Source organism: Chiloscyllium plagiosum, unplaced genomic scaffold (genome assembly GCF_037043375.1).
Source record: "Chiloscyllium plagiosum isolate Xiang-an unplaced genomic scaffold, Cpla_swu_hap1 HiC_scaffold_28, whole genome shotgun sequence".
Taxonomy (NCBI): domain Eukaryota; kingdom Metazoa; phylum Chordata; class Chondrichthyes; order Orectolobiformes; family Hemiscylliidae; genus Chiloscyllium; species Chiloscyllium plagiosum.
Genome location: NW_028270166.1, coordinates 32,358,413 through 32,429,703, shown reverse-complemented (window position 1 = coordinate 32,429,703; position 71,291 = coordinate 32,358,413). Strand labels below are relative to the sequence as shown.

The following is a 71,291-nucleotide window of genomic DNA, read 5'->3' as shown; positions in this document are numbered from 1 at the left end:
CTAAAATGAGAGAAATGGCTCTTAAAATTGCTAAAGAGGTTCTAGAATTTTAAGATGATTCTCAACTTTGCCAAGAAAGTTTAGAAGGAAACAAAAAGGACATACTTTTAGAATTAACAAATAAGTTAGATTTGGTTTTAACTAAGGACAACAGTAAAGCTGAAATTGTAAACGAACTACTCAAACAGTTAGGTGTATTAGAGAAACAGACAAGTGCAGCAGAGGCAGAAAAACGTAAATTACAATTGAGGAAAATGGAGTTGGATAAACAAAGGGAAAAAGAATGAGGAAAGAGAGAAACAGAAGGTTCAAACCAGTCACTGATAGTAAGAGATGTGCGAATATGCACTCTTTCTGATCTGTTACCTGAGAGTGTGGTAATTTATGGGATAGATGGACAGAAATTTAGCATTCCCCGAGTGTAAGATCAGGTTGGAGTGCCACCTCAAGACTAGGGAAGTTACAGTGGGTGTGATTGACAGTGTGTCAGTTCCAGGAATTCAGTTTGTTCTTTGGAATGATTTAGCAGAATCCAAGATGGGAGTGATACCCCTTGTTGTGGAGAAGCTCTAGGAAGACTGAGAAACTGAGGAATCAAAACAGACATATCCTGGTGTTTTCCCAGATTGTGTGGTAACCAGATCCTACTATCATAAAAGTCACAGCACAAAGTGAAAGTTAAAAAGAAAGATGAAGGAGTTGAGGTTCAGTTAGCAGATACCCTGTTTGATGTAAAGGCAGAGGGTCAGATAGAAGTGTTTAGTCTTGAATGGCTAAGAGACTTGCAACAGCAAGACAAGGTGATAAAAGATACATATGTGGATGCGTACTCTGAAAAGGAGGCAGATAATATTCTCAAAGGTTGTTACCTAAAAGGTAAGATCCTAAGGTGGAAATGGAGACCACAGCAGGTTAGTGCAGAGGAGAAATGGGACAAAGTGCACTGGCTTGTGTTGCTGGTAGCATACAGACAGGAAGTGTTATGGTTGGTGCATGAACTACCTGTAGGAAGTCACCTAGGTGTAACAAAGGCTAAGGTACAAAAACATTTTTTTGACCTGGAATGCACAAGGATGTGGTTAACTTTTGCCGTACATGTCATACTTGCCAAATAGTAGGTAAGCCACAGCCGGTGAGAAAACCAACACTGTTGTTGCCAATTCACGCACTTGAAGGACCTTTCAGGCGGGTTATAATTGATTGTGTAGGTCCCCTCCCGAGAACTAAAAGTGGGAACCAGTACTTGTTAACTATAATTGATGTGTCAACCAGATTTTTGGAGGCAGTTCCATCACTGGATATCAAGGATAAAAGAGTAGTAGAGGAGTTAGTAGCTTTCTTCACATGTTATGGGCTACCCAGAGGGATTCAGTTGGTGCTAAGCTGTTTAAGAAGGTTATGGATAGCTTAGGTATACAGCACTTTAAATCCAGTGTGTATCATCCTGAATCCCAGGGAGCTTTAGAAAGGTAGCATCAGACCTTGAAGACCATGTTGAGAGCATACATCAGGACTACCCGAATGATAGGGATAAAGGTATCCCATTTGTATTGTTTGCCATTAGAGATGCCCCAAATGGATCTACTCGGTTCACTCTCTTTGAAGTGAGAGGCCCTTTGAAATGAATGAAAGAAAAATTGACAGGACCAAAGTTGGACATCATGTATCGGAAGTGAGGGAGAGACTAAATCGAGTAGGTGAGTTAGCTAAACAGCACCTAAAGAGAGCACAGTGTAGAATGAAGCAAGTGGCAGATAAAGGCTCTGAGACTCAGACATTTTCCCAACGGGATAACGTGTTAGTACTCTTACCAGTGATAGGCGATCCCTTCAAAGTCAGGTTTAGTGGTCCCTATCAAATTGAGAAAAAGTTGAGTCAGGTGAACTATCTAGTAAAGATGCCAGATGGGGGGGAGAAAAGGTATCAGGTATGTCACATGAACATGTTAAAACCATGTTATACTAGAGAGAAAGAACTGGAGAAAAAGGTGTTAGTTACTGCCCCACAGAGTGAGGAATCAAATCCAGATGACGTGGAATTTGAGGTGCCTCGAAATAGATTAAAAAATGAAGTCCTTGAGGAGTGGGATAGGTTAGTAAGTGATCTGTCTCAGGAGCAAAGAACACAGTTGAAAGATTTGTTACTGCAGTGTAAGAACATATGTAAGAATCAGATGGGGAGGACTAATGCTATTGTACATGAAGTAGATGTAGGCAATACTGCTCCTGTAAAATAAAATCCCTATCTCTTTAATTCTTTTAAAGCCAGACAGGTCCAGGTGGAGGTGGAGGCCATGCTCGATGAGGATGACATTGAACCAAGCCAGAGCAAATGGAGTTCGTCTATCGTCTTAGTTCCCAAACCAGACTGGATTCAGTGATTTTGTGTGGATTATCAGAAGGTCAACGCCGTTACAAAATCTGACTCATATCCAATTCCTAGATTGTAACAATAAAGACTGTAACAAGAAAGTCAGACAAGCCAATTACATCACCAAGTTGAACTTAATATGTGTTACTGGCAGGTACCTTTATCAGAGTCGGCAAAATAAATTTCTGCGTTTGAAACCCCAAATGGGCTATATCAGTTTAAAGTGATGCCCTTTGGATGAAGAATGAACCCGCCACATTCCAAAGACTCATGAACAGATTTGTGGCTGGGTTAACAAACTGTGCAGTCTATTTGGACAATGTAGAGATCTTTAGAAAGATCACATGGAACAGTTGGCAGAGCTCTTTAAATAACTACGAGAAGCAAAACTGGTGATAACTTAAATAAAACAGAATTTGCAAAAGCAGAGATGACGTTCTTGGGACATCAGTTATGGAAGGTTAACCCCACAGAATGCAAAGACGAAGGCCATTGAGGAATTTTCATGACCAACCGCGAAGAGGTGCGCTGATTCTTAGGACTCAGCGGATTCTACCAGAAGTTTGTTCCAAACTTGGTGAAAAAGAACACAGTTTTGGTGGACGGAACAATATCAGGAGGCATTCGACCATTTGAAAGCTATATTAACCAATAAACCAGTTTTAGCTACACCAAACTTTTCAAAACCTTTTAACGTCACCATCGATGCTAGTGACATAGGAGTTGGGGCTGTATTCCTACAGGAAGATGAGGAGGGGATTGAACTGCCAGTTGGCCTTACAACATTTTAATGTGTATGTCATGAACAATGTGTCTGAGACTGTTGTATACACTGACCACAATCCGCTTACATTCTTAGAAAGCTTTATAGACAAGAATGAGAGACTATTTGGGGTCTTATGTAACAGACTTTTCACTTAAAAATCATTCAAGTTGTGGGTTAGAAGAATGTAATCGCAGATGCATTATTGCGAACTTAACTGAGAGTTTAGATGAGATTTGTCTTTATTTAATGCATAAGGTAAACTTTTATTAAAGTTATCTGTATGTTAGGGTAATGTGTTTAAAAAGTAGAGAAAAAATGAAGCCATCTTTTCATGATGATGGTTCTTTTTTTCTTAAGGGTGGAGGTGTTATGAAGATGTGGGTATAGTGTACCTTTTAAGAGAGTTAAAAGCAACAGAACTACCTAACAGAACCAAGTGTTCTGAAAAGAAATATAATCTAACATTTGGTCTAAAAACGTGGTTACCTGGTTGCCTGCAAATGACAAAACAGATTTGAATTAGGCAAATCAGTTTAAAGTATATCCCCAAAAATACCAAACTCCAATCCAGTATGAATTTAGTATATTGTCATTCTTAAAAGCCAATGATACAATCTGATGCTTGGGGGGGGGGTATAAGACCAGGGAAAATTGAACAGTTGAGAGGAGAACTGCCAAGCCCCAATATGTAAAAAGACTGCCTGAAAAATCACCCTCTTAAAAGGTACCTTTATCGATCAGTAGCCTATGAAGCAGAAACCCCTAAGAAGAAAAAGAAGACCAGAATTCAGAGAAAACGAAAGCTGCCTGCTTTTGAAATAAAAAGTTTTGTTTTGTAAATCATAATCAGGAGTTTTATCAGACTAGTATTATAGAAGGGAAGGTAACAGGTTAGAGTAAGAAATTGTAAATAGTTGTTAGTTAATTATTCCCTGTTATACTTTATTTCTTAAAGTTGTTCATTTTTAATTTAACTAGTTCTTGGTCATAGAGTCATAGAGATTTACAGCATGGAAACAGAACCTTCAGTCCAACCTGTCCACGCCGACCAGACATCCCAACCCAATCTAGTCCCACCTGCCAGCACCCAGCCCATATCCCTCCAAACCCTTCCTATTCCTATACCCATCCAAATGCCTCTTAAATGTTGCAATTGTACCATCCTCCACCACATCCTCTGGCAGCTCATTCCATACACGCACCACCCTCTGTGTGAAAAAGTTGCCCCTTAGGTCTCTTTTATATCTTTCCCGTCTCACCCTAAACCTATGCCCTCTAGTTCTGGACTCCCCGATCCCAGGAAAAAGACTTTGTCTATTTATCCTATCCATGCCCCTCATAATTTTGTAAACCTCTATAAGTCCCCCCTCAGCCTCTGACGCTCCAGGGAAAACAGCCCCAGCCTGTTCAGCCTCTCCCAATAGCTCAAATCCTCCAACCCTGACAACATCCTTGTAAATCTTTTCTGAACCTTTTCAAGTTTCACAACATCTTTCCGATAGGAAGGAAACCAGAATTGCACGCAATATTCCAACAGTGGCCTAACCAATTTCCTGTACAGTCGCAACATGACCTCCCAACTCCTATACTCAATACTCTAACCAATAAAGGAAAGCATACCAAACGCCGCCTTCACTATCCTATCTACCTGCAATTCCACTTTCAAGTAGCTATGAACCTGCACTCCAAGGTCTCTTTGTTCAGCAACACTCTCTAGGACTTTACCATTAAGTGTATAAGTCCTGCTCAGATTTGCTTTCCCAAAATGCAGCTCCTCGCATTTATCTGAATTAAACTCCATCTGCCACTTCTCAGCCCATTGGCCCATCTAGTCCAGATCCTGTTGTAATCTGAGGTAACCCTCTTTGCTGTCCACTACACCTCCAATTTTGGTGTCATCTGCAAACTTACTAACTGTACCTCTTATGCTCACATCCAAATCATTTCTGTAAATAACAAAAAAGTAGAGGACCCAGCACCGATCTTTGTGGCACTCCATTGGTCACAGGCCTCCAGTCTGAAAAACAACCCTCCACCACCACTCTCTGTCTTCTACCTTTGAGCCAGTTCTGTATCCAAATGGCTAGTTCTCCCTGTATTCCATGAGATCTAACCTTGCTAATCAGTCTCCCATTGGGAACCTTGTCGAATGCCTGACTGAAGTCCATATAGATCACATCTACTGCTCTGCCCTCATTAATCTTCTTTGTTACTTCTTCAAAAAACTCAATCAAGTTTGTGAGACATGATTTCCCATGCACAAAGCCCTATTGACTATTCCTAATCAGTCCTTGCCTTTCCAAATACATGTACATCCTGTCCCTCAGGATTCCCTCCAACAACTTGCCCACCACTGAGGTCAGGCTCACTGGTCTCTAGTTCCCTGGCTTCTCTTTACCGCCCTTCTTAAACAGTGGCACCACGTTTGCCAACCTCCAGTCTTCCGGCACCTCACCTGTGACTATCGATGATACAAATATCTCAGCAAGAGGCCCAACAATCACTTCTCTAGCTTCCCACAGAGTTCTCGGGTACACCTGATCAGGTCCTGGGGATTTATCCACCTTTAACCATTTCCAGACAGCCAGCAGTTCCTCCTCTGTAATATAAACATTTTGCAAGATGTCACCATCTATTTCACTACAGTCTATATCTTCCATATCCTTTTCCACAGTAAATACTGATGCAAAATATTCATTTAGTATTTCCCCCATTTTCTGTGGCTCCACACAAAGGCCACCTTGCTGATCTTTGAGGGGCCCTATTCTCTCCCTAGTTACCCTTTTGTCCTTAATATATTTGTAAAAATCCTTTGCCAATGCTATCTCATGTCCCCTTTTTGCCCTCCTCATTTCCCTCTTAAGTATACTCCTACTTCCTTTATACTCTACTAAGGATTCACTCGATCTATCCTGTCTATACCTGATATATGCTTCCTTCTTCTTCTTAACCAAACCTTCAATTTCTTTAGTCATCCAGCATTCCCTAAACCTACCAGTTTTCCCTTTCTCCCTGACAGCAATATACTTTCTCTGGATTCTTGTTATCTCATTTTTGAAGGCTTCCCATTTTTCACCCGTCCCTTTACCTGTGAACATCTGCCTCCAATCAGCTTTCGAAAGTTCTTGCCAAATACTGTCAAAATTGACCTTTCTCCAATTTAGAACTTCAACTTTTAGATCTGGATTATTCTTTTCCATCACGATTTAAAAACTAATCGAATTATGGTCGCTGGCTCCAAAGTGCTCCCCCACTGACACCTCAGTCACCTGCCCTGCCTTATTTCCCAAGAGTAGGTCAAGTTTTGCACCTTCTCTCGTAGGTACATCCACATACTGAATCAGAAAATTGTCTTGTACGCACTTAAGAAATTCCTCTCCATCTAAACCTTTAACACTATGGCAGTCCCAGTCGATGTTTGATCTATGGAATTTTCACAGATTACTGCATGGGATACATCTTTTCTGTGTTGCTGGTTTTAAATTAAGTAGGAGAATTTACCCCGGGTTGTAACAATGTACACTGTCACTTACCCACTGTCACTGTCAAAGCAGATCAAGGCATTCTGGCTTCCTGGGCTATCTCCATGTCCAACTAGCACATGTCAATAGTTTTCAGCTAATTGCCCAGCAATTTTATGGCTGAATGGCAGGTCAATGAAAATTTCAAAGGATTGCATGTGGCTGAGCTGCACTGAGTCACAAAAGTGATAAATAAGAAGTTGAATTATCAGGGTTGCATGGAACTGTGAAAGCAGTGAAGGGAGAAGGGAGGATAAGTAATAATGTGTGCTTTAGTCAGTCAGGGTGCTCTACAACTGCTGGACTTGTTAGCCTGCAGTCAGTCTGCAGTGGTGAAGGGTCTGTCTAGGGCATTATCAATACTGATAATGGCTAGCTGGCTGGGTTATCTAAGCAAGGGGAAACAGTCACAGGAATCCAAGGACAGTTGAAAGTTGTAGTTGAGGGGGAAGGATGAGAATATCAATGGTAACAATAATTACTGGTGCAGGAAGGTAGCGTGAAGGGTTATGGAACCATAGACAGGAGAGATGGTCACCGGGAAGGGTGTGGTGGTGGTGTTTGTCGAATGGCCCAGTGAATAAGCTGAATATCTCCTGGCTGAAAGACTATCAAAATTTATTGTACAAAACTATTGAAATAGAAATGGCTGTAGTCAAAGTGGGAGAATTTTTTATTGGAGGCAAAATTATACCTTGCATGTTTTAGCCAACTGAAGAGAGTCTCTCATATTAATCAAGAGTCCAGTAGATGGACAATCAGACACATTACCAGATTATCAACAGCACTCATGTACGCATATTCCAACAAGATTTCTTGCAGTTGTGGATTCAAAGTTCATTTGACAGGTTACTGCATATCTAACAGATCATGAGGTGACGATGTAAATGTAAACATTGCTCCACAGTTACAAGCCAACCATCTAATAACTGCACGTTTTGGTGTCCCAGCTGGATGATGAGGAGCAAAGTGGCAGGAGCTGTGGACTGGTGGTGGCAGTGGTTGTTGGCAGCATCATCATATCAAGGATATGTTAGAAGGGTTCTGCATCAATCATCTTGAGGCAAGCTATTATGCATGAGAAGGTATACTGTGAATATCCAGGCAATGTGCACTGCCACCATTGCATGACACCTTGCTCACAAGGAACTGTTCTTCAAAGCCACTCAAGATGCAGCTTCTCGTGGAACATATAATGGTTGGACTGAAGAAAACATTGCAAGGTAACTGACTTTCCACATGGTGGGCAGGTTGGCAGTATGCAAGTCTAAGAGAAAGATCTGCAAGACATTACTGTCTTCATAGATCCCCAGAAAGCCACATCCAATGGCAAAGATAAATCCTGCCATTTCTTTGGTCATTTTGATTTTCAGAAAAAGCTGTGAGCATCAGCTGCTACTAAGACAACAGCACATGCAAGAGCAACAACAACATGTTCAAGAGCCATCACCAGCGGTTCACCACCCTATGGAGGCAAAACTGCACAAGAACATCAACATAGATGGCAAACATTGTTCTGAAGTTGAGGCTACATACAGCTATCTGCATATGTCACCAATGATGTCTCGGGAAATCGCAAGAAGTTGTCTGCTACCTTTGCCAGCAGCTGGTTGAGCACCTGCAACATCATGGACCAGGAGGAAACCCCATCTGGTTATCTTGAAGTTTTCAGTGTTTCTTAATTTTCATGTGGGTGGATCATTTCCAGGAGCCAGTGAGAATCTCTGAAGATTGCTAGATCTGAAGTCTGTTTGAAGAGGTCCACACCAGTCCAAGAACAGAAATGCTAATAACAACACGTACTGGCAGTAACAGCAAATGGCACAGTAACAGAGAAGGAATAATCATTAACAACTTACCATTAAGATGCCAGCACAATTTAAAAGCTGTGTGTGCAATGCATATGCAGAGACTTGATGAGAATAAAACATTGCTAATACATGAGAACAGTTGTTTCGATAGTGAATAACTCAAAATATACAAGATAATACGTTTTTTTTGTAAAGGGAATGTTCACAATAGAAATGTAAAATTGTACTAGTGTGTCTCCTAGCTTGCCATAGTCATGTGGCTTCTACCAGGAAGCATTTACTGAGGGCTGCCATCTTGCAATCCAATATACAATACAAACAATATGGTACTCAACTAAATCACAAGTTACAGTCTTACATTGTACTGTTTCAATGGCTGTGTATTCTCAACAAGTGAGGTTCCAGAATCATGAAGTGTACAAATGCTCAGACTTCCCCATTTCCTCTCCATGTATCCTTGAGAAGAAGGGCCATCTTTAGAGAAGTTGAAGTTCTTCATCCCCCTCTCACATCATCATTGATGCTGGGCATCTATGGCTAGACCAGTGAATTGCAGGTCTGAGCTCACATCCAGCAGTCAATGTACATTCTGCTAGACCTACAATTTTAAGCTGTGTGTCACCCTCTCAATGGAGGCAGCCGAGCTTTGTGTGCTGGAGCAGTAGTACACAAATGATGGGTGGACTGCATCTTTCATTTAATGTTTAGTGAGGACCTTGTCATCCTTGACTAATGTTTCCCTGCTTATCCCTGCATATTTTGTATCCCAGTTATGGCCAAACCCTGAGCCATATCTCCTGCCTGGGGAGGAACAGGCAGTCCACTTGAGTGTCTGAAAGCTTGGGTTTTTCTTCCTCCACCATCTGTGGACACATTAGTGATGTGCTCACCAGATTGTCACACTTTGTCACCTCAAGTGTACTCTAGTTAAACATTCAGTGAAAGAGGGTGGGAGTGAATGCTTTATTAGTGAGTTCTATGAAGTGTCAGAGGCTTTTTCCTCAGAGTTGCTTGAGCTGGGCAGTCTCAACCCACTTTAATTTGGCTATCTGTTGACCCTCATACCTGTGGAAGAGGAGAGAGAGAGAATTAGATGAAGAAAAACAACCACTTATATAAAGTAAGTAAAGGAGAGACAACTGATGGTGGTTTGAGCCGAGCATCACCATGCCTCAGGTGAGGGCAAGGTTGAGAAGGCAGGACCTCATGGTGATCTGAGCCAGTGCAGGAACTTTATATAGAGGAATGTAAGAGTGTGGCTGCATTTGTGAGAATAATAATATTGCCTGCTGGCTTCTGCCATGCCTATCTCCCCATCAGCACAAGATTGGTCTTGATTCTCATTTGCTAGTTCACCCATGTTTCTCCAATGTAGTGAGGATATGGAGATAAGGAAGCCCTCTACTAGTTGGATCTTCTCCTTCATGTTGTGCATCAGGTTGACCTGCAATGTGAGAAAGAGAAAGTTTAAGTGTGATGGGAATGCGTGTACAAACACGAGAAAGCATAATCTTGCCAGGCAGTGAGCCCTCTCCTGTCAGTAGGATGTGCATGTACATGTGAAGTATTAGAGGAATGGTAGTATAATGGGTGTGAGCCCTTCAGTGCACATCATGCATGTAATGATGAGCTGGGCATGTCTATGTGACATGATTATAAAGTTAGACCAAATAATGACCCTGAGCATGAGGATGCAGTGAGAAAATGTTGGCACTTATTTTTACAGAGCGATTATCCTCTTTCTACAATGGTTTCCAGTGCATTGATGTCTACTGGAGTTGCTAACCTCTACAAACTGGGCCAAGGCATAATGGGAGGACTTTTTCTGACCTTCACAAAGGCTGCATCAATGTGACATCATTAAAGCATCTTGTGATGCTTGGAAACACCTCTGGCCAAAGGGATCTCTGGCTTGCAGCAAGTGGAGGAATGCTGGAATTCCCTTAAAGATAGTGCTAGAACCATCAACACTGGAAGGTGCCAGGTGCAGGTGAGACTGTCTGGCTGTCAGCCACATGTGATTTACTGATGAACTTGCTATAGAAGCTGCATACATACAAAAAGAGCTGAAGAGTCAATGGTAGCTCCAAAAAAACTTGTCACAGGCTGTAGTGGATGTGACACTATACCTGAACCCCAAAGTGGAAACCCTCACCCTATGTCAGACACAACATTTCCGAAAATTAAATGGTCATTGCGCCATCTAGTCAGACTCTTATATTTATTAATGAAACACCATGCAAACTATTCATTAAAGGACAAATAAGTGAGAACAATTGTTTCCTTCCAGTATTAAAAAATGTTGTTTTAGGTAGCAACTGTATTATTATCTATTGTACATATTAGAAAATGTATACATTGCTCAGTTCTATTATTTGGTAGTTACACAGGAAAGAGTTTTATTTTCAAAATAAGTAACCCCCTTCCCACAAAAACATTATACATAAGTCACAAATTTTATATGTTTTCAACTTACATTCAGAATTGTATGAAAAGTTTAAATGAGGTATTCACTGACCTGATATTTGAGTTCTCTGTGGATACAAGTCTAGAAACAAAGAGACTGCTGCAGAACAGCTGTAAATAAATTTTAAAATTTTCTCTGTGTCATGGGGTCTTACCTCCACAGTTTTACCTTCCAAGTGTATGTAAGGAGGTTTCAATATAAGCTCTTGTGGTCTCAGGGATATATTTTTGGTAGTAACAAAATTGATTGTGTCTCATTTTTATTGTAGAGATGTAAAAGACTGGAAGTTAGATTGGAATAAACATTGCTGAGATTGAAAACTTAGCAGTAGTCTGGCTAGACAGCAGCAACATTTTAGGGATTGAGGGTTAAATTTGTTGAGATGCCGGGTGCTGGGAGGTGGGACTAGATTGGGTTGGGATAGCTGGTCGGCATGGACAGGTTGGACCGAAGGGTCTGTTTCCATGTTGTACATCTCTATGACTCTATGTTGCTAATGAAATTTACTTATAGAACAGAGTAAAATGATATATGGTCCAGACCTAGTTGTCAAATTAGTCTCAGCCAATGATCTCTTATCAATTACATCCCATAACTGTTCACGAAACACTGTTGCTGCCCATGCCCAGTCTGACAAATAGCAATGACCTCACCGCATTGTACCCCACTGTTTCTGTGATGATTAAGTAGAGAAAGAGCAATGGCTTATAACAAATAGTCATAGTTTCTGATCTGTCTTTACTCTGTTAATGATTGATCTCTTCATTTGGATTTCAGGAAATGTTTCTTTCTTGCTAAATTAGCTTCCTGTACAAAACACTGGTTCCAAATTCTTCAAAGTCTTGGCGGGATACACACATCTGGTGGAAATTGGAAAGACCAGACAAAATGGCTGCTCCTTTCCATGAAAGGTAATTCCGGTTGGGAGGTGCATGAACCCTCACCTGTTGGAGGAGGGAAAAGAACTTCAGATAAAGAAATGTGTTGGAATCTAGTTAGACCAGAAAGGAATTTGACTGAGTCATAGTTGGTTGTAATTAAAAAGTAATTTGCAATTTTATTCCCTTTATGTCATAATTTAATTTGATCTATGCAAATCTTGCTAAACAGATCCCATCAGTCCCTGGTAACCAATGGGCTCTCAAGGTTACATCTGTCAAATATGTAGAATTATTCTGCTGTAAGATGCTTCTAAAGTGAACTTGAGCAGCTTTGGAACCACTAAAATACAAGTTTGCAGAAACAATAACTTTGCTTTCTTATTGAAGTTAGAAATTTCAAGAGAGTCAAATATGAAATAAGTTGCTGGCAAAAGCAGTTATTTCTGAACTAACTGAATAGCTTTCATTTGTTTTGGCAAATATGTTTTGATGTGAAATACAATTGGCAATATGTATAGAGATAGTCAAATGCTGTGTGGAGCTAGATTTATTAAGCAAGAAGGAGCTAAAATAATTGCTAAAAACATATATGACAGAAGTATAAGCATGAATATAAATTAGAAGAAAGTGAGGACTGCAGATGCTGGAGATCAGAGTCTCATTCCTGATGAAGGGCTTTAGCCCGAAATGTTAATTCTCCTGCTCCTCCGATGCTGCCTGACAGACTGTACTTTTTCAGCACCACACTCTCGACTCATGAATATAAGTTGCCTATCCTAAATTGGCAATTGGAGCAATATCCTGCCTATTGGAGCCAAGTTAACTAAACAAAGTGCAATGGGTTTGTCATAACTTTCTGATCTTTCTACTCTGATGAAAGGTGTCTAACATATGTTATATATTTTAATCATTTATAGAATGTAGACTTTACAATAGTGGGCATATGGAATTAGTTATTTTTATAGAGTTTAAAAAAAACTAGGTTAGACTGTCCTTTCATAACAGTGATCTACTCTGGTTTGTCAGAGAGCAGGGAATCCTGTGCTGGTTTATGACCGGGAATGTGAGAGGGCTATTGGATTGTTTTTGGTTCAGGATAACCATGGATTGATTTTGATTTGAAAATCTGGAGATAAAATGATTTTTGGGTGGTTAAGAGAAGATCTGATTGGGGTCAGAACTAAATATTGTTTATCTCATAAAGGGAAAACAGCAACCTCAAGAGAAAGGTTTAGTTTGTGCAAATTCTAGCCTGGAACTGTTTATTTAGACATCTATAGGTTACTAAAACACTGAGAAAATCCACTCTCTCAATTTATGAATATTCATATAAGACGACTTAACAGTTCACAGGAAGAAACTGGAGAGAATTGGCTACATCAAACTTAACGATATGACATTGAGGGATACTTTCTCTGTAACATTTTTGTGTTGGGGAATAGACTGAAACTGTATTTTGTTGAATGTTTTCAATTTTTTCTCTGTGTTCTAGATCTGGATAGCTTGTTTTTGTCCTTTGCAATAATAAACTTCTGTTGTTAAAAACAATCTGCAGCCATGTATGACTAAGTTACAGTAAATGACCATGATGTTAACTAACAAAAACATATGATCTATCAGGCCAGATTGGGATCTGAACTGTCCAGTTGGACCATCAGCTGGGACTTTACAAATAGATTAAAAAAGATACCAGAATTTGAGAGACAATCAAATACTGACGCCCATATCTAGGAAAGGGTAAGGGTAGTCCAAGTATCTGTTGGACAGTCAGTTTAACATCAGTGGTGGGTAAGGTTTTGCAAAATAAAACAGAGATAAAGAGGAGAGCCAGCATAGGTGTGTAAAAAGCAGACTGTGTCCAAATAAATGTTTGATATATTACCAGAAAATCAGTTTGATAAACTATTTGACAAAGTACCGCATAAAGCTGGTTGACAGAATTGAGACTCAAGAAAAGGCAATGTCAGTGCCAGGATCAACTTGAATCAATAAAACACTTAAGGACTAAAAACAGTGTCAGGCAAAATGGTTGCTTCTCAGATTGGAGGATGGTAAATAGTAGGGTTCTTCAAGGGTCAGGGCTATGGTCGTTAATTTATTTATCATTTATTTTTGATTTAAATAAATTGCTTGGATATTTGAATTGAGTAAAATTTCAAAATTTGCCAATGACATCAAATTTGGAGTGAGGATGATATACCAATCAACTATAAATGGACATAACCTAAAAGAATGGGCAATTAGCAGGTGGTGATTTAATTTATAGACGTGAGGAAATATATTTTGGTAGAAGAGATGCATAAAGGCAGTATAAACTTAATAGCAGAGGATAGAGATAATGCAAGGACAGGGAGTTTTGTGGATAGATCTTGGAAGGTCAAAAGACATAGTATGAGAGTATCGAGCAAAGCAGATGGGATTCTGAGCTTCATGAATGGAATTTTGAGTATGAAACCAGGGAGGGTCTGGTTCAGAAAGGGCAGAGGAGAATTACCAGAGTAATTCTGGAGTTCTGGGGTTGAGAACTTTTAGCCACAAAGTTAGGTTTGACATGCTGTTTTGCCTAAGAAGAAAGCAATAGGAAGGAGGTTTGATAAAAATATACACGTTATAATGGATTTAGTAAGGTTGACTAAAAAACAACTGTTCCCTTTTGGCAATATACAAGGACTAAGCAATACAGTTTTAAGCATTTTAGATAGTAAGCATAGGAAGTTGGACTGGCATTCAAATTAACTAAACATGCAGGGAATAGAGCAGGTCAGTGGGGCTGTATGGGTTGGTGTACGGAAGGATAATATGCATTCGAAGTATCAAACAGCTTTCTTTTATGCCATAAAGAACATTTCAAAAGAAATATTAAGAATGATCTAAGAATGGATTGTGCCTGCACCATGAAAGACACTAGTTCAATGATGTGAATGGATCTTTTTCTGTTGTGCTCGAAGCTCCAATGGACCAGCAATAGTGCCTAACCCAAGATTAGTTCGAATTTTCAGAGCAAGCAATGGCAGTTCTGACTTACCCAAAAACACTAACTTGTAATATTTGGCCCACACTATTAATACTGAGCTAAGAAGTCAGGAGACTATTAAATGCAAAGCTGAAGAGAGAAAAATTGAGGACCATCTGGAAACTTCAGTTTATGAGACTGCTATTTAGCCATTTCAGCAAGTGCTTGCTGTACAACAAAGAAATGATTGGGTTGATCTGATAAAGAAGAAGGGTTGTTCGAGTCACATAGGCTGTTTCAATATTAACATTTTATTTGACTTTATATATTTGCAGTTTAAACTTTTACAAACAAGTAACCTCCACTGGAACTTGTGTAAATGACTGGTATCTACAGGACATGATTCGGACGTGAACAAATAGCCTTAAGTCACTTTATATCTAGGCACATCCTAGGCAAATGAAAATGTAACTGAGAATGTAGGGGTGCTACAGTCAAAGAATCATATCCCATTAAGTAGAAAATATGGAAAAATACCTTTATCCCTGTTTTTACAAGGTTTGACATCTCCTGTTGTAGTCGTTCTTCCAAATTTCTAAACATATTGTTACCACCAGCTAGTACAATGTTGGTGTACAAATCATTGCGGATCTCCTCACTGCATCTCTCAATCACTGAATGTGTCAATGCAGGCAGGTTCTGGATATCTTTGCCTGAAACAATGTGAGGTTTTTCAATGACATACATTGTGCCAAAGCAAAACTTTTCTTTTAAAAAACTGCTACTTCACCCCACACCATCTGTGCTATTTCCAGCATCCATTTTTGAAGACTGTTGTAATTAAGTAATTCTGAAGAATCAAGTTTAGAGATGAAATAAAAACAGAAATGAAAAGAAGTAATGAGCCATTTGTATTACAACTAAGTTAATTACCAGTTGAGCAGTGTAAAGTCAGGAGACAGATGTCACAAAGGAGATATTTTTCACTGAAACATTGTTCTACTGTCAATAATCTATGAATAGTGAAAAATGATCAAGAGTCCGGTCAAGTGCCTCAAGTTACCTATTAAAAATGGCTTATAGATGACTTCAGGGCAGATGAATTTTTGACTTGTGATAATCATATTTTGTCCATCTGGAAGCATATACTCTTCCTTTATTTCTTCTGGATTATTCTTAAAGTTCTCAAGTTCTGCTTCAAAATCACTGGCAACGTAACAAAATTTCTCCTTGATGTTTCTGATGATATCTAACCCAGCTGGAAATTGACACAAAATACAATTCAATATGTTCAGAGTGGATCATTTAAATTATTGCTAGTGCATTTAAAGATTTCCCAGATCAATAAAATACTTTTGGAGTCAGGTTGCTGGGTTGTATTTTAACATTAACTTGATGCAAGGGAATTGCATCAAGCTGTTACTACCTAGAGCAAGTAGGAGCATATCAACACCTTGTTGGTCTGCCTTGTTCTGTACTATGTTGTATGTTGCATCTTTATCATGAGCCATCAGAAGTTGAGTTTTAACTGGTATACTTTCCATGTTAATAATTGAGATCCCATTATTTAATATTAGATCAAACCATATCTGATAAAGTCAGGTGGGAAGAGGATTGTCAGGGGAAAAAAATCAAAGGCACTAACAGATTATACTAGATGGCTTGTTTCTGCATGCAAAATGCTATGTAATATAAGAAACTTTAATGGAACATAGTGTCCTTTGCTGAATTAACATGTTCACTTATGTCTCTGTGCTTCTCCTCCAGTCTGTTGGTGTGTTTTTAGGAGACAGATAACAAACGAACATCAGAAGAAAGAAATCCTGTACTTGTGTATCAGTGATTTTTTTTTTTACACAATGCAGTAGAACTGTTATTCTTCAGCTTCACATTTGATCAGACTGACATAGGATACACATCATTAATGCATGTGGGTCATGTTTGATGTTAACTAGTAAACAATTATATATTAAAATATCGTGGCAATTGGCACAATAGGCAATTAAAGTTAACAAAGAGGGACACTGAAACTTTTAGCTAGGTTGACCTTGCATTTTTTAAACCATACAGGTCGTCCTGCTATAACTCACGTTTCGTTAAATGCGAATTTGCTATAACATGATTGACACATTGGCAACACTGTTTCTAAAGCACAAACTTTACAACACGATTCTGGCCCTATTAGTTTAAATGGTGCTGCTATTACGCAATTTTCCTGAATACGGGACTGAAGGAGAACAGAATTACAGGGTTATAGCAGAACTGACTGTCGTTATATTAATTTTTCTATGAGATGGATTTTTGGAGGAGTAATGATAGCCAGATTTTCCCCTGCTTCTATAATTTACAGAGTCATAAAAGTCATATAGCACAGAAACAGACCCTTCAGTCCAACTCATCCATGCCGACCTGATTTCGCAAAATGAACTAGATCCATTTACATGTGTTTGGTTCATAACCCTCTAAACCTTTCCTAATTATGCACCTATCCAAATGTAACTGCATCTACCACTTCCTCTGGCAGTTCATTCCATATCCACACCACCCTCAGAAAACGTTGCCCCTCAGTTCCCTTTTAAATCTTTCCCCTCTCACCTTTAACCTATGGCCTCTGGTTTTGTACTCCCCTTCCCTAGGGAAAAGATATTTGCTATTTACCTTATGTATGTCTTTCATGATTTTAATAAACCTCCAATAAAGTCACCACTCAACCTCCTATGCTCTAGGGAAAAAAGTCCCAGCCTATTCAGCCTCTCTTTGTAACTCAAACCCTCTAGATGTGGTAACATCCTCGTAAATCTTTTCTGTACTCCTTACAATTTAATAACATCCTTCCTGTAGCAGGGTGACCAGAACTGTCCATATGTAGCACTCCAAATGTGGCCTTACCAATGTCCTGTATAGTTGTAATATGATATCCCAACTTCTTTACTCAAGGTTCTGACCAATGAAGGCAAGTGCGCCAAATGCCTTCTTCACCATCCCGTCTCCCTTTCAATGATTCGTTGTTGTGGTTCTGTTCGCCGAGCTGGAAGTTTTTGTTGCAAACGTTTCGTCCCCTGGTTAGGCGACATCATCAGTGCTTGGGAGCCTCCTGCGAAGCGCTTCTTTGATGTTTCCTCCGGTGTTTATAGTGGTTTGTCCCTGCCGCTTCCGGTTGTCAGTTTCAGCTGCCCGCTGTAGTGGTTGGTATATTGGGTCCAGGTCGATGTGTTTGTTGAAGGAGTTTGTGGATGAATGCCATGCCTCTAGGAATTCCCTGGCTGTTCTCTGTCTGGCTTGCCCTATGATAGTAGTGTTGTCCCAGTCGAATTCATGTTGCTTGTTGTCTGCGTGTGTGGCTACTAAGGATAGCTGGTCGTGTCGTTTCGTGGCTAGTTGATGTTCATGTATGCGGATTGTTAGCTGTCTTCCTGTTTGTCCTATATAGTGTTTAGTGCAGTCCTTGCACTAAACACTATATAGGACAAACAGGAAGACAGCTAACAATCCGCATACATGAACATCAACTAGCCACGAAACGACACGACCAGCTATCCTTAGTAGCCACACACGCAGACAACAAGCAACATGAATTTGACTGGGACAACACTACTATCATAGGGCAAGCCAGACAGAGAACAGCCAGGGAATTCCTAGAGGCATGGCATTCATCCACAAACTCCATCAACAAACACATCGACCTGGACCCAATATACCAACCACTACAGCGGACAGCTGAAACTGACAACCGGAAGCGGCAGGGACAGACCACTATAAACACCGGAGGAAACATCAAAGAAGCGCTTCGCAGGAGGCTCCCAAGCACTGATGATGTCGCCTAGCCAGGGGACGAAACGTTTGCAACAAAAACTTCCACTCGGCAAACAGAACCACAACAACGAGCACCCGAGCTACAAATCTTTGCACAAACAATGAATCGTGTACCTGCACCCCTAGGCCTCCCTGCTTGACAATACTCCCTAGGGCCTTACCATGTACTGTGTAAGTCCTGCCCTGGTTTGTCTTACCAAAATGCAACACCTCACGTTAATTTAAATAATTCTGCAGCTGCCACTCTGGCCAATTGGCACAGCTGATCAAGATCCTGTTATACTCTTAGATAATCTTCTTGAGTTCTGACAAGAGATTTCAATTACGTTTCCTTCAGAAACACAGGAAACTTGTTGTTGAAGATTCTGATGAACAATTACCCAACACTTGGAACCCTCCGAAAGTGTCCATTTAAATTGTAGAATTCAGATAGCTCCATTGCAGTTGAGTAAATAATCACACAGGAAAAGTCAGACTATTAAATACCTAATATAAAGCCTGAGTAGCTATTAAAGTGATTTCCACACTAACTTAACAGTTAGGCAGTCCCAGTTGAAGTTTGGAAATTTAAAATCCCCTACCATAACTACCCTATTATTCTTACAGATAACTGAGATCTCCTTACAAGTTTGTTTCTCAATTTCCCTCTGACTATTAGGGGGTCTATAATACAATCCCAATAAGATGATCATCCCTTTCTTATTTCTCAGTTCTACCCAAATAATTTCCCTGGATGTATTTCCAGGAATATCCTCCATCAGCACAGCTGTAATGCTATCCCTTATCAAAAATGCCACTCCCCCTCCTCTCTTGCCTCCCTTTCTATCCTTCCTGTAGCATTTGTATCCTGGAACATTAGAGAACTAGCCATTTGGATACAGAACTGGCTCAAAGGTAGAAGACAGAGGGTGGTGTGGAGGGTTGTTTTTCAGACTGGATGCCTGTGACCAGTGGAGTGCCACAAGGATCGGTGCTGGGTCCTCTACTTTTTGTCATTTACAGAAATGATTTGGATGCAAGCATAAGAGGTACAGTTAGTAAGTTTGCAGATGACCCCAAAATTGGAGGTGTAGTGGACAGCAAAGAGGGTTACCTCAGATTACAACAGGATCTTGATTAGATGGGCCAATGGGCTGAGAAGTGGCAGATGGAGTTTAATTCAGATAAATGCGAGGTGCTGCATTTTGGGAAAGCAAATGTTAGCAGGACTTATACACTTTATGGTAAGGTCCTGGGGAGTGTTGCTGAACAAAGAGATCTTGGAGTGCAGGTTCATAGCTCCTTGAAAGTGGAGTCACAGGTAGATAGGATAGTGAAGAAGGCGTTTGGTATGCTTGCCCTTATTGGTCAGAGTACTGAGTACAGGAGTTGGGAGGTCATGTTGTGGCTGTACAGGACATTGGTTAGGCCACTGTTGGAATATTAAGTGCAATCCTGGTCTCCTTCCTATCGGAAAGATGTTGTGAAACTTGAAAGGGTTCAGAAAAGATTTACAAGGATGTTGCCAGGGTTGGAGGATTTGAGCTATAGGGAAAGGCTGAACAGGCTGGGGCTGTTTTCCCTGGAACATCAGAGGCTGTGGGTGACCTTATAGAGGTTTACAAAATTATGAGGGGCATGGATAGGATAAATAGACAAAGTCTTTTTCCTGGGATCGGGCAGTCCAGAACTAGAGGGCATAGGTTTAGGGTGAGAGGGGAAAGATATAAAAGAGACCTAAGGGGCAACTTTTTCACGCAGAGGGTGGATAAGACGGTGTTATTTTCTGGGTCTGTAGATTGTGAAGGAGCAAAAATGGCCTTTGCAGTGATATGTACTTTGTGTCAGATGTGTGAGTTTAAAGAGAGTTTAAGGGTTACTGTGGATTATATCTACCATAAATGCCATTGGATGCAAATCTTTTCAGATCGATTGGATCAGTTGGAGAGACAGATAGAAGCGATGAGGAATTTGCAACAGCAACAGTATATGATGGATGGCAGTTATAGGAAGGAGGGAAAGTCTCAGATATAGTCACATAGATGGGCTAATTCCAGGAAAGATAAGAGAGGTAGGTAACCTAGGGCAGGAGTCTTTTGTGGATATACCCATTTCAAACATGTATGCTGTTTTGGAAAATGTAGGGGGTGATGGATTCTCAGGGGAACGTAGCATGGACAGCCAAGTTTCTGGTATTTAGATTGGCTCTAATACAACGAGGGGTACGTCAGCTTCCAAGAGATTAATTGTGTTAGGGGAAAGGGGATTCTGTAGTCAAAGGTACAGACAGATGTTTCTGTGGCCAGCAGACAAAAAGCAGAATGGTGTGTTGTTTCCCTGGTGCCAGGATCAAGGATGTCTCAGAGAGGGTGCAGAATGTTCTCACGGGGGAGAGGGGCCAGCTGAATCCATCTGCCTTCCCCATTAGGCTCCTTGCATTGAAATAAATGCAGTTTAATTGACCTTCTCCCTGTCTGCCCTGACTGTTTGACTCACTTCTATTCTCAACTTTGCCAGTCTCAGATTGATCTCTTTCCTCACTATCTCCCTGGAGCCCCCCCCCACCCCCCTTACTAGTTTAAATCCTCCCAAGCAGTTCTAGCAAATTTCCCTGCCAGTATATTAGTCCCCTTCCAATTTAGGTGCAATCTGTCCTTCTTGTACAGGTCACTTCTACCCCAAAAGATCCAAAAATGTGAATCCTTCTCCCATACACCAGCTCCTCAGCCATGCATTCATCTGCTCTATCCTCCTATTCCTGCCCTCACTGGCTTGTAGCACTGGGAATAATTCAGATATTACTACCCTTGAGGACCTCCTTTTTAAATTTCTGCCTAACTCTCTCTAATCTCCCTTCAGAATCTCAACATTTTCCCTTCCTATATCATATGGATTGAGCTGCCAGAGGATGTGGTGGAGGCTGGTACAATTGCAATATTTAAGAGGCATTTGGATGGGTATATGAATAGGAAGGGTTTGAAGGGATATGGGCCAGTGCTGGCAGGTGGGACTAGATTGGGTTGCGACATCTGGTTGGCATGGACAGGTTGGACCGAAGGGTCTATTTCCATGCTGTACATCTCTGTGACTCTATGACTACAGATCTCCAGCTACACCTCCACAGAGCCATTAAACTTCCTCAGATCCTGACCCAACACCCATCCCGACCCCTGAGTCCCAAAAGCCTGCCAACACACACAACATCCCTCCATTGTTCTAAACTTGACTCACCATGACCCCACCCTCAACACCAGGAAACTCATCTCTCAAATTGACCCTATTATTCAACCACTAGACCAAACCCTCTACTCTGCCTCAGGACCAATGTTATCTCTAAACAGCAAGGCCTCTGGTCATGCCAATTTTGCTGCTGACACATTGGGTTCCACATGGACCTCAGCAATCTGTGGAACAGGAAAAAAGCTAGGGGAACCAACACCCTGAGACCTGACACTCCACATCCAGTGGGATCCAAAGCCCACTCACTCCTGCCCACACCCACCAACCCTAAATGTTGCACAATTTAACTGCCGACCATGTGCCTAGCATCGTACATACCAGGCACTCAACCCCCTGAAACCCAACCCCAACCTATTTGGAAACCTACCCACCTGACATTCTACTTACCTGACACCTTAACCTCGCACTTCCCTTACACACTTACCTTTTCAAAGGAGCTGTCAAAGTGGCTGACTGTGGTGCTGGACCTTTAAATCACAGATCATGCAATGGACTGCTATGAAAAATGTGTGGTTTGACTTCCCTCAATTATTTTGTGCGTTACCTATCAGAAATTAAGTACAGTCTTGGATTTCTTAAGGAACGCTGATTGGAATCTTTCGTTGTGCAAAAAAGGGATGAAGTGGCAAGTCACATGTGATTTCCATGCCTCCGAGTATATGACTCAATCTCCCTATACTGAGTGGTACCAGAGTTGTGAACATTACCTTTGGAAGTGAAGGACCAGCTATTATTTTCAGCCAGAGATCTCATCATGTACTCTGTCAGGTCCTCTCCTCCCAAGTGTACACTCTGAGTAATGTTCTCTAAAGCATCTCCTTCAATAATGGGAACTACATGTGTCACAGTTGATCCTGCAAGCAGTAAAATTAGGAAATAAATTCATTTTATGAAACAATTGATAATTTGGTATAGGAACAGGATACTAGCATCAACTACAAATGTTAACAGTTTACTGACCTGCTGCATTGTTTTAACAAAATCCTCTCTCAAAATGTAGTTTCTTTACTTTTTGTGGAATGGTTTATGATGGACTAACTATATAAAGTTTGAAATCTAGAAGCAAATCATCAATAGGAGAGTTAAACACATTGATGAAATGTGATCTTTTTCAGCCATCCTACTTTCTGATCAGCTTAAATCCACTCTACGAAAGATTGAGAGACTGTCACCTACAGTACGAGATCACCAGCCCTAGAATATAATGGATAGTTATTGAAATAATTCCAAGATCAATTAAGAAGACGTTGTTACCTGAATCAATAACAGTTCCTGTAACTTTACCAGTGGAGTGTAGTGCCAGCACTGCCTGAACACCCAGAAATAAAGAAGGAACTTGAAATGCTTCAAAAAGAATCTATATTGAACAAAACAAATGCAACAGAATGTTAGTCGCAAAATTTAGATGAAATACACTCAAAATTTTTACAGTGCTTCTAACTTTCACTTTTCATGTGGAATATTATCATATGTGCCTGAGAAATAGGAGTCAGGTTCATTTATGAACTAATTATGGAGAGGGTAGACAATCATTTCTGTGACTTTTAAAAAGGGTCATAAATATTTACCGACAAAGGTTAAGAACAGAAAGGCAGTCTTTATGTTGCTGTCCTTTGTTTGGTATGCATTCATTCATATTGTATGTAGGAACAGAAACTGATATATCAAGCTTACAGGACAGCACTGTAGCATATTGATTGAGTAACTGGACTAGTGATCTGGAGGCATGAATTAAAATCCTGGAACAGTAGTTTGGAAATTTAAATTTGGTCGATTAAATAAACCTGGAGTAAGAAGTTAGTATTGTGATTGTATAACTATGAGATTTATGTTAAAAACTCATCGAGATCACTTTTTCACTTTTATGGAATGGAATGTGCCATTCTTATATGGTTTGACCTAAATGCAACTCCAGGTCCACAGAAATATGGGTTGACTTCTGAAATGGTAGATCAAGTCACTTATTTTTCAAGATCTCACCATTACCTCAAGGTCAATTATGGGTATTAAATGATAGCTTTGCCTGAATGGATAAGACATGACATGAAGGAGGCACAACAGATTATGAGGATCAAACCAATTCGCACAAAGGAACATAAATAAGGAGGAAAAACATAGCAGATAAAACTTTGAAGCAGGGAAATAATCAACTTTGAATATTTTCTTAATAGCGAGGAAACCAGGACTTGTAAAGGAGCAAGAAATTTAGGCATTCTTGCATAGAAGTCACTGATAGCTAATGCTCAGGTGCAAACGGTAATCAAAAAGGCTAATGGAATGTTAATCTTTGTCTCAAGGCAGTTGGAAATACGAAGCGAGAAAATGATGCTTCAGCCAGAATCTAGCTGAATTATGTTGAGTTTCGTGTATCAACCTTCAGAAGGGGTACACTGCCAATTCACTGGAATGAGATTAGTACTTAAATTGTGGAGGTAATTTAAATAAATGAAGGGTGAACTAATTAAAGTGCTTAAAATTACAAAAAGGATTTGAAAGCGTAGTCACAGAGAAACAGGTCCTCTGGTGGAGCTTGTTACTAATTTATTACCTCAGTTGTTCTCTCTCTGTTTTGCTGGGGGTTATTTGGTGGTTCTGTCATAATAATTGGGTGCTCCTGAATGTCAACACGCAACTCATTTTCAAACGCATGCCTCCAGAGCACTTCCATTTCTGTCCAGTTTGCAATCAGTCCATGTTGAATTGGATACTGCAATCAAACACAACTTAATCAAATATCTGAATAAGCACCTACTAATCAGCCCAGGAATAAGATTCTCCAAAGCTGCTATTTCCCCCTTGTACTGATTGTATTTTCTGATGTACAGATTTCAGCATTTTGGTTGAACTTTTGATGGATAAATATCATATTTGAAAAATTAAACCTTCATTATTTTCATCCAGTAGCAAACATGGTGTTAGTGAATGAAATGCGGCTATGTCTATTCTTTCTCAACCTAAGCTAACCCAAGCCAAAAGTTTGCACTTACCTTAACCTCATATTGCAGTCAATGCATCCTCGTTGAGTGAAACTAACAACATGCCAAATTAAGTGGGTAAATTATAAGAGGTTATCCCAATATTGGCACATAAGCATTTTACTTACAACCAAATGAAGAATGGTACGTTTTCTTTGGGCTTCTTCTCCAACATAAGTGCACCTTTCTGATAATCCAAAAACGTTCAATGTTGTGTTCTTTGGTCTTCCTACCACACTTGGAAAAACGTGCGTTGGTGAATGATTTCCTGAGAGTCCGGCTTTTATCAGCCCACTGCCATTATCAATTACAACTGGAGGATACAGGTCACTAGCTAAGCTGGAAGAAGAGCTAGTCAGCCTAAAAACTGAACAATCTGGAAAGAATTTGAATGAATGAAACAATAAGTATAGCAAAACATAGTTATGACTGCTGAAAACTGACATGAGTCTGCATAACAGCACATCTAACCCAAGTAAAATCTATCTAAAGCTTAAAATTCAATGACAGTGAGTCTATTGTGCCTCAATACTGTAAGTTAGATGCAAGTAAGAATGGACAATATGTAAAAGAGATTGACTTGGCCTAAAGAGGAGATAAACAATTAGTGATTTTCAGGTTATCACATTGGTAAGTGGGCGGCACGGTGGCACAGTGGTTAGCACTGCTGCCTCACAGTGCCAGAGACCCGGGTTCAATTCCCGACTCAGGCGACTGACTGTGTGGAGTTTGCACATTCTCCCCGTGTCTGCGTGGGTTTCCTCCGGGTGCTCCGGTTTCCTCCCACAGATGTGCGGGTCAGGTGAATTGGCCATGCTAAATTGCCCGTAGTGTTAGGTTAAAGGGGTAAATGTAGGGGTATGGGTGGGTTGCGCTTCGGCGGGTCGGTGTGGACTTGTTGGGCCGAAGGGCCTGTTTCCACACTGTAAGTAATCTATTATGATCTCTATGTCACAGAGTCATAGAGATGTGCAGCATGGAAACAGACCCTTTGGTCTATCCCGTTCTTGCCGACCAGATATCCCAACCCAATCTGGTTGCACCCGGCCCATATCCCTCCAAACCCTTCCTATTCATATAACCATCCAAATGCCTCTTAAATGTTGCAATTGTACAAGTCTCCACCGCTTCTTCTGGCAGCTCATTCCACACACGCACCACCCTCTGCGTGAAAAAGTTGCCCCATAGGTCCCTTTTATATCTTTTCCCTCTCACTCTAAACCTATGCCCTCTAGTTCTGGACTCCCCCACGCCAGGGAAAATACTTTGTCTATTTATCCTGTCCATGCCCCTCATAATTTTATAAACCTCTATAAGGTCACCCCTCGGCCTCCGATGCTCCAGGGAAAACAGTTTGTTCAGCCTCTCCCAATAGCTCAAATCCTCCAACCCTGGAAACATCCTTGTAAACCCTTTCAAGTTTCACAACATCTTTCCGATAGGAAGGAGACCAGAATTGCACACAATATTCCAACAGTGGCCTAACCAATATCCTGTACAGCTACTCTGACCAATGAAAGAAAGTATACCAAATGCCTTCTTCACTATCCTATCTACCTGCGACTCCAAGGTCTCTTTGTTCAGTAACACTCTCTAGGACCTTACCAGTAAGTGTAAAAGTCCTGCTCTGATTTACTTTCCCAAAATGCAGCACCTCACATTTATCTGAATTAAACTCCATCTGCTACTTCTTGGCCCATTGGCCCATCTGATCAAGATCCTGTTGGAATCTGAGGTAACCCTCTTCGCTGTCCACTACACCTCCAATTTTGGTGTCATCTGCAAATTTATTAACTGTACCTCTTATGCTTGCATCCAAATCATTTATGTAAATGACAAAAAGTAGAGGACCCAGCACCGATCCTTGTGGCACTCCACTGGTCACAGGCATCCAGTCTGAAAAACAACCCTCCACTACCACCCTCTGTCTTCCACCTTTAAGCCAGTTCTGTATCCAAATGGCTAGTTCTCCCTTTATTCCATGAGATCTAACCTTGCTAACCAGTTTCTGATGGGGAACCTTGTCGAACACCTTACTGAAGTCCATATAGATCACATCTACCACCCAGACCTCATCAATCTTCTTTGTTACTTCTTCAAAAAACTCAATCATGTTTGTGAGACATGATTTCCCAAGCACAAAGCCATGTTGACTATCCCTAATCAGTCCTTGCCTTTCCACATACATGTACATCCCGTCCCTCAGGATTCCCTCCAACAACTTGCCCACCACCGACGTCAGGCTCACTGGTCTATAGTTCTCTTGCTTGTCCTTACTACCCTTCTTAAACAGTGGCACCACGTTAGCCAACCTCCAATCTTCCGGCACTTCACCTGTGACTATCGATGATACAAATATCTCAGCAAGAGGCCCAGCACTCACTGCACACATACACATACATTTTGTCACACACGCAACCCCCAACCCAGACAGACAGACACACACACACACACAGACAAAGACCCACATGCACATATATTTTGTGGGGTGAATTTGTACTTTCAGGGTTACATTGTACTTTGCTCAAAAACTGCATGCATTTATGTAGAACTCCGTTATCTCACTTTTTAGATTTGAATCAATTTAAACATCATGGCATAGACAGAGAACACGGGGGCCAACACCTTCAAAATATTGTCTAGCTATCACCAATTGTTAACAGCTAACCCGAGAATGCAACTTTTTAAAAAAAGGGTTTTGTGATTTACACATGAAAGAAGTGAAACTATCACTGTATTCTAACAGATGAAAGGCTTAACAGACAACCAATTTTTTAATTTATAATTTCAGTTACATCACACTGTAAATTTTTGCTATAAATTCTGTGTGTTAGGATTGAGCCCTTCACTACCACCAATTAAACCTGTTGGACTATAACCTGGGTGTTGTGTGATTTTTAACTTTGTACACCCCAGTCCAACACTGGCATCTCCAAATCATCAAAAATATACTTCTACAATTATATGTGACACCATTCCTTAAGTGGACAATTCATCCTCCAGGAACTATTCAAATTATTCTGAGCTCCTAGTGACTCGCTTTCTATTTTTTTCCTTTTAATCCCAGAACTGACTTCAACTGTGACAGTTATATTGTAAATTATTTTCCCAACCCAAGCTAGCTAGGTTTTCCGGCTTCCTTTTAATCCACAAAGACTTAGAACACCTCAATTTGGCCTTGAGCTCCCAATCATTTTCTATGTGAACAATAAAGTTAGCACTCCCTTCTGCTTCAGGTGCTGCACTGACTGCTTGGCCCTCAACTGGCTGCAGTTCTGTAAGTTCTGAAGAAATGTCACAGAATCTGCTTTCTTTCCACAGAGGTTGCCAGACCTGCTGTATTTTTCCAGCAATTTCTGATTCTGTCCGTGATATTGGACACAGATTTAAGGTGAGTGGGGAAAGATATAAAAGGGACAACGTTTTCACGCAGAGAGTGATACATGTATGGAATGAGCTGCCAGAGGAAGTGGGAAGGCTAGAATAATTATAGCATTTAAAAGGCATCTGGATAGGTATATGAATAGGGAGGGTTTAGAGGGATATGGGCCAAGTCCTGGAAAATGGGACTAGATTAGGTTGGGATATCGGTCGACATGGATGAGTTGGACCAAAGGGTTTCTCTCAGTGCTGTACATCTCTATTACTCTATGTATTGATTTGTAGGGAAACCTACAAGATGAGATTCTTTTACCATCTTCCTCAAGACACCATGAAGCACACTAGCCTTGGATCTGCGTAGAATTATTCGTTATCTTTAGATTACACTCCCTATAGTATGGAAACAGGCCCTTCTGCCCAACACGTCCACACCGACCCTCCGAAGAGTAATCCACCCAGACCTATTCCTGTATTCACCCCGACAATGGGCAATTTAGCATGGGCAATTTAGCATGACCAATTCACCCAACCTACACATCTTTGGATTGTGGGAGAAACTGGAGGAAACCCACGCAGACACAGGGAGAATGTGCAAACTCCACACAGTTACCCAAGGCAGGAATTGAACTTGGGTCCCTGGTGCTGTGAGGCAGCAGTGTTAACCACTGAGCCACCGTGCCGCCCAGATCCCAACTTGATCCCAACTCACTTTCATCTTAGAAAAGATAGTTTACAGCAAAAGTAATAGGATCATAGAGTCCCGACAGCATGGAGACAGGCCCTTTGGCCCAAACTAGTCCATGCCAACCAAAATGTCCATCCACACTAACCCCATTTCCCTGCACTTGGCTCATATCCCTCTAAACCTTTCCTATCCATGCAGTTGTCCAAAAGCCTTTTAAATGTTGTTAATGCACCCACCTCAACCAGTTCCGGTGGCAGATCATTCCGTATGCATAAAACGCCCCTCAGCTTCTCTTTTATTTTTTTCCCCTCTAACCATAAACCAATGTCCTTTAGTCCTCGATTTCCCAACCCTGGGAAAAAGACTGAGTGAATTCACCCTATCCATGCCTTTCATGACGTTATACAAAGATCTCCCCTAGGTCTCCTATGTTCTAAAGAAAAACGTCCTAGCTTGTCCAACATGTCCCTGTAACTCAGACCGTTGAGTCCTGGCAAGACCCTTAAATTTCTTCTGCACTCTTTCAATAACATTCTCCACAATTCTCCAATGTTAGCCTCACCAACGTCCTGTAGAATTGCATCATAACTTCCCAACTTCTGACTGATGAAGGCCAGAGTGCCAAAAGCTTTTTCCACTGCTCTGTCTACCTGTGACTCCACTTTCAGAGAACCGTGCACCTGAACTCCAAGGTCCCTCTGTTCCACTATGCTCCATAAGGCCCTACCATTCCACCATGAAACTCCTACCTTGATTTGACTTTCCAAAATGGAAAGCCCCACACTTATTTATATTAAATTGTATTTGCCATTTCTTAACCCACTTTCCCAGCTGATCAAGGTCCTGCTGCAATTTCTGATAACTTTCTTCACTATCCATAGTACCGCCTATTTTAGTGTCATCTGCAAACTTACCAATCACGTCTTGTACCTTCTCATCCAAATCATTGATATAGATAACAAATCGTAATGGGCCTAGCACTGATCCCAGAGGTACTCCACTAGTCACAGGCCTTCAGTCTGACAAGCATCCTTCCACTATTACCCTCTGTTTCCTGCCATCAAGCAACTTTTGTGTCCAATTTGCCAGCTCCCCATGAATTCCATGTGATCGAATCTTCCAGGGCAGCATACCATGTGGAACCTTATCAAAGGCCTTATTGAAATCCATATAGACTATGTCAACTGCCCTGTCTTCATCAATCTTTCTGGTCACTTCATCAAAGAGCTCTAACAAATTTATGAGGCACGATCTCCCACTCAAAGCCATGCTGACTACTCCTAATCAAACCCTGTCTTTCCAAATGCATGTATATCTGATCCCTCAGAATCTTCTCAAGTAACTTACGTAGAAAAATACAGTGCAGTACAGGCCCTTTGGCCCTCGATGTTGCGCCGATCCAAGCCCACCTAACCTACACTATTCCACTATCCTCCATATGACTATCCAATGCCCGTTTAAATGCCGGTAAAGAGGGAGAGTCCACCACTGCTACTGGCAGGGCATTCCATGAACTCACGACTCGCTAAGTAAAATATCTACCCCTAACATCTGTCCTATACCTACCACCCCTTAATTTAAAGCTATGCCCCCTCGTAATAGCTGACTCCATACGTGGAAAAAGGTTCTCACGGTCAACCCTATCTAAACCCCTAGTCATCTTGTACACCTCTATCAAGTCACCCCAAACCTTCTTTTCTCCAATGAAAACAGCCCCAAGTGCCTCAGCCTTTCCTCAAACGATCTTCCTACCATACCAGGCAACATCCTGGTAAACCTCCTCTGCACCCGTTCCTGTGCCTCCACATCCTTCCTATAGTATGGCGACCAAAACTGCACATAATACTCCAGATGCGGCCGCACCAGAGTCTTATACAACTGCAACATGACCTCAGGGCTCCGGAACTCAATTCCTCTACCAATAAAAGCCAGTACGCCATATGCCTTCTTCACCGCACTATTTACCTGGGTGGCAACTTTCAGAGATCTGTGTACATGGACACCAAGATCCCTCTGCTCGTCCACACTACCAAGTATCCGACCATTAGCCCAGTACCCCGTCTTTTTGTTACTCTTACCAAAGTGAATCACCTCACACTTACCTACATTGAACTCCATTTGCCACCTTTCTGCCCAGCTCTGCAACTTATCTTTATCCCGCTGTAACCTGACACATCCTTCCTCACTGTCAACAACTCCACCGACTTTCGTATCATCCGCAAACTTGCTCACCCAACCTTCTAGCCCCTCCTCCAGGTCATTTATAAAAATGACAAACAGCAATGGTCCCAAAACTGATCCTTGCAGAACACCGCTCCACTCCAAGATGAACCTTTACCATCAACTACTACCCTCTGTCTTCTTCCAGCCAGCCAATTCCTAATCCAAACCTCCAAATCACCCTCAATGCCATACCTCCGTATTTGTTGCAGTAGCCTACCATGGGGAACCTTATCAAACGCCTTACTAAAATCCAGATACACCTCATCTACCGCTTTACCCTCGTCTACCTCCTTAGTCACCTTCTCAAAGAATTCAATCAGGTTTATGAGGCACGACTTGCCCTTCACAAAACCATGCTGACTATCCTTGATCACATTATTCCTATCCAGATGTTCATAAATCCTATCCCTTACAATTCTCTCTAAGACTTTGCCCACAACAGAAGTAAGACTCACCGGCCTATAGTTACTAGGGCTATCCCTACTCCCCTTCTTGAACAAGGGAACCACATTTGCTATCCTCCAGTCTACTGGCATTACTCCTGTAGACAACGAGGACATAAAAATCAAGGCCAATGGCTCTGCAATCTCCTCCCTTGCTTCCCAGAGAATCCTAGGATAAATGCCATCAGGCCCAGGGGACTTATCTATTTTCACCCTTTCAAGAATTTCCAACACCTCTTCCCTACATACCTCAAAGCCGTCCATTCTAATTAATTGTGACTCAATATTCACATCGGCAACAATGTCCTGTTCCTGAGTGAATACTGACGAAAAGTATTCATTCAGTGTCTCCCCAATCTCTTTAGCCTCCACACGCAACTTCCCACTACTATCCTTGACTGGACCTATTCCTACCCTAGTCATTCTTTTAATCCTGACATACCTATAGAAAGCCTTAGGGTTTTCCCTAATCCTACCAACTAAGGACTTTTCATGTCCCCTCCTTGCTGCTCTTAGCTCTCTCTTCAGATCCTTCCTGGCTACCTTATAACTCTCAATCGCCCCAATTGAACCTTCACGTCTCATCTTTACATAGGCCGCCCTCTTCCATTTAACAAGGGATTCCAATTCCTTACTAAACCACGGCTCCCTCACACGACCCTTTCCTCCCTGCCTGACAGGTACATACTTATCAAGGACACTCAATAATTGCTCCTTGAACAAGCTCCACATATCAATTGTGCCCATACCTTGAAGCCTACTTTTCCAAGCCACGCATCCTAGGTCGTGCCTCACCGCATCATAATTTCCCTGCCCCCAGCTATAATTCTTGCCCTGCAGTGCACACTTATCCTTCTCCATCACTAGAGTAAAAGTCACTGAATTGTGGTCACTGTCCCCAAAGTGCTCACCTACCTCCAATTCTAACACCTGGCCTGGTTCGTTACCCAGAACCAAATCCAGTGTGGCCTCACCTGCACACATTGGACAAACACCGACCCATCTAACGAACTCGAGCTATAGCTTTCCCAGTCAATAGATGTTAGTCTTACTGGTCTATAATTCCCAGGCTTTTCTTTGCAGCCCTTCTCGAATAATGACACAACATTTGCTACCCACTAGTCTTCCAAGACCTCACCCCTGACTAATGATGATGCAAAAATATCAGCGCGGGCCCCTGCAATTTCTTCTCCAGCCTCTCGCAGTGTTTTTGGATATATCTGGTCAGGACCAGGAGATTTATCCACCTTCATACATTCTAATACATCCAATACCTCCTCTACTGTGTAACAGACTGACCCAAAGGTATCAGTATAAACCTTCCCAAATTCCCAAGTCTTCACGTCTTTCTCCATTTATAACACAGAGGAGAAATATTTATTGATAACCTCCCCCATCTCCTACAGTTCTGCACATACATGTCCACTTTGGTCCTCGAGGGGTCCTACTCTCTCTTTAGTTATTCTTTTTCCTTTAATATACTTAAAGAACTTCTTTGGATTCACCCTAATCCTCTCAGCCAAGGCTAACTAGATACTTACAATATCTTTCTGGGACTCTGGGAGACTCGTTATATACTCTTACCGGGGCGGCACGGTGGCACAGTGGTTAGCACTGCTGCCTCACAGCGCCAGAGACCCGGGTTCAACTCCCGCCTCAGGCGACTCTCTGTGTGGAGTTTGCACATTCTCCCCGTGGCTGCGTGGGTTTCCTCCGGGTGCTCCGGTTTCCTCCCACAATCCAAAAATGTGCAGGTTAGGTGAATTGGCCATGCTAAATTGCCCGTAGTGTTAGGTGAAGGGGTAAACGTAGGAGTATGGGTCTGGGTGGTATACGCTTCGGCGGGTCGGTGTGGACTTGTTGGGCCGAAGGGTCTGTTTCCACACTGTAAGTAATCTAATCTAATCTAATCTAATCTCATGACACTCTCAGAGTGCTATCATTGTCTCCATGGATCAAACCTTTGCAGCTTCCACTCAATAAAACAATACAACTCTTCCTTTGTTTCCTAACAACCATTCTACTTAACTGTCAGGCAGACTGCAGAAAATATTACATGATCCCCTTAATATATCCTCAATTTCAAACTAAGGTTCCAAAATATAATTATGTTTTAAACCTCATAATGGTATCAAAAGTGTACATGAAAATCAATTAAGAACAATATTAGGGCTGTAAAGTTGTGATTATTACTCTCCTGGCAGCACTCCCTATGTTTACATAGGAAAATTAGCCATCTTAAGGAGGTGCAGGAGAACACCAGATAAATGAAAGAATATCCATTGAGAGTTGTAGTGATTGTAACAATGTCGGGAGAAAATGAGGACTGCAGATGCTGGAGATCAGAGCTGAAAATATGTTGCTGGAAAAGCGCAGCAGGTCAGGCAGCATCCAAGGAGCAAGAGAAACGTTGATTCTCCTGCTCCTTGGATGCTGCCTGACCTGCTGTGCTTTTCCAGCAACACATTTTCAGCTTGCAACAATGTCAGCCAGGTGAACTTCATAGGATTAGAGTTCCCTAATTGGGGAGGGGGGGAATTGAGGAAGCTGTCCTAGAGGTGGTCGGAAAGTGTGTAGGGGTGGACCAAAAACTGGAAGGGGCATAGGGCGGACCGAGAGCCTGAAGGTGTATAGGGACGGGCTGCCTTAGAATGGCCGGAAGGTGGGAGGGACGGGGGGCATTTGCTGGGTTTCTGGGGTCTGTATTGTATGCACTGTTTTTTTATGTAATTGGACTGTCTTGTATGTACAAATGTCATTGTTACTGTTTTGTAATGTTTGAAACTGGAATTTGAGGTTTGTTCTCATTTCCCTGAAAACAGTTTGAACGGTAGGTGTTAGGGCCTGGCTTTGCTGCTCCTCTCCCTTGTAAAATTGCTGTTTCTCTGTATACAGCTGTTAATGTTAATTGTTTTGTAAACTATGAATTGTTTAATAAAATTAAAGAAATAAACAGGAGTGTCTGAAGTTCTATTCCATATGAGAGCTGGCACTGAGGAGGCCGAACCAGTGTCAAGTACTGAGCATGTGTAGATAAATGGGGACTTGGTGATGGGATATCGTCCTCTGTGGAGCTATTTCAAGAATGAGCAGCTACAGTAGACGATGGGGGAATAAAGAAAACTACAGGCAATAGCACTTGATGTGAAGTTAAATAAATAAATGTATTTCTTACCATCATGTCTCATAAGCAGGTCACTCTCACAATGTAGAATTTGGTTATGGAAATTAGCATTTTGTGTCTTGGTTGCTTCTGGCTGTGTTGGGTCATTTACATCGTCCTGAACATTCACATTGACCTTGCTGATAGTCTGGCCCTGATCCTCAGGAACCAATTCTAGATTGTCTTTCAAAACACACTGCTGCTCTCCCAAATTTCTTTCATAACTCCTTTTGTTTCTCTCCACAGTAATTGAGCTGTTTGAATCTAAAAATAAAGAATTTGATGAGACTCTTAACAAGAGACTTCTTAAAATTAATTCCCAGGATCGATATCCCATTTTTAGGTGTGCCTGGTTTTACTCCTGGTATTACTATATGCCCTCTTGGTCTTGTAGTGCCAGAGTTAATCCCAGCCCCACCCCTCATCTCCCCTCCCCAGCTTAATGGTAATGGTAGAATGGGGAGATATTACATCATGTCTTTACAGAAGGTGATTGATTCTTTTGCTGCCCAATATCATGTCTTTGACGCCCAGTTCTGAGTTGCTATATCTGATTTAAAACTATTCAATTTAGCACAATGGTAGTGCATTTCACACTAAAGGAGGATATGCTGAAAATGTGTTGCTGGAAAAGCGCAGGTCAGGCAGCATCCAAGGAGCAGGAGGAGAATCGACGTTTCGAGCACGAGCCCTTCTTCAGGAACACATGCTCATGCCCGAAAAACGTTGATTCTCCTGCTTCTTGGATGCTGCCTGACCTGCTGCGCTTTTCCAGCAACACATTTTCAGCTCTGATCTCCAGCATCTGCAGTCCTCACTTTCTCCTAAAGGAGGATATGCTCAAACGAAGATGGATACTTTGCCTCTTCAATTACTATGTAGTGGTCACTCCAACCAGTAATGTTATGGACAGATATATCTATAACACATTAACAGGTGAGGTCAAGTAGGCTTTTCCATTTTGTTAGATCATTCATCACCAGGACAAATCTAATCCTTTAAGATTTTAAAACAAAAACAGACATATTTGGAAAAGCTCTGGCAGCATCTGTGGAGTGAAATCAAAGTTAACGTTTCAAGTCGAGTGACCCTTCCTCAGACACTAACCATTTGGTCAGTGATGGTGCTACTGAGTTAATGAGGTGATAGATATTGAAGTCCCCACCCAAAGAACATTTTATGTCCTTTCAGGTGCTTCTTTCAAGTAGCATTCAACATGGGGGCATAATGCTTTATCAGTTGGGGTGCTAGTAGGTGATCCTCTCCAAGCTGCCCATGGTAGTATGGTAGTAGGTGATCATCTCCAAGCTGCCCATGTACCTGTTGGCATGAGAATTCATAATGTGTGCAGTCAATAATAAGTACTACAAGGGTAACTCCAAAATGACTATATATTGCTAGTGGGTCTGTCAACATACCAGAGGGGATTGTAGTATCTGGCACATAGTCATATTCATGGATTCATATCTGGCAATGTGAGGTTGTTGCTTGATCAGCCTGTGGGGCAGCTCTTCCAATTTTGATAAAAGTCCCCAGATGTTGGTAAAGGGGACTTTGCAGTGCTGACAGGGTTTGCCATTGTCATTTGCAGTGTCTAGGTCCATCCAAGTTCATTCCTTTTAGACATTTTTCTGGCGTTTTTTGATACAACTGATTGGTTTAGTGGGCTCTTTCAAGGGGTATTTAACAGTCAACCACATGATGCATCAAAAATGCCAGCTGTAAATTCCTTGATTCAGACTCTTCGTGATCCAGTGCTGAATAAATGGATCAAAAACTCAATCTTTTCCAACTGAACACTTGTCTTCAGCATTTTATCATTGAAGCTGCCAACCGCAACTCAATTGCTGAACTGGTGAACCATCGTTTGTTAATTACTTTTTTTTAATGATAGGAAGTCTTTAAAATAAGATGTCTAATTTGGATAATCTTTCAATGGTCCTTGTGATGCTGAGTAAACAGATTGGTGTAATATGATCCATGCTCATGGTCCTAATTATACTTGGTTTATTCTTAATCTCTCTAAATTACATATTTAGATTAATACTAAACAGTGACACTGAATTGTTTGCACAATTGGAGTTACTTTGGGTCTATGCATAAAAAGGGGAGAAGGAAAAAACAGTTAATATCAGTTCTGTCACATTATTTCTTTCACCTACAACATTTTACAAATCGTCTATTAAATTTGCTACCATAAATTTTAATTTTGGACAGATTATCCAATTGGTTACCAGCTGTATCTAGGCTTTTTCTCTAAATCACCATCTGTTAACCCCCTTCTGAAATTTATATGTGAACATAGGTGTGGACAGGCTGAGACTCAACTTCTTCTAATTAAATATCTTGGCACATATATTCTGCAGTTTGCTTGCCAATTCTTAGGGTTGGTCTATACTCCAGAAAGAGGAGGCAGGACAAATAAAAACCTTATATTTTAATATAAAATTGTACCATTTCCTGTATATTTAAATTTACACATCTACATATAGTCATATACAATGCTTTTGCACCACTTCTCATTTTGTGACTGAAAAGTAATGTATGAGTCTTGAATCTATATTCATAGTATTAAATCCAGCTTCCTTTACATTAATATAAAAAACTGCACCTGTAATTTTGCTATAGGACAAGCTAGCTTGATTTAGAAGATAAATACTTTGCCACATTGAAAACAAAAGACATGGGATGCAGATTAAATCATATGTTTTAATTCTGCAGGTGATGAATATTCATTGAAACATCATTAAGCAATGGGTCAACATCTTTAAAAAAATGGGAAAAATGACTATTCCCATTTGCCTTCTAGATATTTTTGGGTAGTAGAAATCTCGAGGCCACAATTATGGAGGTAGCACTATAATGTGTAATCTCCAAATCATTCAAAAGACTTATGTTCTGCTATCTAGTAAAAATTTATGAGTAAGGTGAATCCTCTTATGAACAAGGTCACAACATCTTTAACTTTGATAATCCTAATGCATTTCTTTCTACCTGGTTCTAAATCCTAGCCTTTAGCTGTCATTTAATTCTGACACTTGTTACAGATTTAACTTCTGACTCGTGGAATCATGGATGCAGAGTACTTTGAAAATTAACTTTTTTATTGTTAATTTTCACTAACAATATGAATAAAAGAAAAAGGAATCAAATCATTCAGATACTCAGAATTACAGGCTATGCAATAATGCTGGAGGTGTGACACTTTCAAGAGTTTTAAATCTTATTCTTCATTCAGACTATGAAAACAATATGATTTGTTGCTGAAATGATTGTGATTAAAACACCCCTAAACAGGAGGAACGGACTGCAAACATGAAGTTTTTATTCAGTGGACTTAAAGTGAATATTATAGAAAACCATATTTTTTCCTGATTATCCAAGGACATAGAAACATTGCAGTTGTGGATCTTTGTTTTAAAAATTGTTTCATTCCAACAATACTTGTAGGGATTTTCATTTCATTTTACCACTGTGCTTCCATGAAGGAGTCTCTACATGTCCAAGCAAAACATATCTTTTGAAACACTAAAATATTTGAGGTATGAAAACAATATATAAATGCACTGTTTTTTGTATATTCATTTCTGCATTATTTCCTTCAGATACCATTCTGAAAATAATTCTGTCTAGTAATTTGATCAACAGCATGAACAAATATATTTCACTTTACTGAAAACAAAAACCTGCTGGAAATCCCAGCAGTTTAGGCAGTCTCCTCGGAGAGAGAGCAAGCTAACATTTCAAGTTTACATGACTTGAAACAGTAACTTGCTCTCTCTCCATGGACGATGCCTGACCAGCATTTTTGTTTTCAGTAAATTCAAGCATCTGCAGTAATTTGATCCTATATTTCACTTTACTTCAGCTTTCACCAAATTTCCTATTTTGTTGGTCATTAACAACCTGCTTCATAAAATTGAAAACTCCAATTACTTCATCGACACATTTAAAATGGTGTCTAATCATCACCTTAAAACATTCCAAAGTTTTACAACCAATTCAAAATACAGTCATAGATGTTAAACAAGCAACTGTAGCAAAAACTGTTGATTTCAACTAGGACCCACAACAACAGTTGAACAAGTGAGCCGAGAACCAATTTTGGGTGATATGGATTGAAGGAGTGATACTGGCCAAGATATCAACTCTTTGAATAGTGTCTTTTGAAAGCACACATAACACCTTTATTTGTTGTTTTATCAAAAAGATAGCACTTTGAATAATGCAACATTTCCATAGTAGTGCAATGAAACAAGTTCTTAGAATTACTTAATTCAGTACAATTATAACTCCCATCACATATCACAAACATACATAGCTCAGCACTTCAATGCATTAGGAAACAGCTCCCCTGAATGTTATGGGTGAATAGCCATTTACTATGGGACTGGATAAAACAGAATAGGAAGATTCTGTTACATCCCAAAGCTTTATTGGCAGCCATAGGTAAAATGGCAAAGTTGACCCATAAACTGTTAAGTCAGAGAGAAGAAACTAGCTGAGGTGTTGCTCCCAAAAGATTATTGCCCAAGAATCCTTGAAGGCACATGTAGATAAGATGGCTAAGGGGGCACATGGGATACTTATTCATCAAGGCACTGAATACAAGAACAATGAGGTTATGATGGAGCTGAATATAATGTTAGTTAGGCCATTGCTGCAGTACTGTCTGCTGTTCTGGTCTCCTCAACATAGGTAGGATGTGATTGCACTAGAGGGTCCACAAGAGATTCACTCAGATATTACCTGGGTGATTCAGCTATGCAGAGAAACTAGATTGGCTGGATTATTTGCCCTACAGCAGAGAAGGACAAGAGGCACTCTGATTGAGGTATACAAAGTTCTGAAGGGAATAAGCAGGGGAGACTGGGATATTTGTTCCCTTTGTATAGAGGTGGGGGTCAATAATTAGCAATAAGAAGCAGGAGGCTTAGAGGGATTTGAAGATTTATTTTCACCGCAGGGTTGTGGGTATCTAGAACTCTGCCTAAGAGGCAAGAATCCTCAAGGCAGTTAAGAAGTATGTGCATGAACACTTGAAATAGCATACAAGGCCAAGTGACAGAAAATGGAATTTGGATAAATAGATCTTTGGCGGCTATGACAGACCCGATAGGCCGAAGAGCCTCTTTCCCCGTATTGTTAAAAACTCTAACTCGTAATTTTTACTAGGTTCCCTGCTAAAATCGATGTTCAACGGTTAGGAAACCAATTGTATGATTATGTTAGACCGCAGGAGACCAAACACACAGCTTATTGATTACTATTAACAGGTAGCATATTGTGTTCATTATGACTAAATCACTTCGTCAGGTTGATTGTAACTAATTGTTTAAGGAACTGATGAACTTTTTAGGTGCAACCTCAGATCTAAGTTATGTAGTATTTTTGACATTACTATAGGAACTTGCCTTTAGGACTGGAATCTGCGATTCTCTGGTCTACGTGTGACCGGGATTGGCACACGATCTCCCCGGTCTCCTGGTCTGCTGTCCCGCACCCTGATACCAAACTCGGGAGGTCTTCCGGGGGCCGGTTGTGGTCGCCAAGATCCAAGCTGTCAGCGTCAGTGAGCGTGTTGCGGCTGGGTGGCTGTGGCCGGGGATCTCCAGGTGCCGAAGCGGCTGATGTTGTCTTCACGCTTGAGGCACAGCCCATGGCGAGTGACCCTTTCCACCCTGCCCGGGGCTTACGACTAAACGATCGAACGTTTTTGTTTCCTCGACTCGGGGCCTTTTAGTTGAGGCATCAATGAGCTGCCAATTGTCCCAACTGCACATCTCCGCCAAAGAGAGAGGAAGCTTCAGTTTACATGGCAGAGGCTTGGCGTTGCTAAGCTACACCCATTGGCAATGGTGGAGCATTGTATTCCAGCCAAGAACCATTTAAAGGGACAGTGCTTATTAGTAATAGCTTGTATCACTGGCTTTTGCATATACACACACACACAAAATCCATGAAGTAATATATTGCAACGAAATAATTTTATAGAACAATGGTTAATTTAAATTTATTCTGAAAACTGATTTTAAAACTCTAAATATAAACAATTGCACAAAAAAAGGAAAGAAAATCAAGCGACCCACATAACGCAAATCCTTTTATATCGGACAGTAACATTGCAATACCAATACATTTAAACAGGTGCCTCAACTTTTCTTCAATCTGCTGAGGAAAGCCATCAGTCTACAGGAATCACTCGTTCATGGCCCGGCAAGTCTCATGTTTATAAACATCGTCTCATTCTAGGTAAACTACTCAGGTTAGATCAAGGAAGGAAAGTTGTTGGTGATTTGTTGGAAAAGCAGAATGTCAGGTTTAGTCATTTGTCACCGACTGTTCACTCAGCGCAGGAACAGCGGCAGATTCCCAGAAAACTGCCGTCACCGCACCGACACCTGGTGGAAAGGACATGATGGTCCCAAATACTTTCATAATTGTGGAGAGAAGCGTGTAAGGAAAGTGAGTGAGGGGGCACTGTACCAGGTGGGTAGGCGGTAGGTTGGTTTTTGGGGGGTTGTCAGGTCAGAGGGGAATAGGGTCGGACGGGGAAGGTAATCAGCTCAGGAGGGTCGGGTCGGACTGGGAGGGTAAATCTGCTCGGGGAGGGGGGGGGGTGTAGGAGGGGAGGGTCAGACTGGGAGAGTAATCAAGTCAGGTCGCTTTGAAGAATGTCAGGGACAGAAACTGGACAGTTTTGTAGTTACATAAGAATTACAACAGGTTTTCAAATTACTCTGATTTTCTAGACGATCCAAAGTCAAAAAGTGTGTTGCTGGAAAAGCACAGCCGGTCAGGCAGCATCCGAGGAGCAGGAAAATCGACCATTTTCCTGATGAAGGGCTTTTGCCCGAAACGTTGACTCTCCTGCTCCTCGGATGCTGTCTGACCGGCTTTCCACCACCACACTTTTTGACTCTGACTCTCCAGTCCTTACTCCAGTCCTAGGGTAACTATCCGGGTAGCTCCTTAACTTTGTAAAAGTTCCAGGAGTTGGAAACTTCAGCTGAGTCCTGGCTTTTACAGTCGGAGCTCACTAGCCTCCCAATTCAACCCTAGCCCCCTGTACCCACTGACCGCCCGCAAACCAACTTGGCACTGTGCCCACTTTCCCTACACTCTTCACAATTTATTAAAGTGTATTTGGGTCCATTAAACTCTTTTTCAACAGATCTCGGCCTCTAGCACGGATTCTGCGTTGAGTGAATTGCGAGCCTGGAACTTATTCAAACATTTGAAAATGCCGGATAGTTATCCATCCGAAGTTTAAATTTCCCACCTATTTTCCCACAAGGTTGGCTGTGTTAGAATTTATGTCTGGTTCCGACCACAACTTCTTTCTACGCTTCAGCAAGGACAATCTTCCAATCATAATTCACATCTTTAAATCAACGCGCATAAAGCTTTCATGCTGTGAACTTTTGACGTTTGATTAAGAATACAATCGGCAAATTGCTGCAACATAAGCCCTGAAATACGAACAAGGTCGAAAATACCCAACAGATCAGATAGTAGCTGTGAAAGAGAAAGGTAGCGGAGGACGATAAGGCATGGGAGCAGAAATTAGGCCATTTAGTCTCCGCCGCCATTCTAAGTTTCTCAACCCCACTCTCGCAGTAACCCTTGATCCTCAAAACCCTATCTATCTCAGTCTGAAATATACTCAATGACCTGGCCTCCACAGCCTTTGTACAATTGTAGCAGAACGTCCCTGCTCTTAAATTCAGTCCCTTTAGCAATGAAGGCAAATATTCCGTTTGACCTCCTGTTTATCACTTGCATCTACAAATCAATTTTTACCCTCTACACAACAGCATGCTGCAATCTTTCACCATTTAAACAGTACTCTGACCTACTATATTTACTTCAAACATTTACCAACATTGTACTCCATCTGCCAGACCCTTGTCCACTTACTTAACCTATCTAAATCTCCCTGCAGACCCTCCACATCCTCTGCACAGTTTATCTTTCCACTCAATTTAGTTTCATCAGCAAACTTGGATGCATTACACTCTGTCTCCTCTTCCAAATTTCTTATATAAATCATGAACAATTGTGAATGACCCCTCTCGGCACCCCACTCACCACTGATCTCTAACCAGAGAAACATCTGTTATTTCCAACTCTGCTTTCTATTGGTTAACCAGTCCTCTACCCATGCTAGTACATTCCCTGCAACTCTATGCATATCTAATGAATGAATCTTTTATGTAGACCCTTATTGAATGCCTTCCGGAAATCCACTGCGCTTATTACATCCTCAAAGAACTCCAGTAAGATTGTCAAACACAACCTTCCCTTCCTGAATCCATGCTAAGTCTGCTGATGGAACCCTTTCCATCCAGATGTCTCACTATTTCTTCATTAATGATAGCCTCCAGCATTTTCCCAACTGCAGATGTTAAGCTAACTGATCTATAGTTACCTGCCTTTTACCTACACCCTTTTTTAAACAGCAGTATGACATTTGCTGTCTTCCAGTCTGCTGGGACCTGCTCGGAGTCCAATGAATTTTGGTAAATTACCACTAACGCATCTACTATAACTTCCACAATTTCTTTCAGCACTCTGGGATGCATTCCATCAGGACCAGGGGACTTTTTTTTTCTTTTACACAGTGAAAGACACAAAGTGCACGAATCTTAATTCAAATTCCACCACCAGGAAGATAGGAAAACACCCAGGTGGCCAGTGACAAACACTGTCCTTCACATCAAAGGGCAGTGCTGTGTGATCAAAACAGTGAAGGGGAGGGTAGGGACTAAATCAAAATAGAGTTGGAGGGAGAAATGATGCACTCCACTCCCTGCGGCGCTCACCTCTCCCTGAACAACTCCAGGGTGTTGGTCGACACTGCGTGCTCCTTCTCCAAGGACACCCGGGCTCTAACGTAACCGCAGAAGAGGAGCAGGCAGGGACCAGGGGACTTACCTACCCTCAGACCCTCAAGTTGCTCAACACTACCCCTTTAGTGATAACAACTGAATGAATGTCCTCACCTCCTATCATACCCTTAATATCATGCTTTGGCATGGTAGACACATCTTCCACTGTGAAGACTGACACAAAATAGTTATTCAAGACCTTGGCTGTTTCAGCCTAACCCAGTACTAATTCCCCTTTCTCATCCTGCGAAGGAACTATGTCCACTTTAGCCGCCCTTTTTTGTTTTATATATTTATAAAAATGTTTCCTATCTGTTTTTATATTCTGTGTTAGGTTGCATTCATAATCTATCTTTTCTTTCTTCATTGATTGCTTTGAGGTTCTTTGTTGCTTTTTAAACTTTTCCCAATCTTCCTGTTTCCCACTACTCTTGGCTACTTTATAAGCCTGAACTTTTAATTGATGCCTTCCTTTATATTCTTGGTTATCCAAGGCTGGCTCTTCCTATCCTTGCTATCCTCGTTTTTGACAGGAATATACTTTCCTTGAGCACTGTGAAAAATCTCTTTGAAAGTCCTCCACTATTCCACCATAAAATTTATGCTCCCAGTCTAATTTAGCCAACTCCTTCCTCATCCCATTATGGTCTCCCTTGTTTAAGCATAACACCCTGGTTTTAGATGATACTATTTCACCCTCCATTTGCATCCAAAATTCAAATCATACTGTAATTGCTCTTTCCAAAAGGATCCTTAACTACAAAATCACTCATTTTACCTGTGGCATTACACAGGACCAGATTGAAGATTGCACCCTCCCTTGTAGGTTTGGTAACATTCTGTTCAAGAAAGTTATCACAGAAGAGTTCTATGAACTCCTCTCCAAGACTGCCTCTACCAATTGATTTGGCCGATGTGCATGTTAAAGTTCCGCATGATTACTGCCACCAGATATTTCTTGATTGATCACCTGTGCCATTGTAGCATTATTATTGGGTGGCCTATAGACTACCCCACCAGTGACTCCTTCCCCTTATTATTTCTGATCTCCACCCAAATGGATTCAATATTTTGCTTCTTAGATCCTACATAATCACTCTCTATCGCCCTAATTTCATCCTTAATTAAGAGCATGACCTCACCTCCCTTACCTTCATGCCTATCGTTCCTAAATTACCTGATATCCTTGGATATTTAATTCCCTGTCATCATTGCCCTGCAAGCATGTTTCTGTAATGGCAACTAAATCATACCCCTTTGTACTGATTTTGATGAACTTATTATGCATTTTTCTGAATGCCTGTATATTCGAAACAAAGTGGCCTTATACTCATTGTCCCTTTAGAATTTAGCAATCTCATCTTTTGCATATGATTCTGTTGCCCAATTTTACTTTTCTCTTTTCCAACTTTTGATCAGGTCTCTGCACTGCTTCTTTCTGCCTGGTCTCCCATCCTCTTGCCATTTAGCCTACCCTTCCTCAGTCTCTCTGCTCATTGCATCTTCTGACCTGACGCTCTGGTTCCCACACCCCTACCAACCTAGTTTAAAGTTTCTCCAAAAGCTCTAGCAAACCTGTCCAGAAGGATATTGGCTCCCCTTGAGTTCAGGTGTAACCCATCCCTTTTATACAGGTCATATCTTCCCCAGAAGAGAACTCAATGATCCACAGATCTGAAACTCTGCCTCCTGCACCAACTCTTCATCCATATTTGTCTGTCATACTTTCCTATTCTTGCCCTCACTAACATGTGGCATGGGTAGTAATCCAGAGATTACTACCCTTGAGGTTCTCCTTTTTAACTTCCTTCCTAACTCCCTAAATTCACTTTTCACTTTTCATGACCTCATCCCTTTTCCTAGCTATGTTATTGGTACCGACATGTACGATGACACCCGGCTGCTCACTCTCCCCTTTAAGAATACCATAGACTCGATTAGAGACGTCCCTGACCCTGGCACCTGGGAGGCAACATACAATCCAGCAGTCTCGTTCTCATCCTCAATCTCCTGTCTGTTCCCCATACCACTGAATCCCCTATCACTAGCGCTCTCCTCTTCTCCCCCCCTCCCTTCTGAGCCACAAGGCCATACTCAGTGCTAGAGGCCTGGCCATTGTGGCTTTCCCCTGGGAGGTCATTTTCCCTAATAGTACTCAAAATGGTACACTTGTTATGGAGGGGAACGGCCACAGTGAATCCCCACACTGACTGCCGATACCCTTTCACTCTTGTGACGGTTATCCAACTACCTTCACCTTGTAACCTGGGCATGACTACTTTCCTGTATCTCCTCTCTATCAACTCGTCAGCCTCCCAAATGATCTGGAGTTCATCCAGCTCCAGGTCCCTAATGTGGTCTGTGAGGATCTGAATCGGGGTGTACTTCTTGCAGGTAAAGTCAGCAGGAACACTGGTAATGACCTTGACCTCCCACATCCTGCAAAGAGGAGCTTGCAACTACTCTAGCCTCCATCCTCACTGCTCCAAAAAAAAAAACCTTACCTGAGCCTCACTGTAACCCCCTCTCATCAAAATCTCCAACACAAAGCCTCACATGACGCTATCCCTCAGCACGGTCAGTCCCGAAATGAAGAATCTTTCTTGTCCTCCTCCAAGTGCCCTTTTCTTCATCCCTGGGACAATTCTTGTGAACTTCCTCTGAAATGGCTCCAAGCCAGTACATCCTTCCTGAGATAATGGAGCCCAAAACTGCACACAATACTCCAAATGTGGTTTGACCAGAGCCTAAAAGAGCCTCAGAAGTACATCCCTGTTTTTATATTCAAATCCTCTCAAAATAAATGCCAGCATTACATTTGCTTTCCTAACTACTGACTCAACCTACAAGTTTACCTTAAGGGGATCCTGGACTAGAACTCCCACGTTTCTTTGCACTTCAGACTTCTGAATTTTCTCCCCATTTAGAAAATAGTCCATGCCTCCATTCTTCCTACCAAAGTGCATTACCTCGCACTTTCCAACATCGCACTCTATCTGCCACTTTTTTGCCCACTCTCTTAACCTATCCAAATCCTTGTGCAGCCTCCCCACCTCCTCAATGCTAAATGTCCCTGTACCTGTCTTTGTATCGTCTGAAAAATCTTAGCCAGAATGCCCTCAGTTCCCCTATCTAGATTGTTAATGTATAAAGTGAAAAGTTGTGGTCCCAACAGAGCCTTGCGGAACACCACTTGCCACCGGCTGTCATCTGAGACAGACCTTTTTATCTCCACTCATTGCTTTCTGTCAGATAGCCCAGCCTCTATTCACGCTAGCACCTTGCCTCTAAACACCATGGCCCCTTATCTTACTCAGCAGCCTCCTGTGCGGCACCTTGTCAAAGGCCTTCTTGAAGTCTAGGTAGATAATATCTATTGGCTCACCTTGGTCTAACCTGCACGTTACTTCCTCAAAGAATTCCAGCAGATTTGTCAGGCATGACCTCCCCTTGATGAAACCATGCTGACTTTGCCCTATTTTACCATACTCTTTCAAGTATTCAGAAATCTCATCCTTCACAATGGATTCCAGGACCTTACACACGACTGAGGTTATGCTGATCAATCTGCAATTTTCCATCTTTTGCCTTACTCCTTTTTTAAACAGGATGTCACGTTAGTGATTTTCTAGTCCTCTGGGACCTTCCCTGATCCTAGCGATTCCTGCAAAGTCACCACTCACACCTCCACTATCTCTTCAGCTGACTTCCTTAGAACTCTGGAATGTGGTCCATCTGGTCCAGGTGATTTAGCCACTTTCAGGCCATTCGGTTTTTCTAGCACTTTCTCCTTAGTAATGGCTACCATACTTACCTCTGCCCCGGGACTCATGAATCTTTGGGATATGATTCATGTCTTCCATGTGAAGACTGATGCAAAGTAATTATTCATTTCCTCAGCCATTTCCTTGTTTCCCACTATTATCTCTCCAGCATCATTTTCCAGTGGTTCAATGTCAATTTTTGCCTCTCTTTTACCCTTTATATATCAAAACAAACTCTTACAGTCTTCCTTTATATTATTGGTTAGCTTACATTATATTTAATCTTCTCCCTCATTTTTTTTGTTGCCCTCTGTTGGTCTTTGTAAGCTTCCCAATCCTCTGGTTTCCGACTGCCCTTCACCACATTATATGCTTTCGCTTTTATGCTGTCCTTGACTTCCTTGGTCAGCCATGGTTGCCTCATCCTTCCTGTACCGTGCTTCTTTTTCATCAGAATGAATCACTGCTGTGATTCCTGAATTACTCCCAGAAACTCCTGCGATTATTGATCCACTGTCTTTCCTGCAAGGCTCCTGTCCCAGTCAGTTCTGCCTACCTTGTAGTTGCCATTATTCCGTAGTAATACCGTTACCTTTGATTCAATCTTCTCCCTTTCAAATTGCAGAGTAAATTCAATCATATTATGATCATTACCTCCTAAGGATGCCTCCTCCTTAAGCTCCCTTATCAAGTTTGCCTCATTGCAAAACACTAAATCCAGTATTGCCTGTTCCCTTGTGGGCTCCACCACAAGCTGCTCCAAAAAGCCACCTCACAGATATTCCACAAATTCCTTTTCTTGCAATCCACTACCAACCTGATTTTTCCACCTGCATATTGAAATTCCCCATTATCACCAAGTTTGCCTTTCATACACATCTTTTCTACCTCCTGCTGTATCTTGCGCCCCAGCTCCTAACAACTAGTTGGAGGCCTGTACATAACTCCAACTACAGTATTTTTATCTTTGCGGTTCCTCAATTCTACCCACACAGATTCTACATCTTCTGACCCTTTGTTTCTTGCTATTGATTTAATTACTAAGAAGGCAACCCTACCCTCTTTCCCCACCTGCCTATCTTTTCGATAAGATGTATATCCTTTAATATTCAGCTCCCAGTCCTGATCCCCTTGCAGCCATGTCTCCATGGTGCCCACCGTGTGATTCCTGCCAAGTTTGATCTGCACCATAAACTCATTTACCTTAGTCCTTATACTGTGTGCATTCAGATACAATATTCTCCGTCTGGTTAAAAAAAATCCCTCTTCTCATTATCATTAATTTGTCCAGTGTGCTTGAAGTTTGATTGCTAACACTTTTCATACATTTGAACCTATGTATCCACGCTGGAGATTGTAATAACTTCTCCTGCGTTCTGCCCTCTTGCCTCCTCCTTTAGTTTGGGTTTTCTAATTTTCCCCATAACTGAACCCCCTTTCTCCCTCCCTGTCCGCCTCCCCAACCCAACCCAAACATAGACTGGGACTGCCATAGTGTTAAGGGTTTAGATGAAGATGAATTTAAGTGTGGAAAAGAAAATTTTCTGATTCAGTATGTGGATGTACCTACTAGAACAGGTGCAAAACTTGACCTACTCTTGGGAAATAAGGCAGGGCAGGTGACTGAGGTGTCAGTGGGGGAGCACTTTGTAGCCAGCAACCATTGTTCTATTGGATTTAAATAGTGATGGAAAAAGATAGACCGGAACGAAAAGTTGAAGCTCTAACTTGGAGGAAGGCTAATTTTGATGGTATTAGGCAAGAACTTTCAAAAGTTGATTTGGAGCATATGTTCACAGGTAAAGAGATGGCTGAAAAATGGGAAGCCTTCAAAAAAAAAAAAAAAAGGGGTTAATGAGAGTCCAGAGACAGAATATTCCTGTTAGGGTAAAAGGTAGGGCTGGTAGGTGTAGGAAATAGTGGATGACTACAGAAATTGAGGGTTTGGTTAAGAAAAAGGAGGAAGCATAGGTACGATATCGGCAGCAGAGATCACTTGAATCCCTGGAAGAGTATAAAGGCAGTAGGAGTATACTTAAGAAGAAAAGGAGGGGAAAATGGAGATATGCGATAGCTTTGGCAAATAGGGTTAAGGAAGATCCAAAGGGATTCTATAAATACATTAAGGACAAAAGGGTAATTAGGGAGTGAATAGGGCCCCTCAAATATCAGCAAGGCGGCTTTTTTGTGGAGCCGCAGGAGGTGATACGAAACAAGTATTCTGCATCAGTGTTTACTGTGGAGAAGGGCATGAAAGATATAGATTGTAGGGAAATAGATGGTGACATCTTGAAAAATGTCCATATTATAGAGGTGGTGGTGCTGGATATCTTAAAAAACGTTAAGGTGTATAAATCCCCAGGATCCGATCAGGTGTATCCTAGAACATTGTGGGAAGCTAGGGAAGTGATTGCTGGGCCCCTGGCTGAGATGTTTGTATCATTGTTAGTCACAAGTGAGGTGCCGGAAGATTGGAGGTTGGCTAATGTGGTGCCACTATTTAAGAAGGGTGGTAAGGAAAAGCCAGGGAACTATAAACCGGCAAGCCTGACATCAATGATGGGCAAGTTGTTGGAGGGAACCCTGAGGGACAGGACTTATATTTAGAAAGGCAAAGACTGATTAGGGATAGTCAACATGGCTTTGCGAGTGGGAAATCATGAACTTGATTGAGTTTTTTAAGAAGCAATGAAGAGGATTTATGAGGGCAGAGTGGTGCACGTGATCCATATGGACTTCAGGAAGGCGTTCTACAGGGTTCTCATGGTAGACTGGTCAGCAAGTTTAGATCTCATGGAATACAGGGAGAACTATTTGGATTCAGAACTGGCTTGAAGGTAGAAGACAGAGGGTGGTGGTGAAGGAATACCTTTCAGGCTGGAGGCCTCTGACCAGTGGTGTGCCACAAGGATCGGTGCTGGGTCTGCTACTTTTCATCATTTACTAAATGATTTGGATGTGAACAAAGGAGGTATAGTTAGTAAGTTTGCAGATGACACCAAAATTGGAGGTGCAGTGGACAACAAAGGAGGTTACCTCAGAGTACAATGGGATCTTGGTCAGATGGGCCAATGGGCTGAGAAGAGGCAGATGGAGTTTAATTTAGATAAATGTGAGGTGCTGCATTTTGGAAAAGCAAATCAGTGTAGGACTTATACACTTAATGGTAAGGTCTTGGGGAGTGTTGCTGAACAAAGAGACCTTGGAGTGCAGGCTCAAGATTCCTTGAAAGTGGAGTCATAGGTAGATAGGATAGTGAAGGTGGCATTTGGTATGCTTTCCTTTATTGGTCAGAGCATTGAGTTAATGAGTTGGGAAGTCATGTTGCAGCTGTACAGGATATTGGTTAGGCCACTTTTGGAATATTGCATGCAATTCTGTTCATCCTCCTGTCAGAATGAGGTTGTGAATCTTGAAAAGGTTCAGAAAAGATTTACAAGGATGTTGCCAGGGTTGGAGGGTTTGAGCTACAGGGAGGGGCTGAATAGGCTGGGACTGATTTCCCTGGAGCATTGGAGACTGAGGGGCGGTCTTACAGAGGCTTATAAAACCATGAGGGGTATGGATAGGGTAAATAGTCAAGGTAGATCTCAGCAGGTGTGGCAGCATCTGTAAGGAGAGAAAAGAGCTGACGTTTCGAGAGCGTTGACAAAGAGTCAGTTAGACTCAAAACGTCAGCTCTTTTCTCTCCTTACAGATGCTACCACACCTGCTGAGATTTTCCAGCATTTTCTCTTTCGGTTCAAGATCCCAGCATCCGCAGTAATTTGCTTTTATTTAAATAGTCACGATGTTTTCCCTGGGGTGGGGGAGTCCAGAATTAGAGGGCATAGGTTTACAGTGAGAGGGGAAAGATTTAAAAGGACCTAAGGGACAACGTTTTCATGCAGAATGTGGTGATTGTATAGGAATGAGCTGTCAAAGGAGTGAAGGCTAGTACAATTACAACATTTCAAAGGCATCTGGATGGGTATATGAATAGGAAGGATTTAGAGAAATATGGGCCAAGTGCTGGCAAATGGGGCTAGATTGGGTTGGAATATCTGGTTGGCATGGATAAGTTGTACACCACTATGACTAATTCAAGCCCATTTCTCCCACACCAATCTTTGGGCCACACATTCATCTGCTTTATCTTATTGACCTTGTGCCAATGAGCTCATGGGTCAGGCAATAATTCAGAGATTACCACCTTTTTGGAACTATTTCTTAAATTTAGCTCCTAGCTGTTCATACTCCCTTAGCAGAACCCATGCCCTAGTTTTATCTATGCTACCTACGTGTACCAGGACCAGTAGATGTTAACTCTCCCAGAGTTCCTCTGCAGTCTAGCTGAGATATCCCGAACCTGAGCACCAGACAAGCAACACAACCTTCGGGATTCCCGATCCTGGTCACAGTATAGTTAGGGTCATAGAACAATGTCTATCTCCAATTACAGCCACATTTCTCTTCTGCACCACAGTGCTGTGGTCAGTCAGCTCATCCTCCCTGCAGTTCCCATTCCCATCCACACAGGGAGCAAAACTCTGGAACCTGTTGGACAAGGGCAGGGGCTGAAGCTCCTGCAACTATCTCCAGGATTTCTCTACCTGCCTCACTCACAATCACACCCTCCTGTCCTGACAACTGGCTGAATTCAAGTCAGTTAGTCTAAAGGGTGTGACTGTCTCCTGAAACACAGCATCCAGGTGACTCTCCTCCTACTTGATGTGTCGCAATGTTTGAAGCTCAGACTCCAGCTCATCTAGGACCAGGTGGGTGTGTAAAAGTCCATAAGACCGATAGCTCCAGAAAATCTAGGCATTTTATAAAGTTGGAGAAAATAAATCATAAGGTAAAGGAGGGAGGAGAGACAGAGTGGAAAGACAAAAGATAAAACATGTGTCATAGAGGGTGAACAACTTAAAAGAGGCAAACAGAAATCCTGAAAAATATAATTTCCAGGTTTCCATACTCAAAAGTGATAGCAAATCACAAAAAAAGCTTTTATATAGCCTAAAACCTAACCTTCATCTTTTTTAAAAGGGCAAGTATAAGGTGCTGCGTTCCAGATGTAATTTGATTGATCACTCCTCTCGGCTTTAAGCAAAATACACTTTATTCTTACCCCTAGTTAATGAGAAAAAATAAAGATATAAATTTAACTCTATTGGAAAATTTAGAATAACAAAGTATTTAACCACTAAGCAGCAACTGTTCCGATATAGTCACATCCCATAAACATACCCGTTGGCAAAGGTCAAAAGTCACACTACACCAGATTATAGTCCAACAGGTTTATTTGAAATCTCAAACTTTCAGAGCACTGCTGCTTTTCACTTCACCTGACAAAGGGGAAGGGGAATATATTAATGTTAGTTTGAAGGTGGATAGGTACAAAACCATAACATTTCTGTGCGGATGAAACATAAGGATGGCAAGATTCTGGAACCCTCGAAGACAAGAGATATTGCAAGTTTAGTCAAAACAAAAAAGGAAGCACCTATAGGGTTTAGGAAACTGAAAACAGCCAAGGCCCTTAAGGAATATAAAAGGAAGCTGGAAAGAATTTAAACAAGAAATTAAGAGGGCTAAAAGAGGCCACGAAATGTCCTTGACAAGTAGGATTAAAGAGAATTTCAAGGCATTTTCTACATAGGAGGAGCAAGGGGATAGCTAGGGAAAAAGAAGGTTCACTCATGGACAAAGAGGGGAATTTATGTATCGAACTAGCTGAAGTGGGTGAGGTCCTTAATGAGTACTTTACATTGGTGTTGACTAAAGAGAAGGACATGCACAATGGTAAGATTAGGGAGGGCTAAGTTGATTTTTGGGGCATACTGATATTGAGGAAGAGGAGGAAAAGATATTGGATATCTTGAAAAATATTAAGGTAGCAAATCCCCAGGACTTGATGGGAATTGATACTAGGATACTGAAGGAGTCAAGGGAGAAGATTGCTAGGGCCTCAACAGAGCTCTGTGTCCACAGGCAAGGTCCCAGAATACTGGAGAAGAGTCAACTTTGTTCCTTTAAGGTGGGTGACAGGAATAATCCAGGAAATAACAATTCAGTGAGCCTTAAATCAATGGTAGGAAATTATTGGAGAAGATTCTTAGGGACAGGATTTACTCACATTTGGAAAAGAATTGTCTTATTAGAGAACACCAGCATAGCTGTGTTCAGGAGGTCTTGACTCACAAATTTGAATTTTTTAAGGAAGTGACAAAGGTGATTGCTGAGGATAGGACAATGGATGTTGTCTACACGGGCTTTACTTAAGCATTTGAGAAGGTCCCTTGTGGTAGGGTGGTCTGGAAGATTAAGTCACATGGGATCCATGTTGAGTTGCTAAGTTGGATATAAAATTGGCTTGGTCTTAAATGATAGAGGCTAGTTGCAAATGGATGTTTTTCTGACTGGAGATCTGTGACCAGTGTTGTCCCATAAGGATTAATGTTGGGATCTCTGGTATTTATAATATATAAATGATTTGGATGAAAATGTAGGTGGGTCTGATCAGTAAGCTTGCAGATGACACAAAAACTGGAGTTGTGGATAATGAAAAAGTTTGGCAGAAGATACAGCAGGATAAAGAGTAGTTAGAAAATAAGGTAAAGAAATGGGAGTTTAATCTGAACAAGTATGACGTGATGCATTTTGGGAGGTCAAATGCAAGCAGAAAGCATTCAGCAAATGGCTGGGCTCTTAGGAGCATTAATATACAGAGGGATTTTGGCATGCAAGTTCGTAGATCCCTAAAAGTAGTAACACAAGTGGATAAGGTCATAAAGATGAAGAATGATATGTTTGCCTTCATCGGTCAGAGCATTGAGTATAAAAGTTGGCAAGTGGTGTTGCAGCTGCATAAGGTGTAGGAAGGATGTGGAGGCTTTGTAGAGTGTGCAAAAGAGATTTACCAGGATGTTGCTTGATTGGAGTGTATTGGCTATAAAGGAGAGGTTGACAAATTTTGATTATTTTCACTCAAGTGTCAGAGGCTGTGGGTCTACCTGAGAAATATAAAATTATGAGCAGCATGGATTGGGTGGATAGTGCGAGTTTTTAACCCCAGGGTGAAGATATGAAATACTAGGACATAGGTTTAAGGTGAGGGGGGTAAAGTTTAAGGGGGATGTGTAAGGCAAATTTTATTTCCAGAGGATGGAAGGTGACTTGAATGCTCTGCCAGGTACGATAGCAACATTTAAGAGGCATTTAAACAGATGTGTGAACAGGCAGGGAATAGAGGGATACAGACGATGTGCAAACAGATGGGATTGGTTTAGAACAATATCATAGTAATATTGCAGAGACTGGAAATCTGAAATAAACATTAAGTGCTAAAAAAAGTCAGCAGGTCTAGCAACACGAATGGAGAGACAAACAGAGTAACGTTGTGTCAAATATGATCTTCCTTCAGGTGTGAAAATGACAAGCATTGTTGAACAGCTCAACATTTGGACAAAGGAAAAGAAATATAATCCAGATAGCATACAGGTTGAGTTAGCTAGAATTTTGATGCAAACTAAACATTTTGGAGTCAGAATGACCAAGTAAAATAAAAGAAAATTTAAATTAGAATTCCAAAGGCAAGGAAAATGTCGGACTTTCAAAAAAAGAGGAAAAGAACAGTAAAGCCTTGAATTTCAAAGGGAAACAGAAAATAAACTGCTGTAAGACAAATTAGAATGGAAATTTGAACTTGACAGAGAAGCCCTTAGATTATTTTACAGAATAGCAGAAGTAAAAAGGCAAAAGTAGTGAAAAAAAGCACAGAGGATAAACATGATCCTAGGTAGTCATCATGTTATTTTTGTCATAGGACAGAACTTCAGAAGGTAGGTTGTTAAAAAGTAAAAGCCAAAACAGTTGTGGTATGCATTTTGTGACTACATAAAACAACAGCTCTGAATGCAATTACGATTACAAAAAATTGAAGCATAGGGATTTAAAAGATTCTATAAACAGGGAAGTCTCCATAGTTTTTTTTGTTTGCTTAGCTTATGAAACAAGATTAGACATAACAGTCATCGCAGTCACTGATAGAAATAAGGGAGAGAAAACCTTCTATAGAAGAAACACAATTTAAGGCTATTTATTACCAAGACATTAATGGAGGTTGTTTAGTTGCTCCATCACATGAAGTTTACTGCCAACAAACTGCAGGGACTGCATTTATCATGGATGCAGTTGCAGTGTCTGTGATATCACTACATTCCACCAGCAACTCTGCAAAAACAACTTGTAGGAGATCACCATAACAGTTCATTCTGAAAATATGTACCACTAAAGGCATAGGGAAAAATGATTTATTTACACTCTTTATTCTTTAAAAAGTATGGATCAATTAATGCAATTATAATGTTTAAGTACAGATTTATCATGATCTCCAAACATTATGCTCTTTAATAAAGTACTTGACCAGAAATGCAATGTGTTCTAATTTGATTATGTAAATGTAACTTTCTGGAGGTAAAATTCCAACTTCTGAACAAGAGCTGAACAAAACAGAAAGGAGAACAGAGAAAGGAAGTGAGGGGAATGGCAAGGAGAGTGGTTAGGGAAAGGAAGCAACAATGGGTGCTCAACTCTGATGCCAGTGTAGCATGGGTGCACAATGACGCCATCAGCCATGTCGACTCATTATTTTAGTATGTTGGCAGATGTACAATATAACTCAGATGGGCTTTAATTTTCCAGTAATGGTGTTAACTTCATACTATGAAATAACATTGCTGGAGTAACTAGTCCTATGTGAGGCAGGTCCGATAACTGCTGAAATTTAAAAATGTACAAAATAAATCAAATGGCTAGAACAAAGAATCTCCGTATCCCTGCTGTAACCAAAAAAGTGTCCAAAGAGTCAAACGTTTGGGCTGATGAGGTTGGAGGAACTTTAGAACATTTGACTTAGAGTTAAAAGCAAATGTAAATGAATTGAGGCTAGCTAACTAAATTAAACATTTAGGTAGACCCTAAGTCCAAACCAATAACATTAGCACTTGAAGCTGATGATCAAATAAAGGAAAGCAATAGTTTAAGATCAAATTATTTTGCTGTATCTAATACTAATACAATGGAGCTAAAAAGAAAGGTACATGTTCTCAAATGGACATTACAACACCAAAATGAGACAGCAGTTGTAAATGTTAGGGAAAATACTAAAGCTATTGAGAAATAAGTTATTGCAGGGCACTTGAATAAGTTCACAATAAGTTAGGTAGAGTCAATATGAATTTGTGAAAGACAAACCACCTTTGACCAATCTATTGGAGGTTTTGACAAGGTAATATGAGGTGCATAAAGGGGAACAAATTAATATACTACCCTAGATTTGATAAAGTTTGAGGCAAGTAAAACCTCATGACATAGAAGGTAGCATATTGGCATAGATAGAAGATTGGATGGCTAACCACAAGCAGAAAAGGTCCAAATGGATCTTTTTCAGATTAGCAAGATGTAACAAGTCATGTACCATGGGCATCAACTATTACCTACACTCAGTACTCTTTAAAAAGTGTGGATCACTTAACACAATTATAATATTTATTATCTCCAAACATTATGCTCTTTAATAAACTATTTGACAAGAAATGTGATGTGTGTAAATATGCAAATAAATTAGGCAAACGAATTAAGGGTACGCATGGAAAGTTTGTTGGTAATACAAAGATAAACAGAAAAGTAAACTGTGAAGGAGATTACAAAAATATTTAGATAGGTTAAATGAGTGGGCAAAGATGTGGCAAATGGAATGTAATGCAGAAAACTGAAACTATTAATTTTGCTGGAAGAATAAGAAACAAAACATATTATTTAAAGGGCGAGAGATTACAGAGCTCTGAGCTGCAGTAGGATTTGGGTGTCCCTAAGCATGAATTTAAAATGTTTACATGCAGATCCAGAATACAAATCAAGTAAGGCGTTTACATTTCCAATACTGTACACAGCACTGGTCATTTCATTTAAGGAGGCATCTAAAAATGTATGAGATGGTTCATAGAAGGTTTATCAGGTTCATGCTAGGTAAGTGTGGGTTAAAACAGGTAAAAACAAATGACTGCAGATGCTGGAAACCAGATTTTGGATTAGTGGTGCTGGAAGAGCACAGCAGTTCAGGCAGCATCCGAGGAGCCTGAAGCTCTTCAACCATGTTCTGAAACAAACTCGCTACCACAGCCACACTTGCTTCCTCAGTGCCTGCCTCCGTAACCAACTCATCCCACACGGACTCCGGACCACCTTTAAACCAGCAGAGTTTGGACCCGAACAGGACAAACAGTACAGGCTACAGATTCAAAAACACCAGCAACAGTTCTCCTTCAAGATCCTCTGCTCCACCGGCACCTAACCTCTCTACAGTCAGCCCTGCCTCAGCTGAGGGCCACACTCTCTCAGAATTGCAAAGGACCCAATCTGTACTACATCCTCAGGAGAATTCATACTCTCAACAAAAAGTATTTCAACTCCATCTCAAACATCAAAAAAAGGTAAGTGTGGGTTGCCTAGGCTTGTAACTGCTGTTCGGATGAGTTGGGATGACTTAATTGAAACATAAACTCTTGAAGGCTTTTGACAGTAGAGAGAATGTTTCTTATTGTAATAATCTAGAACTCCACTGCTTTTCATTATTTATATAAATAACTTTGATGTGAACATATGAGGTATGGTGAGTAAGTTTGCAGATGACACCAAAATTGGAGGCATCGTGGACAGCAAAGGAAGGTTACCTCACAATACAATGGGATCTTGATCAGATGGGCCAATGGAGTTTAAATTTAGATAAACATTTTGGAAAAACATATCAGGGCTTATGCACTTAATGGTAAGGCACTGGAGAGTGTTGCTGAACAAAGAGACCTTGGAGAGCAGATGCAAAGTTCCCTGAAAGTGAGCCTCAGGTAGATAGGATAGTGAAGGCGGCATTCGGTATGCTTGCCTTGATTGGTCGGTGCATTGAGAATAGGAGTTGGGAGGTCACGTTGTAGCTGTACAGGACATTGGTTAGGCCACTTTTGAATACTGCATTCAATTCTGTCCTCCCTGCGTAAGGACAGATGGTATGAAACATGAAAGGGTACCGAAAAGATTTACAAGGATGTTGCCAGGTTGGAGAGTTTGACCCATAGGGTCAAATAAACTGGAGCTGTCTTCCCTAGAGCATTGGAGGTTGAGGGGTGCCATTATAGAGGTTTATAAAATCATGAGGGGCATGGATAGGGTGAATGGTCAAGGTGTTTTCCTTGGGGTGGGGGAGTCCAGAACTAGAGGGCATAGGTTTAGGGCGAGAGGGAAAAGATTTAAAAGGGACCTAAGGGGCAACTAATTCATGCAGAGGGTGGTGCGTGTGCAGAATGGGCTGCTAGAGGAAGTGGTGGAGGCTGGTATAATTACAACATTTAAGAGGCATCTGGATGGGTATGTGAATAGGAAGGGTTTAGAGGGATATGGACCAAATGCTGGCAAATGGGACTAGGTTTATAATATCTGGTCATCATGGAAGAGTTGGACTGAAAGGTCCATTTCCATGCTATACATCTCTAAGTGAATATCTTTCTCTCAGGAGGTCATGGGTCTTTGGAGAAGGTGGGTTGAAACATCTACAAATATTTTAAAACAAAAACTGTTAAGTAAGGAGTTGAATGGATAGGTAGGAATGCAGATATGAGGATACAATCAGAGCAGCTGGTCTACATGCAACTCCAGAGCCACAGCAACGTGCTTGACTCTTAACTGTCTTCTGAGCAATTAGGGATTGGCAATAAATACTTACTTAGCCTGTGATATCCACATCCTAGAAATGAACAAAAGAAAATACTGATTTCAGCTAAATGACTAGCCAATGAGGGCAATAATTGCTCAGATGTTTTCTGAGTTCTATGAACACCAGAAAGTGGGGACCAGAAACAGTTTCATTCATGGGGAAAGGTGTCCATGAGATAGAGATGCTGTAATGAGAAGTGTACAGGCAGTCAAAGATAGTAAGAAGTCCCAAGGTGCTAAGAAATTATGAGAACATAAGAATTAGGAGCAGGAATAGGCAATTCAGTCTCAAATCTGTTCCATTATATTATTTGATTATGGCTGATCTCACCTCAGCCTCAACTTCACTTTTTTGCTGCTCCCTGTAAACCTTTAACCTATTAAAAATTTTTAAAAATCGATTCATCTGCTCAAATTTATTCAGTGTCCTGGAGTACTGTGGTGTAATGAACTCCATAAGTCCACGAGACTTTGAAAGTAGTAATTCCTCATCTGTTTTAAATGTGCAATCCCTTAGCCTAAAACTGTGACTGCCTCATTCCTGAATTACCCCACAAAGGGAAATGTCTGCTCTACACCTACTTTTTCAATCCACCCAAGCAGCTTATATACCTCAATTAGGTCTCCTCTCAATCTTCTAAACTTTAGAGTATAGGCCAAAAACTGCTCAGTCTCTTCTCTTCAGACAAAGCTTTCATCTCTGGCATTAAACCAGTAACCTTCAGAAGCACAAGCATGTATGTGGTTGTGGTGGTTGGAGGTTGGGGGGGGGGGGGGGGGGGGGGGGGGGGGGGGGGAAGGTGGGAGAAGAGGGGAGCTGGGAGGGGTTGTTGGCAGGAGAAGACATCCTACAATATTGCTGAAGATATGAATTTAGGTAACCTGTGTTAACTAAAATGAATTACAATAGCATATTGTTTTCAGGCTCTTGGGGAAGATACATTAAATGGAAGAAAGTAGCTCTAGTGAAAGTGCAGAAATTTGCTAAGAGAAACAGATTAAAGCTTTTAGCTTTGCTGACATAACTGTAATGTGGAATTAAGAGTGACTGTTCACTGAGGTTTGAGTGCCTGTAAGGATGCTGCCAGGATCAAAGGGATAAGCCTTTGTGTCTGGTGTTTGTAATGAATTGCCTGAATGACTTTCACACAGTACAATTTTGTTTTTATTTTGTGTAATAAGCATTTTGTTAAATGCACATTGACCATATTCATAAAAAGCTGCCAGGGACTGATCTCAATTTAAACAAAAAGAAAAACAAGACTTATAGTCCATTAGGTCAAATTTCATTTCGGGATCTGAAGTTTCTGGTATTACCATCAGCTGGGGTCATAGCAAATGTAACATATTCCACTTTCTCCACTTCATTTTCCAGAGCCAGATCCAGTACAGCTTCATTTTCCATTGAACTGGAAATATAGGAAAAACGTTTTCCTGTATATTCAAGGACAAAGACAGTGAATAATTCTGATAGTCATTTTGACTAGCTGAAAATAATGAAGGCAATTGGATTCCCTTATGGCAGACCATTATTTGTTCTCTGCAATGTGCTTACACTTTTGCTCTTGAATCTTTTTCTCACCATTTAGTGAATAGTAGTAAATATCCAGTAACATTAACTCCTTTTCTATCCATTATACTTCTCTGTGAAACAAGTTCTCCACGTTCATTGTTTCTGACTGAAAACTCTAAGCTCTCACCGCTTTCACTGATAATACTAGCTTGCAAGTATTATAATCCTAAGGGCTTCCTGTATGCCCACCTTTCCCTCCACCCCGCTCTCCCCCCCCCACCCCCATTTACTGTCTCTCCCCCAAGCTTTCTGAAGCTGTGAGATTACCATCTGCTGAAACATGCAATCCACAGAATTCTGAGCCTCCTTGAGCACTATCAACTTTGCCAATTCTATTGATGCTGTCAAACTGAGAAATTCTGAAAATGACTAATTAGAAGCACTCTACCAAGACACACAAATTATGCTTAAATTCGCACTTGGCACACAAAGTTCTTGTGATGGGACCCAGCTGTCTACCCTATTAGCAAACAGTTCTATAAGAGCTAACCACCACAATGATGGGCTGGTTACCTCTTCAAAGTCACCAAAAGATGAAACAAATTCCTGTGATTACTTGAAGTGTATTTCAGTTTTTTCCATAATTATAGATAAAGAAAGACTTGCACTTATAAAGCAATTTTCATGATCAGCAGATGTCTCAAAGTGCTTCATACCCAACTGAATACTTTTTCCAAGTGTATTTGTTTTGCGATGTAGAAATTTGTGCTGAATAACTACTACAAAAGCAATATGATAATGGCTAAATTCTATTCTTTAGTGTAATGTCTCGTTTAAAATAATAGTATCTTTGAAAGTAAATTTCTCCCTCAGAACTGCACTGGAGTGTCAGTCTTGATTTGTTTATTGAAGTCCTGGAGGAGGACTTGAATGCAAAACCTTGTGACATATAGAGATGAATTTACTATCATTTGAGTCACAGCTGACACTCCTATTATAGAGGTTCACATAAAATTCCTAAATTTGCTTATGAAATTTAATATAAATTACACTGGGGAGAGATAATTTTTTAAAATCAAATTGAATTTACTGACAGAAATATGCAAAGGTGAAAACCTGTCTTGATCACCAGTGAGCCTGACCCCCATCATCTCAGCAGCAATAAATAAAGCTGCCAAAGAAATATTTTGATCAGGTTACCAGACACATGAAATTTATTAAAATTGGTAACTAGGAGAGTAACCTAAATAGGGTCCTTTGGGGCAGTAGTAGTGTTTCTACCCCTCAGTTCAAGTCCCACCTATTCCATATAAACCTGTTGGACTATAACCTCATGTTTAGAGATTTTTATTCCTGTCCCAGAGTGTGTGATCACATCTCTGAACCAGTTGATTACAAAAATAGATGAATTTTTATTTAAAAAAAGAGGAATGTAACCTACAAAGGGCCCGTTAGCACAGTGGTAATACTCCTACCTCTCAGACAAGAGACCAAGTCCCACCTGTTCCAAAGGTGTGAAGGTTCCAAACAGGTTCATTAGAAAATATCCAGGAGAGTAACCTAATAGCTACAGGGTCTTCTTGGTACTGGGATTTAATAGTGTTTCCAGGAATCCCAGGCAGATACAAACCAATAGCTTCTCTCCTCCTACCTCAAACTGACAATCAAGAGTCCCAATCCAGTTCCATCATTCAAGGCCCCATGATCCTGGCAGCCGACAAACAACAGTCTAATTTTCTTTAAGTATTTTCACAACTTCCAATCCATTATTTTACTCGGCCACGTGGAGAATTCAAATCTCCTGGCAGCCGCTAATAATGTACTTGAGTATTTTGGTCTAAAGGAAAAAGTGAGGACTGCAGATGCTGGAGTACCAGAGTTGAAAAATGTGGTGCTGGAAAAACACAGCAGGCCGGGCAGCATCCGAGGAGCAGGAGTATGGAATGTTACCTCCGTGGAAACGTCGATTCTCCTGCTCCTCGGATGCTGCCTGGCCTGCTGTGTTTTTCCAACACCACATTTTTCAAATACTTTGGTCTAAATACTATCCGCACAATATATAAACGCTGAAAGTCACCGCTTACAGTAATATACAAGATGGGCAACTAAATGAAAAAAATGGCCGATGAAACTGGGATATTTTAACTGAGATCATGGATCTCAAGAGGAAGGTGTTATTAAAGATGCATCTCAATATCACTGTACAAATAATGATATATTTCCTAAATTTGCACTTTTTCAATTACCATTTCAAACGTATTTTCCATACATGGATACCGCCGCTACGAAGTTTATAAAAACTGTTGAATGTCACAACGAGAAGGAACTTTCAATTGTTGCTTGGAATGCACCAATTCCTCTTCAGAATCTCCAATTGTTCGTTTTCCGAACATTTCGTTATAGTATGGAACGTTATCGCCCTGGAAACCCATCGACAAACATTATATTTACTGTCTTTAACACATTAAGTCGCTTTCTCGCTTGACTTCAAAAGCTGGACTCAAAATGCAGCGTTCGACAGGATTTCAGAACGAGGGATTTTCACAGAGATCGAACCTTTCTCTCCCGGGACAAGCGGTAGCCCAGTTCCCATCCAGCTCAACAAGGCGATACGTTCTCCAAGAACATCAAGGTAAGTTATGTTTCAATTTATTTTTATTTCATGTTTATATTCTTGAATTCCACACTTGTTGCATCCCTTTAGATGTACGGGTGCCTCGTACTGAATTTCGTTCAACTCGTTGTTATCCCATAACTCAACTGTTATCTGTTATATATTTCCAAACTTAAACCTAATTAGCTAAATAAAACAGAATAAATATTGTAGGCCTGGTGATGTATTACAGCTATTGCATGTGGATGCTGATCCAGCGTGATCTATAAATCAGTGAGCTGTGTCTGTATTTCCCCAGTTTAAACTACTCCCGTCATTTGACGGGATAAAATCTAAAGCTCACCAGTCAATCACCTACTTGCTCGCCTAAGTAATGGCTTCAATATCTCGTGGAGGCTTAAAAGAACTAAAAAACAAACAGCTATTTCTTCCTCTACACTAAATTCCCAAAAGCATGGAATTCTCAAATTAGCACTTGTTTCTGGTTGCACTCTGCCACTTCCGCTATCAATAGGTCTTGCCAGCTTCAAAGGTCTATGTACATGAACTCCTAAGCTCTTTCATCACAAAACAATCTTCAGAACATTAAATGTTAGTCTCTTCTTATCATTCCACTGCAACTGTCAGCAGCTTGAGGAACTTTGGCTTAGTTGATGAGCTGGGCCTCTGCCACTGCAATACATCAGGGAAGGGAAATGTTACCTGGACACGTGTTTCCAAGATAGGCAAGCAGGAGGCTGGAAGAACATAGCAAGCCAGGCAGCGTCAGGTGGAGAGGTTGACGTTTCGGACGTTTCAGGACTGGGTAGGGGGAAAAGGGGGCTGAGAAATAAATGGGGGAGATGGGGGAAGAGTGCGTAAGATGATCAAGGTTGGTAAATACATATTCTAGAGTACACATTTCAGGGACAGGCACAGTGAAAGGGGGGGGGGGTAAAGTTTGATCAAAAGGATATCAGTAAGAAAGAGGTTTAGCTCAGAAATTCAAGTTAAATCAGTATGGGTGGAAATTATAAATTGCAAGGCTAGAAAACACTAAAATGTAATCTTTGGTTCTCTCTTATGAAAATTGAACCATTGAACAGAGCATTGAACAATGAATTATTAGAACCTATCACAAAGGCAATGTAATAATTATAGAGGACCTCCTAATCTTCAAACAGACTCAATAAAATTGGCAAAAGGTGGTTTGAATTATTAGTCAGAATAGTTTGGTGACCGCTTCCTGGAGCGTTTTTTGTACAAACAGCTATTTTAGGACTGGTACTGTGGAATCAGGTGGATTCATTGATAAAGAACAGTAAAAGATCCACTAGGAAACAGTAATCATAACAATTCAGTTCCACATTAGGTTTGAAAATAACACACTTTGATCATGCAAAAAAACCCAAGAATATTAAAGATAATTATATAGGTTTTAGGGGGAGCTGACTATTGATTAGCTAAGCAGATTAAAATGAATAGTTGTGAATAAACATTGTGAAGCATTTAAAGAATTACATTCCACTGAAAAACAAACACAGCAAAAAAGATACATCTGTGGCCTAAGAATGTTAAAATTCTATTAGTTTAGAAGAAGTGGTTTTTAATGTGCGAAAATAGATAATAATAAGTCAGGGGAATGAAAGTGCTCCAGAAACCAGAAAAAGGGCCAGTAAAAAAGTTGATAAAAAGAGAAAACGTAGAATGAAAATGAACCAGTCAGGAGTTTAAAAACATTGCGAGAGCTTTGACATGCATGTGGGAAAAAAAGGAGCTAGAATAAATTTTGATACCTTAGAAGCAGAGACAGGAGAAATCATACAAAGATGCAAATTTGGAGCAGGAAAAGGCCATTCAACACATTAACCCGGTCCCACAATTCAATAAAATTATGGCTGTCTGATTATTTTATATTCCTGCCAACATACAATAACATTGTACTTGTTCTCAGGAATTTACCTCTGTCTTAAAGATATTCAAAGACTCTGCTTCCATCACTTTTCGAAGGGGAGTTCCAAAGCTACTCAACCCTCTAGAGCAGAAATGTCTTCGTATCTCCATCTGAAAGGAGTGATACTTAATTTATAAATAGTGATCCTTAGCTATGGTGCTCCCATAATAGAAAACATCTTCTCTGCATCTAACCAGTCAAGAACACTCAATTTTCCATATTTCAATTAAGTCACTGCTTATTCTTCCAAACTCCAGTACAAACAAGCCTAGATTGTCCAATCTTTTCTCATTAGACAACATACCTTTCCAACCATTAGTCTAGTGAACCTTCTTTGAACTGTTTCTAATGCATTTACATCTTCTTCACTAATAAGGGACGAATACTATGCATAGTACTCCAGATGTGGACTAGGAGAAAGTGAGGACTGCAGATGCTGGAGTACCAGAGTTGAAAAATGGGTGCTAGAAAAACACAGCAGGCTAGGCAGCATCCAAGGAGCAGGAGAATCGACATTTCGGGCATAAGCCCTTCCTGAAGAAGGGCTCATGCCCGAAACGTTGATTCTCCTGCTCCTCGGATGCTGCCTGGCCTGTTGTGTTTTTCGAGCACCACATTTTTCAACTCAGATGTGGACTCACTGTATAAATAAACCATAACCTCCCTACTTGTAATCAACTCCCTGTTGCAGTGAAGGCTATTTGTTTTGTATTACTTGCTGTATCTGCATGCTAGCTTTTTACAAATCAAGCATGAGGACAACAAAGTCCCTCTGTATCGCAGAGCTCTGCAATCTCTCACCATTTAAATTTATTTTCCCTGCCAAAATAGACAATTAACCTATCAATATCCCTTTGCAGCCTTATTTTCTCTTCATACCTCAGTCCTAACTGTTTTGCATCATCAATGGTGAGGCAGTGGTATAGTGGCAATATCACTGGGCTAGTAATCCAGAACCCCAAGATCGTGCTCTGGGAACATGGGTTCAAATCACACCATGGAGAAAGCAAGGACTGCAGATGCTGGAGATCGGAGTTGAGAGTGCGCTGCTGGAAAAGCACAGCAGGTCAGGCAGCATCCAAAGAGCAGGAGAATTGACTCCTACTGCATTGATAAAGGGTTTATGCCTGAAACACTGATTCTCCTACTCCTTAGATGCTGCCTGACCTGCTGTGCTTTTCCAGCACCACTCTCTCAACTCAAATCACATGACAGATGACAAAATTTGAATGCAGTAAAAGACTGAAATTAAAATCTGGCCTGGTAGCAACTATGTAATGATTGCTATAAGAATCCATCTTGTTTGATAATGCCTTTTATAGAAGGAAATGTTGTCTTTACATGCAACTCTAGATCCATTATAATGTAGTTGGCTCCTAACTGCCCTCAATGGTCCTAACAAGCCACTCGGATCAAAGGAAAATTAGGGACAGGGAATAAATGCTGGCTTAGCCAGCAATGTCCACATCCCATGAACAAATTTAAAAAAACTTGCTCAGTTTATCTGCCATCTCTATTTTCCATTAATTTTCCAAACTTTCTATCAATTTGAAATGCACTTTGGTAACTTGAAATGAACTTATACAAACTCTGACTATGTGTTTCTGTTTCTAGCGAGATTTTTCTCCTCTTTTCCTTTTCTTTCCTTCTTATTACTCTTTTCATTTTTTTTGTTTTGTCTTTATATTCTCTTCTATCTAACCTTCTGATCTACCACCCATGTTTGCATAATTATGTTTTTTACTCAAAGGAGATACTATCTTTAACATTTTAGGTAACCAAAATATGATGGGTTCACTCCTTGGAATTTCTATTCTGCACTATTTAAACCAACTGAATTCAACACCCAGAACAAAAGATACTAACACCTACCATTTGCTGCCTTCAAGTCCAGCAACTCTAATCCCAATTTGGAACTGTAGAACAAATCCCACAGAGAGCCCCAAATCTGTTATGGACCAGGTCAGACCCTCAAAATATTTCAAGAAAGTGGCCCAGACCCTAACTATGCTAGTTGTTTTAAGTAGGTGTAACACAGATATTCCAGGAAAGATACCGTTGGCTAAACCACTTTGTTTTAAACGAAATAATTTATTTACAAGATTACTGAATGAAACACAAAGGAGAACAAATAACTTAATCTATCCAAAAACCCAAATGAACAGTTAATGATGCTGTTCGAAATACTTGTAACAATTCCCATAAACACCCCTTGGCACAAAATGTAAAATCAAACACAGGGTCTTACAGGAGAGACGTTAGAAAGGTTCAGCATGTACACGATTCTGTGGATTCAGCAGCTTCACAACAGCCTGACTGGTTTCAGTGAATAGCCAGACTAAACCAAACCAGAGAAGAGCTGAGCTAGGAGAACTGGCCACTCCCCTTTCATTGTACAAGTGTTTTTTTAAACTTGAAAGCCTTTTGCCTGACGTGGTATCTGTTAGCTATAAATCAAATTGGCCCTAAAACACTTCAGACTTTTCAGAGTCTTTGTCTTTTATGACCTCTCGAAAAAAAACAAGGAAACCATAACCTTGCTAAAGGAGCATCATCACCACAAATGGCAGAATTATGCAATGGCTACAGATTTACTGAACAAATAAGAACAATACAAATTGCTACACTCCTAAGATAGTCAGACAGTGGCTGCTTCGAAACATAGAAAAAAAAAGTCAAAAATGTTAAAAGCTTTGAAGGCATGCTTTCAACCACATAAGCATTATGCATGAACGGTACATATGCAATACTACAGAACAAAGTGAAAGAGAGTCCAGTGATCATTATGTAACATCATTAACTCAGCTTGCAGTAACCTATAAATTTATACAATTAAAAGGATGAGGTAATTAGAGACAGGCTTGCATTAAGAATAAGGGATCCAACAGCGAAAGCATGCCTACTGCATGAAGACAAACTTACACTCAGCAGAGCAATTAGCCAGTATAGAAGCATTGAGATTTTAAATCAACAGCTAGAGCACAAGAACATAAGAAATAGGAGGAGTAAGCCATCTACCCCCTTAGATTTTGCCTTAAAAACAAAGAGTAATAACCTCAAATACTTCACTGGGCAGGGAATTCCACAGATTCACAACCCTTTGGGTGAAGACGTTTCTCCTCAAAACTATGCCCCCAACGTTTAGCTTCACTCACCAGTGGAAACAATTTTTCTGCTTCTATCTTATCTATTCCCTTCGCATTTTGTATATTTCAATAGGATCCCCTCTCATTCTCCTAAATTCCAATGAGTATAGTCTCAGTCTACTCAATCTCTTGGCATAAGCCAACACCCCCAACTCTGGAATCAATTTAGAGAACCTTGTCTGCACACCCTCCAGTGCCAATACATCCTTTCTTGTGCAAGGAGAATAAAACTGTACACAATATTCCAGGTGTGGCCTCATGAGCACCCTAAAGAGCTGCAGCATAACCTCCCTATTTTTACACTTCACCCCTCGAGAGACCCTTGCCCACTCAATCTATTCATATCCCTCTGCAGACTTTGCTATACCACTCACTTGAGTTATCTGCAAACTTGTTCACAGCAAAACAGACCAGGTATTGCATTATGCTGACGGATACTCCAGGCATACATGGTAATAAAGTCACAAAAGGCAAACCCAATGCAGAAGAAAAGAAGCCATGTTGAGTGAGGTGAAACCAGGTTCTTACTGCAAAAAGCTATATAACTTTGTGCACAGGCATATGATAAAGAATACGAGCAACAAACAGGTAGACGTGGCCACTGTAGAGCTAGTGGCTGAAGATTCTGATGAATCCGCTATATTCTATCCAACAAGTTGGTTCAGTCAGGTCAACAGGTGAGACGTGGTTTGAGTACGCGGGAATGAGGATTGCAGAAGAAGAACAGCAGGCCAGTATAAAATGTCTGAAAGACACTGCTGCATCAAGTAACATCAGAACAAAGATGTGTTCCCAGGGTTGGGATGTTTTCCATGAGAATATTATGTAGAAGGGGATGAGAATGTAAAATCAGTTTAGCATTTGTAAAGGAAAGTTCCAGTTGCCTTGGAGGCCTGCCTTAAAGACAAGATATAAAAGAGTTGGAAAAAAAGTGAAAGCTTCTGCAACTGGATTAGCAATATGGCAGCAGTGGAACATCCTGATGATTGAGAATTATGCAATGACCCATAGGATCTAAATAAAGCCCTAAAGAGATAACACTATCCCATGTAAACACAGAAGGAATTATGTCACAACTCGCAAAGGTAATAATCTTCACCATCCTAGGTGTGAAAAATGGTTACTGGCAAGTGAAACTAGATGCAAGTAGCAACTTTCTAACTACATTCTGAACCACCCTGTAGGAAATACAGATAACTGCGTATGCTGTTTGGCATTTTCACTGTTCTAGAAGAATATCAACATAAGACAGTTAGTGATCTTCCCAAGTGGAAGCTCCAATGAATGATCTGCTAATTTAGGGATTGGAAACACAAAAGAAGAATTTATTGCTCACCTAGATCAAAATCTGGTGCGACTGATTGACAGAGGTGAACCTGAAGTCGAACAAGAAGAAAAAGAAATTTGTTCCCTGAAGTCAAGAACATAGGCTATGTGCTTCACCTAGAAAGATTGTTACCTAGATTTTGAGATGAGAGCTGTAGCAACGAACATTAGATTTAAAAGTACTGCACAGATTTGCTGGATTTGTCAACTATTTGAAAAAGTATTGGCCCATTTGTCATCATGAATATGGGGCAGCACAGTGGCTCAGTGATTAGCACTGCTGCCTCACACCACCAGGGTCCCAGGTTCGATTCCAGCCTCAGGCGACTGTCTGTGTGGAGTTTGCACATTCTCCCAGTATCTGCGTGGGTTTCCTCTGGGTGCTCAGTTTTCCTCCCACAATCCAAAGATGTGCAGGTCAGGTGAATTGGCCATGCTAAATTGCCCATAGTGTTAGGTGCATCAGTCAGAGGGAAATGGGCCTGGGTGGGTTACTCTTCGGAGGGTCAGTGTGGACTGGTTGGGCCGAAGGGCCTGTTTCCACACTGTAGGGAATTTAATCTAATCTAATCTAATGTATTATGCTGGCTCATAACCAAGATGTGCAAATGATATCAGGGTATAAAACAAAAAGCAACATTTACTAAAATCAAGCTGCATGTGTCAGCAATGCCAGTGCTGAAAGACTACAACATAAAATGATGAATTCGCCCCACAGGGTAATTCCAATTTGTCAGGACTTGGAGCAACTTTAATGCAGCAAGGTTAATCTATTCACAGCTAGATGCTAGCATTAACAGGACATTATGCTTAGATTGAGCGAGAGCTAGCCATTGTCCTTGCCTGTAAACATTTTCACAAATATCTGCTTGGACAGTGAAGTCCAACTAAAAGCCACTTCAAAGCATTTTCTGCAAACTGCTACTAACTGCTTCAAAGCCTCTGCAAAGAATGTTGTTGAGTACAGAGATATCATCAAGCTATAACATTAAAGTTAAGAGAAGCAGATGGATATTGCAGACATGCTGTCGAGAGTACCTCTCCAAATGAAAAAAGTGGAGGATGCTACAACAGAACGTGACATCTTTCAGGTTCAATGTGGAGTAGCAGTTTGCCAAGCTGTGGAAGTCATCAACCCAGCACAGACAGTGAATGCTCAAATTAAGCATGCCATCTAAGATGTAAATCTCCAACTATTGCAAGTGAAAACGATAAAACACTGACCTGAGAGCAAATACACAAACATAGAACATTGAACATTGAACAGTCCAACACAGTGCAGGCTCTTTGGCCCTCGATGTTGTGCTGGCCTTTCATCCTATTCGAAGATCAGACTAATCTACATATCCTTCATTGTACCATCATGCATGTGCCTATCCAAGAGTCACTTAAATGTCCCTAATGGATGTTAGTCTACTACAACTGCTGGCAGTGCATTCCATGCACCCACCACTCTGTGTAAAGAACCTACCTCTGACATCGCCCCAAAACCTTCCTTCAATCACCTTAAAATTATTCCCCCTCGTGATAGACATTTCCACCATGAGAAAGTCTCTGGCCATCCACTCTATGCCCCTCAACATCTTGTACACCTCTATCAAATCACCTCTCATTCTTCTTCACTTCAATGAGAAAAGCCCTAGCTCCCTTAACCTAAGACATGCCCTCTAGTCCAGGCAGCATCC

General features: G+C 40.9%; 1 protein-coding gene across 3 annotated transcripts; it reads right to left on the bottom strand.

The window, feature by feature from the left end:
* Positions 1-10,678: 10,678 nt before the first annotated feature.
* LOC122565256 (uncharacterized) lies at positions 10,679-40,453 on the bottom strand. Of its 3 annotated transcripts, XM_043721031.2 has the most exons (9): positions 40,086-40,453; positions 34,684-34,935; positions 24,905-25,152; positions 24,350-24,508; positions 23,056-23,158; positions 22,509-22,655; positions 15,833-16,027; positions 15,307-15,482; positions 10,679-11,879 (listed from the first exon to the last, which is right to left on the bottom strand). In XM_043721031.2, the coding sequence occupies exons 1-9, from the start codon at positions 40,330-40,332 to the stop codon at positions 11,730-11,732; spliced, it is 1,677 nt and encodes a 558-aa protein (XP_043576966.1). In that variant the 5' UTR covers positions 40,333-40,453; the 3' UTR covers positions 10,679-11,729. The 3 variants fall into 3 exon arrangements, with proteins under 3 accessions (XP_043576966.1, XP_087832223.1, XP_087832224.1); XM_087976097.1 differs by lacking the exon at positions 22,509-22,655; XM_087976098.1 differs by lacking the exon at positions 24,350-24,508.
* Between the last annotated feature and the right edge of the window lie 30,838 nt (positions 40,454-71,291).

Bases quoted from the DNA above. Each gene is read 5' to 3' on its own strand.
- LOC122565256 (XM_043721031.2), bottom strand. From the start codon at position 40,332: ATGGGCTGTGCCTCAAGCGTGAAGACAACATCAGCCGCTTCGGCACCT. The intron at 23,159-24,349 runs GTAATAAATTAG...TGTTCAATATAG, and splicing joins ACAGAGAGAGAACAACTGAG to ATTCTTTTTGAAGCATTTCA. The intron at 15,483-15,832 runs GTAACTTGAGGC...ACATTGTTTCAG, and splicing joins CTATAAGCCATTTTTAATAG to GCAAAGATATCCAGAACCTG.